Source organism: Emys orbicularis, chromosome 12 (assembly GCF_028017835.1).
Source record: "Emys orbicularis isolate rEmyOrb1 chromosome 12, rEmyOrb1.hap1, whole genome shotgun sequence".
Taxonomy (NCBI): domain Eukaryota; kingdom Metazoa; phylum Chordata; order Testudines; family Emydidae; genus Emys; species Emys orbicularis.
In genome coordinates, this window is record NC_088694.1 from 23,218,352 (window position 1) to 23,290,440 (window position 72,089).

General features: G+C 44.8%; 1 protein-coding gene across 1 annotated transcript; it reads left to right on the forward strand.

Annotated features, from left to right (window-relative positions):
- Positions 1–37,557: 37,557 nt before the first annotated feature.
- Positions 37,558–40,849, forward strand: SLC32A1 (solute carrier family 32 member 1). The gene is made up of 2 exons (XM_065414929.1): positions 37,558–37,935; positions 39,662–40,849. Exons 1-2 carry the CDS (start codon positions 37,558–37,560, stop codon positions 40,847–40,849), a joined length of 1,566 nt encoding a protein of 521 aa, XP_065271001.1.
- Positions 40,850–72,089: the final 31,240 nt, after the last annotated feature.

Consider the following 72,089-nt stretch of genomic DNA (forward strand, 5'->3'; position numbering starts at 1 on the left):
TGAATAAGTTCATGGAGGACAGGCGGTCCAATGGCTATTAGCCAAGATGGCTAGGGATAGAACCCTATGATTGTGGCAACCCTAAACATTTGACTGCCAAAAGCTGGGAGTGGAAGATAGGTGGATTGCTGCATAATTGCCCTGTTCTGTAACTGAAGCTCTTTTATGGGCCACTGTTGGACCCAGAATACTGGGCTAGATGGACCATAGTTTGACTCAGCACAGGAGCTTTTATATTCTTAAACGGTGTTTCCCCTGATGATTGCATGCCTATATCATATCCTTCTTGCTCCAAAGGTGGAGGGAAAACTTGAATCAGGAGCAATGTGGACTAGGTAGTGACTGGATACCCAGAGAAAGGGCTCAGTTTTGTCTCTTTGGTTATACAGTTGCAGCTGGAACTGACACAATTACAAGTTTAGGATGATAGAAGCAGAGATTAATTGTACTGAAGCAAAGGACCTGAGGAACTGAATTTGTCATAGAGCATCTGATGACTCATCCTGTTAGAAAAGTCTTAGGGAATCCCAGAGGTTACTTACCTGACAGCTTAAATGTCTCATTACGTAAAGTGGGCATGTAGTGATGCATTTAAAAGGGCTCAGGTCTAGGCAGGCCCCAGTAGTTTGTTCCCAGCCTGAGGCAGGAGTGATGTTTCTCTGACAGATTTCTCATCCTCTTTACAAAGAGCTGGGCAATCAACAGTCACTTCCCCTTCCCTCTCCCCTTTCTTTGGTCCTAAGCAGAAAAGATAAAACTGGAAACATAATTTTCATCCATACTTGTATAAATCCCAGTCCTAAACTAAAGCTGTTGGGCCATATTGTGTTCTCAGGGACCATGGACTAGTAACATAGGGCCTTCTATTCAGCCTGGCTGAACCAAGTTTCTCTTCTTGCCCCTGTAATTTAGTGCACACTAATAGAGGTGAGATTTGATACCTGCCGTTATTTGCAGCTGAATTTAAATCATTTTGATTTTAAGCACCCAGCTGTACCTGCAAATCAGGCACTTAAATGTCAGTTGCTGATATACTTAATTAGGGGCACAAAAATAAGCCAGGGCTTATTTGCACTTGCAAATTACACTGGTCTACAATTTTTGAGAAGTCGTCTGCTTCAGAGATAAAATGTGCTATTTGTTATGTATTTTGATGTGCTGAATTCAAATATGACAATTAAAACAACTGGCTACTGTTTCTAAGATATTTAAGTTTTTACATTTTATGTCTATGTATATTGTGTAGATAGTAGAGTTTTAATCATAAATTGTAAACCTAGGTCTTTTCATGTGTTTATGGTTGCTTTACATGATAATATTTCACCTGTCCTGTTTATGTAACACTTTAAAAATCAGCAAAAGGGTTATATAAATAAAATTTATTATGAAACAAAAGGCAAAAAACTATTCTGTACATAGTTTAGTCCTATTCAGTGTCTACTCGGCGCTTCTTGGCTTGTCTCTTGTATTCATTAAGTGGAGCATCTCTTGTCACTGTCCAGCAATAGTCTGCAAGCATTGATGGGCTCCATTTGCCCTGATAGCGTTTCTCCATTGTTGCAATGTCCTGGTGAAATCGCTCGCCATGCTCGTCGCTCACTGCTCCGCAGTTCAGTGGAAAAAAATCTAGATGAGAGTGCAAAAAATGTATCTTTAGTGACATGTTGCAACCAAGGCTTTTGTATGCCTTGAGGAGGTTTTCCACCAACAACCTGTAGTTGTCTGCCTTGTTGTTGATGAATCAATGAACAGTCTCCACTCATCTGGATCGTGAACGATGTTGAGGGCTGCCATCACACCATGGATGTTGTTGCAGGCTACAAGATCACCTTCCATGAAGAAGAATGGGACAAGATCCTTTTGACGGTCACGGAACATGGAAACCCTAACATCACCTGCCAGGAGATTCCACTGCTGTAGTCTGGAGCCCAACAGTTCTGCCTTACTCTTGGGTAGTTCCAAATCCCTGACAAGGTCATTCAGTTCACCTTGTGTTATGAGGTGTGGTTCAGAGGAGGAGGATGGGAGAAAATGTGGGTCCTGTGACATTGATGGTTCAGGACCAGAAGTTTCATCCTCTTCCTCGTCTGACTCAAGTGAGAATGATTCTGGTGCATCAGGAACCGGCAGTCCTTCTCCGTGGGGTACTGGGCATATAGCTGATGGAATGTTTGGATAATGCACAGTCCACTTTTTCTTCTTTGACACACCTTTCCCAACTGGAGGCACCATGCAGAAGTAACAATTGCTGGTATGATCTGTTGGCTCTCTCCAAATCATTGGCACTGCAAAAGGCATAGATTTCCTTTTCCTGTTCAAACACTGGCAAAGATTTGTTGCACAAGTGTTGCAGCATATGTGTGGGGCCCACCTCTTGTCCTGATCTCCAATTTTGCAGCCAAAATAAAGGTGATAGGCTTTCTTAACCATAGTGGTTATACTGCGCTTTTGTGATGCAAAAGTCACTTCACCACAAACATAGCAGAAGTTATCTGCACTGTTCACACAAGTACGAGGCATCTCTGCTCACTTTGGCTAAACAGAAATGTGTCCCTTTGCAAAATCAAACACTGACAAATAAGAGAGCACGACACTGTATGATTTCTAGAGCTGATATAGGGCAATTTGTTCAGCAGAGTGAGGTAAGCTTCGTTATGATTGCATCATCCATGACTTCTAGGAATAACATGATGCAATTCATATCATGTATGACGCAATACCAGCTTCAGATTGCATCATTCATTGTTTTGCCTAAAAAGCAAGTACTGTCCAAACCCAGTCATAGATTTATTCATAGATCCAGTCAAAGATGTATTTTAGTCATTTCTGGTTTAAATTGAGATCCCTTCCCTTTATAACTCACTTATCCTCCGCCATTCCCAAGTCAAGGGTCATATATACAGACCCAATAGCATAAAACTAGAGCCAATCAACAATTTTAAGCATCATTTTCGTTCTCAGTGACCCAGAATTAGTAAAGTTTGACTACATTTATTTCAGAAGCATTTTGGCTGTAGAGCAGTGTTATGAGTGTAAAATAGTTTGTTTAAATATCTGGCCTTTAACTACTCTGTAGCTCCATTTCCTTATCTCTAAAGGAGGGCAACAGACAACAGTATCTACCTTGCTGGCTTGTCATAACCCTAATTTCACTAAGAATACATGTGGGGTAGAATGTGGTCTGTATGTCTTGCATCAGGCTGATAATTAATGGGTGTATCTGAACAAAAAAGAAAACGTAATGTTCAATGTTTCTGGTCAGTGACATTACAGAAAGGCAGCAACTATCTCCCAAACAAAATTATGCTAAAAACACGCTCCAAACTCAGGAAAAAAGCTCTTTGTGGCCCCTTTGGGTTCAGCTCCAAGTTCTGCCCTCCTTCTGTCTGTGTATCATGACAAAATCCCAGAACTCCTTTCTCTGAGAACATGCAGGTGAAATCTGGCTGACCTATGCCATTCCTCCCTCTTTTATTGATACCATTTGGAACCTGCTGATCCTGTTTCTGGAGCTCAATCAATTGCTAGAGGTTAAAGTGCTGTGTAAGATTTCTGGCTCTAGAAAGAACAGGCTGAAGTGGGTTGAAGCACAGGAAGGCTAGAGTTCACTTCATTCTCTCCGGGCAGCTGTAGTGAGGTCCATGGGAGAATTCACATCATGAACAAAAGTGTTGAAGATACCATTACATCTTCCCTATTCATAAATATGCTGGGTGAAGGAGAAGAGAGAGATAGCTGTGACTCCATCAACTACTGCATTTCTACCAGCCTCACAAAGAATTGCCATGTAGATACTATAGTGATGGGTGCATTATAATGTATAAATGTTTTGATATCTAAAAGTAGACTAGACAAATAAGGCTGCTAGCACATTCTAAGGAACAGAGCCATACATGAATGCTTTTGAGCAAGGCTTCCAGGAATATAGCCCATTTCATTTATGTTCATAGTGTTTAATTGCATTATCTGTTTGAGCAAATAGTTTACAGGCAGACTCAAGCCAAGCCTTCTTTAGGCTGTACATATATCAAATTTGGCTAGTTGCATAGTGATTAAATGGAGGCCAAGGAGTGGTATAGATAATAATGCTATTAGCCATATAATAGCTCTGGAGAAGTGGCTGGCAGATGCAATGCAGATTTATTTTGATAAAAAGGCTATTTTTTCAGATGAACCATTTTAAAAGCTGCAGTGAATTGTTCTTCTGTGCCACCATGATTTTACCATAATAAATCAAATCCTTGATTGACTCAGTTATATTGGGCATCATGTTTTAATTTGCCCTATAATATGGGTAATGTATGTAATAATGTAATGCATGGTTAATATCAAGTAAGTGCATATGTCCTACTGCTCTGTATATGGACCTGATTCAAAGCCCACTGGAGTCAATGGAAAATTCCCATTGACTTCATTGAGATTTGGATCAGGTCCTGTAAGCAGAGTGCACTGCATATGTTTAAGTCTATGTTCTTATTGTCCATTAGTAGGGCAGTTGCGATGCCCTGCAGTTGGCTATTTAATAGCATAGCTTAATGGTTGGCTTTAAATAGAAATAGATGGAGGTGCAGATTGACAGCTGCAGTCTTGAGCTATCTGATAGGCTGCTGCCTGTGGTCTTTTCTTTCTTTTTTTTTTCTCTTCTTTTTCCAGATTGATAAATAGTTAAAAGGCAATTACAATGTTAATTTGTTGTGTTAATGTGCTACAGCAGGAAGCCAAAGGGAGTTGCATGGGCTAATGCAGTGAGCCAGTCAGTTTAGATTAACAGACCAAGCTACCAGGGGAGTTTGCTGCCATTGAAAAAAAGAGGGAACACAATCAGTGTGTTATCAAGCCTGACACTGAGAATGATGCAATCACGTTCAAGTGTCCCAGAAGGACCAGGGCGCTGAATAAAGATAAAGCCACTCAACCCTTGCTTTCTTCACTCGGGTCATTGGGAAGGGAGGTTTATTATTAGCCAAGCAGTAAATCTCACTGCTGAGCCTTCTATTTTTGGTTTTCCTCAAGCAGCTTTATGTTTTGTTTTGTTGTTCCTCTACATTATGAAAGAAAGCTGGTGAAATGCAGCAGAATGTGTTCCAGCAGGAGCTAAGCAGGCACTGCCTATGCAAAGGAATTTACTTAAAGGAACAAAGCACACCTGAAATGCTGAGTGGAGGGATCATCTGGTTTCCCAAACCATCAAGCAGTAAATGTGTCTTTCATCTGCCTTCCATTTAGCCAGCATTAGGATCAGCATCACCTGTGCATGTTTGATGTATTCTTAAATACAGATTGGGGTTCACCGTGAGTGAGGGCACAAGGGGAGGGCACAGAAGGTCTTTCCCACCTATGCTGCATACGAGTGAACCCTAACAGGTAGGGGGCATGGAAACTGTGCTAGACTTGTGCCCAGAGCCCTGTTAGCAGGCTGACGGGACAAAGTAAGGGTAGGCCCTCACCCTAATATCCCTCCACACCAGTCAGCCCCGCTGAGGCAGCAATGTAGCTGCTCCTGCTTCATGTGTGCTTCCCCAGAGTCACTGAGGGAATTCTGGCAGAGATGGCTGGAATTCTTCCTAGTCCCTGATTTATCATGGCCCTTCTACACCGTCTTCTGCCATACTGTCCGTACTTTAACAAGGGACCACCTTTTCAATCTGTCTGTGTGCTGTTCCCTTCAGTAAAAAACTCTTCATGCCCCTCTCTTCACCCCACCACTCCATCCCTTCCACATTTTCCAGCCCCCATGCCCTATGCAATCAATTCCATACTCTTCCCCACCCTACACAATCCATTAATTCCATGCACGTCTCTTCCCTAATCAATCCTCTCCTTACCTCACTTTCCCCTTATGGGAGGGTGGCTGGAGGTGGCGAGAATAGGCTCCTTCTGCTTCTTGAGATGGGTAGATCTCCCTTGACTGCTGGAGCCCTCCACTATCTAATGCAGATTATCACATCGCCCCAGACTAGTGGGAGGGATCACGCGAGACAACGCATTTCTCTTGGCTGGAGGATGGGAGAACATAGCAGGATGGTCCCTTGCTGTATTGTACCTGCCTGGGGCTAAGCAGTCTGCCAGGCAGGCAGGCTGCAATGGTTATGTGATTTCCATGGAGAGAAAGAGCAACTTGGCCTTATCTCTTCCTCTTTCTGTGCAGGGGATGGGGAGCATTGCATGGATTACACAGTGCACTCCCCATTCACAACTAGGCACTGGTGGCAGACACAAGGGGAGAAGAAATGACATTGTAATGCCTGCATATGTCTAAGAAAAGCCTCTATTTATATTCTATGTAACAATGAAATGGGACCACCTCAGTCCTAAATGTGGGGTGAGAACTAAAAGGGTGTGAGGGACTGTGACTGATGTAGGTTTTATGGTCACTTAGGTTTGAGTATTCACAGAGAATCATTTGCAGCAGAATCTCAATGGTACGTTAATGCAACATCCACATGCCTAGATCAACTAGGCAGGAAAATGCCCAGAAAAGTCCCCAAACTGCCCACTGAAAGCAGGAGTTTTCCCATTGACTTTAAGGGGAACAAAATCTTTCTATCCTATTTATCCATCTATCCTAGTTAACTAATCAATTTTCTTACATTGGCATCCATCACTGTAGTTTCTGAGGATAAATTCAGACACTTTATACACCCAAGTAGCCATATGAGTGTCCAAATGTAGGGATTTTTTGCCCGTAGTTGAATTTCTGACCTGGCCTATCCCACCTACCCTTTCATCTTGAATGCATTTTTTCCTGTTTACCAAATTACCTGCACAGGAGTAATCTATGCAACAGTAAATTATAACAGTAACATTTTAATCAAATATTTTTGCCAGGATAGTCACAAATAGGTATAAACGGCATTCTGGAAATCAGCTGACTTGATGGTAATAAAAAAATCCATTTTTTATTCAAATAGCTTACCTTCCAAGTAATAAAAATCATTAGCCTTGCCTGTTTGGGAAAATAGAAAGCTTTTAAACATCAATTTAGAAGCCATTTGAAAGCTCTCTTGAGGCTTTTTATCATTATTCAGTAAGATGCAGTGAGAAGAACATGTGTTATGTAGCTAGTAAATGCAAGGGACAGCACTGAACTGTGGGAGAGCTGTGATGTTAGGTCTTTCTGAAATCTTTCATACTATAGAAATAGTAAATGAATAAATCTAGCAACAAATATTTCATAGTTTTTGAATATTGCATGGTATTTATAATCTTTCAGGAGGTTATTAGAACACTAGTGTGTATAAATGATTTTTAAAAGTGAAAAGTGCCCTGTCATTCTAATCCTTTGTCTCATCCAGCACCACGGACAGCTCAGGGCATGCAAAGTGGGTGAGGTGATATCTTTTATTGGACGAACTTCTGTTAGTGAAAGAGACAAACTTTTCAGCTTCAGGACCTGAAAAAGAGCTCTGTGGAGGTCAAAAGCTTGTCTCTTTCATCAGCACAAATTGGTCCAATGAAAGATATTACTTTGCCCTTGTCTCTCTCATATCCTGAGACCAACACGGCTCCAACAACACTGCATACATGGTGCTGAATGGCAGACATGCTATCTATTTCTCTGATGGGAGGGAAAATGAAGTCTGCATAAATATAACCATTCAGCTGAAGGTCTTAAATCCTTCTGCAAACATTAATTAAACTAGACACACAAAACACATTGGAAGAATGTCAAGGTTGCAAAGACAAGTGCTCAAAAATTAGGAAATGCCAAAATTAAGGGTGCCCATGCTCCCTTAATTCAGCACCCAAATGCCTATGTATTATGATAGTTACTAATAGCGTGCTCACAGCCTGCTTTTCCCCACAAGACCCCACCTCATTCAGTGCACAGAATGAGTGTTCCTCATTGAATGAGTAGCTAATCCATATTTTATTTTACCCTCACTGCTCAATGTGTGGCCCAGCCCTTGTTAGTGCACACCCTTCAACGCCTGCCCTGATGACAGAATGGTTCATCACGTCATGTGCTTTTTATGGTGCTCATCCCTATAATATCTGAGTAAGTCACAAAGATTATTTTTCACAACAGCCAGTGAGGTTTACAGATGGGGAACCGAGGGACCCAATTTGGGATGCCCAATGAGAGACACCTGATTTTTCATTTTTCTCATCATATAGCACTTTATGTGCTTACAGCACAGCTCCTATTGACTTCAGTTGCAGCTGTGAGTGCTCAGCACTACTGTAACTCAGACCCCAGATTGTCAAGTTAGGCACCAAGAAAAGGAGGAACACACAATTAATGGCCACTTGCGAAAATGTTGGTGTATATGGCTTGCCCAGCATCATCTAGGAACCTGTGGCAGAGGCAGGGATAGAATCCATTTCTCCTGGGCAACATTCAACTGCCTTAATCATGAAACCATTCCTTTTTTCCCCTACAGACCTCTGCCTTATTCACTACACACCTTCTGACTTCTGCAATAAATGAGGAACAGGTCCTACGGACAACAGCCTCCTTCACTACACAAACCTGATTTGTGGAATGGAGCTGGGGTCCTGTGGAAAAAGAAGCATGTGAGCATGTAATTATCGACTGTATCATAATGCATATACACAAAGAGACTGAATTAAGGTTACAAAGGCAACCTTAATTCTGGAATTTTCTAACTCTGGCATCATACTGACACCCACATAGTTCAACATCAGCGTTAAGAACCACTGCACAGTCCTCTGCTACTTGAGCTAATGGAGTAATTGAGAGCAGGAGTAGGTAGTCATCCTTTATGCGGACCAGCACTAGAGGGGGAGAGTGGGTTTGACATCTGACAGCAGAGAAATGGTGAGACTTAGGAATCTTGGGTTCATTCCAGGTTTTGGAGGGTACTGTGCACCTGTTGGTGACCCTTCCATTGTTGTCCCCTCCAGCCTGCCTATGTCCTGTCTCTTCCCCGCCCCCTCCCACAGTTCCATATCGCCATCCGAATCTTCTCACCTAGCCAATCACATTCTATGCCCCTCAAACTCATCATCCCAATCCTAGTCTCTTTGTCTAGCCAATCATAGTCTGCCCTGCTGGGATCCACATCTGAGTCCCAACCTTCCTCCCACCTTGGCTCCTGCTCCCAGTCTCTCTTGCTGGGCCTCCTTATCCAAATCTTCCCACCAGCTCTTTGTCGGTCTGCTTGGCCAATCTCAGTTCTTATCCAGTCTGTCTCCTCTCACCTCATTCCATCCCTGCACCCATTGGCTCCCACTCTCTTTGCCCAGTCACTATCTGTCTCCTCTCCACCCCCACCTGACACACCCTTCTTCTGGCTCCTCATCCAATATCAGAGTGGTAGCCGTGTTAGTCTGTATCAGCAAGAAGAATGAGGAGTACTTGTGGCACTTTAGAGACGTCCACAAAAGCTTATGCTCAAATAAATTTGTTAGTCTCTAAGGTGCCACAAGTACTCCTCATTCTTCATCCAATATCAGTCTTTCTGTCTCCATCCCTGGTTCCCAGTACCAGTTTCCTTGCCCAGCCTGTACCAATTTACCACACACCCCCACCCCCGCCAAGAAAATTCAGCCTGAGACTGACTGGTTAAAATTTGGCAGTATTATAAGCAACTTAAAACAGCGTCTTCAAATTGGAAGTGTTGGGCAACCTTAAGTGAAGGCGGTGCTACCAGTTCCATGTATGATGAGCCTCCAAATACCCATGTGAGATGGAAAATAATAATTTTTCAGATGGATAAACAAGGCACAAAAAACTCATGGGGCTTTTCCAAAGTCGTGCTGAGTTAGTGGTAGAAGTGAGACTAAACACAGGGTTCCGGCCGCTGAGTGCCTTGCTCTAACTGCTAGACCACACTCCCTCCTCCATATTTTAAATATATTTTGTGAGTGTACTAGAGACTTGTAGGCAGTGGATTAATGTATGCATTCTTAAGGAGGCTGAGCAAACCTGTTATAATCCTCACACTGTATATGAATTTATCTATATATAAACCATAATAATGGAGAGGATTTTTTTTTAAGCTTTGGTATTATTAGATGCAATTTAAACGCCATGGGTCTTATGAACAGATCCCTGGTTTTCTGGATAACTGATGAGTCAATCACTGGCTGAGCTATTTCATAATCCACTGGAAATCTTTCATAGGCCTAAGAACAAACTCAATATATCACTTCCTTCACAGTGTGAATTTATAAATGTCATTTGGCAGTATTTTTAAAGGGAGACTTGACATGTACTTAGCGCTGCATCTACTCTTGCTCAGAAAAGCAGCGTGATAGTTCACATGGTGCAAAGCCTTTCTCACCATTCGTAAACTGTGAAAACAAAGTGTAATTAGAACGGGCATTCCTGAGCCTACTGCTGCCAGATTCTCTGCTGCATCCAGTATCTGTTGGGTGGCAAGGATAAAGCACTAAGGAGATAGCCTTAACTCATTCCTGCTTGGACTGTTTTAGACTGGTCCCCCATTCTGGTATTGATAGGGGACTGCTGTAACTTGTGATGACTCACTAGTGCCTCAAAGGGGCCACCTGCCAGCTCCGGATTGCCAGAACTCAGCAAGCTCCAGCCATGACCCCCCTCCCCCGACAACCCCCATCCGGCTGAGTGATCCTGGGTGTGGGGGAGGGGTGAGGGACATCCAGGGTCTCCCCTACATTGGGGCAATCCTCATTCGGGAGATCATAGAATCATAGGACTGGAAGGGACCTTGAGAGGTCATCTAGACCAGTCCCCTGCACTCATCAGCTCTGAGATCTGAGTTTTCCAAGATGCAGGAGAGGATGTGGTCCTTTTATTTAATATGGAAGGGAAAAGATTTTTTTAATTGTAATTGGCAACGGCCAGTGCCCCATTGATGTCAATGGAAGGAAAATCTGTCCCTCACAAAATACACATGGCAAACTGAGATGAATAGAATGGGGACACAATAAAGCAGTGCTGTATTAATGCTGATGACTCTGAGACTCTGAGATATCTCTCTGGTACACCTGTTCCTTCAGGCTATTATCCCACATTTTGATGCTTTTTAGTGCCATTCACTACATTATAAGAACACGAGCATACAGTGTAACTCAGGCTTCTCACACTGATTTGTTCACAGTATCTGGATGTGTGTGGCATACAAGAATGACTTACAGCTAAAATAAGCTCGGCCGAACTCTTAGCAGCTCAACCAGCAGGAAGCTTCCCTTTGGCTCCCCGGCTAGAATTGTTTCCCTGTAGACCAAGATGAGTCTCAGCAAATATGCAAGTCACACATACATTGGAGCTGGGAGACTCCACTATTGGCTAAGCCTGCTTGAAGTAGCTGGCTAAGGGTTTTCATGCACCTATGTAACTCACAATACAAACAGTGCCAGGTTTGCCATGGATTAGGGGCATGTGCTACAATAAACATATTGCATATTTTAAAATAGCATGTTAACAGTCACAATTTATTTTTAATATGGCCTTCCATGTTGTGCCTGCAATTACCTGTAGATGTAAAACTTCAGTCATGATTAGCTGTGAGTTCCAATGATAGCATATAGACATCCTACTACAATGGATGGGGACATAGGTAATTTGGTATATAAATTCAACCATTAGCACCTGCTATTAATTACTGACAATTTCACATCTACAATTTATTTTGGGTGCAAAATTGCAGAAATTAGAGGCCTTGTTGAGATTTCTTTAAAAATGTGCCCCCAAAATCCTGTCTAATGGTTAGATGGTTAGTGTATTGATTATATTTGTAATACGCATCATTTATGAATTCTTTTAAAGAGTTCTACATACTATTTCTTTGCCGTGACTTTAATCATTATGCCAATATTTGCCAAGACAGACAGATTGCTTAATGCCACAGAAACTATTTTCCCTTCCTGGCACCCTAGGAATCACACAGCTGGTGTGAATTTTAATGTTATACTGTGCAATTTAAAAAAATTAAGCCAATTTTAGGAAAATAATAAATCTCGATCCTTCTCTAAAAGAAAACTTAAAATTGTGAACATTTAAAAACCACCACCAACAAATTCCATCCTTGTGCAAGAGCCTAATTTCCTCCTCTCCGCTGGGATCTGGTATGTTTTTCAGTCCTGTCATTAATTGTGCTGTATTGTGTGCATTTTCTGCTTCACTAGTTAGTCAGATAGGCAGCAAATGGAGTCAGCTCTAGGTCACAGAACATGAAAAGCCAACTCCTGCTGACTCCCAATCAGGTAGGGATATTGAATTGGGCTCCACATAATTGAAAACATTAGCAAGACAGAAAATAAGCCAGAGGTTTTAAAAATTCAGAGTGTGCTCGTTTGAAGCAGATATGAGGGCTGACCCTCGTGATGAGCTTGATGCAGCTTCTATGGCAGTCAATGGACATTCTCCCACTGGTTTCAGTGGAGTTGGAGCAGGCTCCACGTGAAGAAATACTTAAGATACAGTGACTCTTAAAAACAAAGACATCAAGGAGTTTTTCAAAGTGTAATGCATTAGGCCTCACAACCCCCTAGTGATTGCGGTTATTATTATCCCCATTTTACAGACTGGTGAATTGAGGCACAGAGAGATTGTGCTTTTTTGCCCAAGCTTGCACAGTGAGTGAAGCCTGACTCCTGGTTCCCTATTCAGAGAATGTCTCCAAGGCTACATCTACACTACAGGGGGGGGTCGATTTAAGATACGCAAATTCAGCTACGCGAATAGCGTAGCTGAATTCGACATATCGCAGCCGACTTACCCCGCTGTGAGGACGGCGGCAAAATCGACCTCCGCGGCTTCCCGTCGACGGCTCTTACTCCCACCTTCGCTGGTGGAGTAAGAGCGTTGATTCGGGGATCGATTGTCGCGTCCTGACGGGACGCGATAAATCGATCCCCGAGAGGTCGATTTCTACCTGCCGATTCCAGCGGGTAGTGTAGACCAGGCCCAAGCTCCCTGCTTTCTACTGTTAGAGGTCCCAAACACGCCTTATTTCACCAGAGCTGTTCCTCTCCTGGTTTCACCTTCTTGAGGGCTTGGTCCTGCCTCACCTGGAGCAAATGGGAGTTTTGCCATTGTCTTGAACAGAAGAAGAACCAGGCCCATAAAGCTGTTCTACATATTCTCTGATAGCTTCTCCCCAACCCCTTTTAGGTACGGTTTGTTTGACATTTAAACATACATTTAGTTGAAGTGTATGTCAAACCTTTAATTTTCTAGAATATGGCCAAGTTACATCCCAAGGTCTTTTTGTGACAGGACAGGAAAAGTCCAAGGCTCCTGCCTGAAGTCACAGAGGTTGTCTTTGATACTTAAGGTATCTATTAGCTAGGGAAGATTCCAGTTAAAATATCCAACCCAACAAAAACAAAGCTGTATTGAGAGAGGGTGTGTGTGTGTTCGTGTGTGCCCTGCAGTAACCTTTACTAGAACCTGATGGAGTTGCTTTGCTAGAATAGTTCTCTTTCTAGCTGACCTAGGGCAATTATTTCTTTAACCCTTTTCATTCCTGAATAGTTTGTAGCTATATGCACAACATCTAGTTGTGGCTCTTAGGCTCTGTCTACACTACAAGCTAGGGATGTGATTCTCAGCGCATGTACACATACTTGCACTAGCTTGATGAGAGCTAGCATGAGTATAAATGAGAGCATAGCTGCAGTAGCAGTGATGGCATGTCTCAGCCGTGCTGAGTTCTTACCCACAGGGGTCAGGCAGATTTGTACTCCGCACGGCTGAACTGTGCCACTGCTGCCACTTCCCATGCTATCACGGCTACACTGCTATTTATCCTCACGCTGTCTCTCATTGAGCTAGTGCAGGCATGGGTATGTGAGCTGGGAATCACACCCCTCACTTGTAGTGTAGACTTTGCCTTAGAATTAAAGGGGGCAGATCCTTAGCTGGTATCAATTGTCATAGCTCCATGACTTCCACCAGCTGAGGATCTGCCCCCAAAAGGCTAAGCTCACTCCATAAAGAAGACCTCTCCTCCTCCTTGTAAGGGTGGCAGAATCTTGTTCATAATGTTCACACGTGCCTTCCTAAAACAGAAAAATGGACACTTCGTTTTGGATATACAGAGAGTCAGCAAAAGGCCTATGCAGCACTTCAGTCTCATGTCCTCAAAACTGGATTTATCTAGGACATGGGTGGTCTATAGGACATGGGCAAGTTCTCTGTGCAGGGCCAGATTTCACCCTTGGTGACTATCATTACTACACTGCTTCTTGCTGAATGCCATCATGTGTTTCAGCATAATCCTGTGCACTGCGATAGAAGCCAGGTGCAGTGGGAAGTCTACGATTCTTTATCCGGGGAATACTACAGCTCCAACTACCAATATACATTCAGAAACTTCATTTATTTGGATTTGTTTCCTCTCAAATCTTGTTAGATGCACATGACACAGAGTAATGCAGAGCAGAGGGGAAAAGAAACCACACAAATGTATTTGTTTGATGGACCCTTTATCTGGTGAGTGACTCTGACAGCGATGTATCCTTCTGGGACCTGCCAAGCCGGGAGCAAACTGAAATGATGGCATGAATTGGACAAAGCAAGGAGATAAGATGAGAAAACAATTCCCCATTGCTCTCAGCTGCTCCTGACCTGCAATCTACATCATCACAGACACATCATCATCTGTGTACACTGTGCGTTTGGCAGTTGGTCACAACAATAACCGCACATTGTATCAGCTTCGGAACAAAACGATCTGTGCTGGTCCCTTTAAGAGCTACGCAGGCCAACAGGTTTGGAAAGCGCAATTCATAGCTGACTGCTGCTGCAATTCAATTTGCTAATCAAAGAGAAGGCACTTGGAGTAAATATTTATGGATGTTAAAAGATGGCTGCAATTCCAATATTCACCCAAACAGCTTCCTGGGGCGCCCGGGTGAAAAAGACATCTGAAAGAATCCAGGACTGTAAGAAAAACAGATCAAATTAACCACTGAGGTAATGCCATGGATAAATTTGTTCTAGGGCATTTAACATAAAGAAGAATACAACCACTAGTCCATTAGCCACTCTTTCTGGAGGCGGGGTCATCTGAAAGTGGGTGGGCAAATCCCACACAATATTGTTACTTTCCCTGAAGCTGTGCCCATTTCTTCTGCTGCATCTCTTCTTATCTAACTCTGCAAACTTATTTATTTACAACCAATATACCAAGTTCTGCTTCTCTGAACTCAGGAGAAACCAAGAACAAAAGGAGCAGTTTCTTGGCTTCAAGCCCCAAATCGCTTTAGCGAACACCATAAGAACATAAGAACGGCCCGACTGGGTCAGACCAAAGGTCCTTCTAGCTCAGTATTCTGTCTTCCAACAGTGGCCAATGCCAGGTGCTTCAGAGGGAATGAACAAAACAGGTAATCATCAAGTGATCAATCAGACCCAAAAGCTCTCTCTTTGCCTTTTTCCAGGGTCACATCATGCTTACCAGCTGCTGCTTGGCTTTCTTGCTTTTTTCTTTCTTTCTCTGTTCTGTCTTCCTCCACCCCACAGCTAGCCTTTGCCACACCCACAGACACACACTCACACACACACCTGGTCAGAACAATACCTCCATCCACATGGTGCTCATTTCTGGGCAGATTCTATTAGCCTTTGTTTTAGGTGAGGCCCCTTAACTGTCTCTCCCAGCTATCTTAAATTAAGAGCATATTCACGCATCACTTTCAACCAGGTTTTAATTCAACCTATAACAAGGTTTTACCCAGCTCATAAGACTGTTGCCGCACTCAGGCTGCAGCATCAGCATTTGACTCATGGCAGAACGAGATCTTTCCAGACAGGAGGACCTGAGGTGTAATTATTTTAAACGATGACAGCTTGCATGCTGACAGTGATTGTTTGGACCACCCCAGAAGTGCTGGTATGGTGACTTGTCATGTACTGGATCAATCCAATCCCTGATGCTCTGGACCAGCTGCTTCTGGATACTTCTAGGAATAATCTAAGAGTAAGGGTTCCCTACAGATGGGCAAATATGGAAGGCCCCATGGCTCAGCTCAACCTGCAGAAGGGGGATGTGAGGGAACTGTACATTGGTGATTTTCCCTTCTCCATGGGAAAGGCTGTGGGGCTTGCTCTGAAACCTGGCAGTTCCCCAGGGATCTGTGTGAAGCCAGGGCCATCAGTGCTCTGGAAGAGCCCCTCTGGTTACCTAGCCATCAAGTTGCTAGAGATTCCCTGCTGGCTGCAGAACCTGGCGGGCACTCTGCAGCAAAGATAATACAGCCCCTGGCTGTGGAACTGGAATACAACCTCCCCGCCACCACTTCCCCGGGTTGTATTATTGTTCCTGAGTAATTTCCAGGGAGTGGGAGAGGGGATGGACAATGGGCATTTATCCCAGTCCTACCCTACCCATTCTTCTCCCCTACTCCATGCAGTCTCTGTCCCTGCCCCCAATACAGACTCCAGATCCCCAGATTCTGGTAGGGGGAACAGTGTAGTGGCAGTGAACGAGCAACACCTCCATGCAGAAGAGTGCATATCTGCATGCAGAAAACCCTCTCTGGCTGTCAATCTAGAGGACACAATCTGGCCCTCTGTTTGGAAGGAGCTGAGTCTTTGTGGGAAGGTATCCAAGACATCTCTAATTTCCAGTCAGGTCACAAATGGGGTAGCATCTATCACTCTAAGCAGGGCCGGCTCCAGGCACCAGCCCACCAAGCTTGTGCTTGGGGCGGCACCTGGAGGGGGGCGGTGCGGCGCTCCGGCCGCCGGGGGGAGAGCGGAGCCCCGGCCGGGGCTCGCCGCCCTGCCCCCGGCGCTCTGGCCGCCGGGGGGAGAGCGGAGCCCCCGCCGGGGCTCGCCGCCCTCCTCCCAGGGCTCCGGCCGCCCTCTCCCCCGGCGCCCTCCCCCCGGCCGCCGGGGGGAGAGCGGAGCTCCCGCCGGGGCTCGCCGCCCTCCCCGGGGCTCTGGCCACCCTCCCCCCCTCCCCCGGGGCTCTGGCCGCCCTCCCCCCCCCCTGCTGGGGAGGGGGGGGGGCGGCCGGAGGCTTTTTTGCCTGGGGCGGCAAAAAAGCCAGAGCCGGCCCTGACTCTAAGGCACCTATCATCTTGGTACCTAAGAATTCATTCTCTCTAAACAGATCGCTCTGCCTTCTGCACCTTGGCGAGCAGCTGGAGAAATACTGGTTCCTGCTCAATCTTTGCTCCCATTTCAACCCATGAAATGTGCAGGTGGGACCAAATTCTTTCACTGGTAGTGACCACTATGAATGGTGAGCTAAAATAAAACCTCGCTGTGCCGCCACTAGGGCATAATTTAGAGCAAGGCGTAACATTCACCGATACATCCCTATACAAACAGCAAGGCTTTGGCACGGTGCACAATTAGAAATCAAAGGAAACTGTCCAATAGTAACAGGAATAATAACAAATAAACAAACAAACAAAAAACCAAACCCTGAAAGAAAAAGACTGATTTTGATTATGGAATAAAACTTTAATTTTTATAAAGCCCTGAATGAGATGCAGGAGGGGCAAATATTTATTCTGCTACTGACCTTCTCAGGCAAATAGTACATTAGGCCCTTATGGGGCTTGATGCTTTATACTGCAGGGAAGTGAGAAATCATTAAAAGTGAAGCAGGGTTTTAGAGGAGCAACTGATTGCTCAGGGGGACTATAATGAATTCCCCAAACTCCAGTGCGGTGAAAAGCCATTATGTGGATGAATGTGGCTAAATAACACCCTTGGATTTTTAGAGTAACATCTGTCCAAACAAAGGCAACCTTTCCCCCGCTCGGATATGCCAACTTCCTCTTGGATCCTGCTTTGTGGGTGAGAAGATACCCATGCTCGTGCGAGCTTCAGACATGGCGCCTCCTGCACAGTGCAGAGTAGGTGGGCGAAGGGGAGAAGCTTTGTGGTATGGCAGTGTATGCCGAGCTGATAGTACCTGTCATCATCCACTTTGCAGTTCTTAATTATCTAATCTCTTTTCCCTGTAAAACCAGAGTTTAAGCATGATTAATTGTCAGTTAATAAAATGTTTAAATGGCAGCATGAGCTTAAAAGTATGTGACGGCGTGTACAGTGCCTGTGCAGTGGCTGGTGGGGAAGAGGTTAACCTTATCCCTTCGGGTAGGTGTAAGTCTACAGTTGCCTGTCTTGAGAACAGGAGATTTCAGGTTTGGGTTTTCTAAGCTTCTCACAAATGGATCTTTCTCAAATATATTAAGGCTGTGTCTACACTGCACTTTTGTCGGTAAAATTTTTGGCGGTTAGGGGTGAGAAAAAACACATCCCTGACGGACAAACGTTTTAATGACAAAAGGCGCCAGTGTGGACAGCACTTTGTTGGCAGGAGACACTTGCCCGCTGACAAACCTACTGCCCCTCATTGAGGGTGGCTTTATTTTGCCGGCAGGATAGTTCTCTCCTGCCGGCAAAGTGCGGCTTCGCTGCGTACCTTACAGCGGCATGGTGGCTGGAGCAGCACAGCTGTGCTCCTGTAAGGTACGTAGTGTAGACATTGCCTAAATGCCTCATAAACTACTGCACTGATTCCCACTGCAGCTCTTCTGAAGCACCGTGGGGACTGTTGCAAAAGTTTTGGGTGCATCTGAAGAGGGGTGGCTGCTGGAGCGTGACTGTGGGAAGCATCTGAGAACCTTTTTCTCTTTTGATACCCTCCCAAAATGGTGTACTGAACTGCAGCAGGCTGTGGGCAGAGAAATACTAGTGGTGAATACTATCAAATGTTATTACTCTGATAGTGAAGAATGTGAATGCTTTGTAAATCAAGCATGTTTCCCCTTAGGGTCTGTACTACCATCTGCCCAGTCTTTGTATTAGGAACATGGCCCATGAAAAGGTATATAATAGTTTTATTTTAAGTACTAGATTACATTTACTATGGAACCGTTGCACTATTATCTCTTATTTTCATATGTTTCATCATCCTCTGTCAGAATATGTACCTTTCCTTGGGCTGGGGAGCTGAGAGGTTACCTTTGTTAAAGACTAGTATTTATCTATATTGGTTTCTAATACACAGAAAAGGCCCTATCCTGGGCCCCAGAGACCAGATTTTTAAAGGTATGTAGGGACTTAAAGGTACAGATAAGCATCTAGTGGGATTATCCAAAGCAACCAATAGGAGTTAGGAGCCTACATGCTTTTGAAAATCCTAATTGATGCATAGCTGTATCATTAGGTACCTAAACACTTCACTAATCTGACCCTGGGTGTTTTTGTCATAAGTAAAAAACCAAAATCCCATGAAAAGATGAAGCTGGCAGCTAGGCCTCAACCTGAGACCAGAAAAATAACTAGCTAAGGCAGTGGGTCTCAAACTTTTTTACTGGCAACCCCTTTCACATGGCAAGCCTCTGAGTGCGACCCCCCTAATAAATTAAACACCTTTTAAAATATATTTAACACTATTATAAATGCTGGATGCAAAGCGGGGTTTGGGGTGGAGGTTGACAGCTTGTGACCCCCCATGTTATGACCTTGCAACCCCCTGAGGGGTCCCGACCCCCAGTTTGAGAACCCCTGAGCTAAAGGTTAAATCAAAACCTAACTAATACTCCTTCTGACAGCTACCACTCCTTATTGTGACCCTCTATCCCCAAAAGCCTGGGTAAAGGGCTAGGCCCTGAAGATTGATAGGTTTGGGCTCTTTCAGACTGAGGGGATGGGTAGGTTCCAAAGCTGAGAAGAGTCGCCTGAGAGTAGCTCCCCTCTCTTAAGGTATATCTGCACTGCACATTCCTCCCGGAGGTGAACGGAGTACGTACACTGCGCCCTCGCTCGGGTATAAATAGCAGTGTAGACAGTGAGGCACTGCTTAGATGAGTAAAGAACCCTGAAGGTATGTACCCTGCATAGTTCTCTACGTGCCCAATGAGTGCCCAGCGTCCACACTGCTATGCTGCCAGAGCCTTTCCTTGCTGCCTCTCCCCTTTTCAGAGCTACACACCGCTGTGTGGATGCAGCTTGCTTTTCACTGAGGTATGTAGCTACACATACCCTACACATCACCACCAGTGGGGTGCAGTGTAGACGTACTCTTAGGTATGTCTACATTGGAGCTGGAGGGGGTAATCTGCAGCTCAAGCAGACATACCCACTCTAGCTTTTTGATGCTAAAAATAGAAGTACAGTCATAGCAGCAAACATTGTGGGAGGGGCTAGCTGTCCTGTGTACTATCCTATGTCCTGTGTACTATCTGAGATCCTATGTGCATACTCAGGGCCCCTAACCCATCCCATTTCTCATGTTCCCACTGCCACACTTCTATTTTTAGTGAGCTAGCTCAATCAGAGCTAGCATGGGTATGTCTACTGGCTTCTGTTCCTGGCTCTGCAATTGACACAAGATGTGATCCTGCAAACACTTAGACATGTGTGTAACTTCATTTCATGTGGGTAGTCCCATTACTGCTGCTACAATAAATTACTATTATTATTATTCTGAGCTGAGAAATTCCCTCCAAGCATGTTTTACTGGAATTTATTAGTTAGTCACATTAGCAAATTTACCATGAGCATGCATGTACTTTAAAGGGAATGGTATTAAGTTGGGCACCTAATTTCCTTGGGCACCTTTGAAAATCCCAACCTTAAATTACAAAGACCAGACCAGTCTAGTACAAAACCATCCCATACAAACGTAATGTGCGTAAATAATTCTGAGATGATGAATGTTTACCAGAAAATTGGAATATGCTGAATTCTAATGAGTGGAACAGGTGAATGCAATCCTGTGAGCTGTGTTTGATGCAGGAGCAGCCATTTATTTTACATGAAGCTGGTTCTTGTTTTGGCGTGTTCACCTTTGGGGGAAATGCAGGTCAGTGAGTGGTTGGTGGCTTTGCAGCTGGGAACTTTGCTCAGGCTGTGCTTTGAAGAGAATCAAACAGGAAATGGAGAGAAAATGGCCAGGAAAATGCTAATACACATGCTAATACCTGGCTGACAGGTTAAAGGTGTGTGTTTTACCCAAGATCCCAGGTCTCTTTATACAGCTTTCTCCTCTCTCGGAGACTGCCCAGTGCCTGAGTCACTGTCATTAGAGTAGGCAGATGATCATCTCTATAATGATGCCATTCACGGCTGATCTTCCTGGATTGAAAATGAACTGTAGCCGCTGTGGCTTCCACCTTTGCCGCATAGCAACGAGAGCAGAAAGTCAATTAATTACCTTCTTGCTGGAATCCAGGGGTCCTTTCGTCCTCAGCTCAGTCGAGTGTGTAATGGAAAAAGGGAAGGAAGCAGACTGCATCTGGCCAACAGGGAATTGCATGACAAAGTGAAAGATGAGCTATGGGAAAGCAGGAAAGGGAGGGGCAGTGGGGAGAAAACCTGCTCCTATGAGTTCATTTAAAAAAAAGATGGTACTGATTACTTTATTATTGTCTTATTGTCTGAGACTGTAGTCTCCTTGTCTCTTCCTGATTCTGCAGAAGTCTGGAGCAGTCCCCTGATTTCTCTGCTTTGCTTCACAAAAATGCTTTGCAGAGGCCTCTCTCAGTGACACTGTTCACTTTTTATCTGTTGTAGCCTTCGTAAGTTACCCATAATGGCTGACACACAGTAACCAGTGTAGCAGATGCGGCACTTGGCCTGGAATTCCACTCTGTTGTCTTAAAGCCCATGATAGGTCATCTTCAGAGTGGGCCACCTTAACATTCCTTTAGGTGTCTTTTCATGGTGAGGAGGAGCGAAAGGGAATAGCATTGCAGGCCACAATAAAAAAAAATCCCCCAAAAGATTGGACAGATGCATCAGAACACAAGAAACCACCTCTTATCTGCTTGGTTGGTATTAAACATGAGTGAAAAGCAGGGAGAGTGGCAACAGGTTCAAAATAGTCTCCCAAGTATGTTGATGCATATCACTGTTCATCTTTAAAATATCCACTCCTGGGTTTGCACTTGTACTGGGTCTTATATCGGGCACCCGTGTTATATCCGTCTATCTAATCACATACACAGAGTATAAGTTATTGTAGGTCATAAATCAAGGGCAAAATCGAGCCCAGTAGGAAGAGGCCAGAGGCGGAGGAGAGAGATTGTTTGAACCGTGCTACCAACAGTTGTGTTGGAAAATAGTTGTGTGCTGTTTTGTAATGCAGCTGGTGCTACCACAAGTCTTCAGTCGTGTGTGTGTGTATGTGTGTGTATGTGTGTGTGTGTAAGCAAAGCATATAACAGCGTTAGGCTGTAATCATGTGTTCAGTTCCAGACACTGTCACAAGCTTTTGAATGTGTCTGTGCTGCGGAGGAAGGAGGGCAGAGCGTGTGTGTAGCCACAATTTATGATGGGGATTGAGAAGTTCCATGGTTTTCTGTGATATTTAGCAGGTTCTGTACATCCCCCTCTCTGCTTCCCCCTAAACTTTCTCCCATCCCAAATACACATACTCTCTCCAGAGCTGATCAAGAAAAGAGACATGTATTTTGTGAAAAATTTCTAAAAATGTTTTATTCAAAATGTTTTTGTATGGAAAAATTCCTGTTGGCTTCAGTGGGATTACTCACATGCTTAAAGTTAAGCACATGCTTAAGTGCTTTGGTGGGTCAGGACCAGAGTTCTCAATATCCTGCAGCATCAAACAGATAATGCAGCAGAGGACCCAGGGCCCAGGACTGCAGGGCAGGTGCTTCTGCCAGAACCACATGTGAACATTTCACTTTGTTCTAGCGCTGTGCCCTTCTACAGAACTTTTCATCTATTGATCTAGTGCAGTGGTTCCCAAACTTTAACAGCCCATGAACCCCTTTCACAAAATTGTGAAATCTCATGAACCCCCTCCTAAAAATGAATATTTCCCGGGATTTAAGTTTACATTTCCTCAGTGTGATGGATGCGCTTGCTTTGCTCTGCATAGCTCTTGGAAGTCCGGAACCACTGCCGGCTCCCCCGCTGATGGAGGCAAGGCTTGGGCTGCCAGCCCCAACTGCCTGGCCCCGCTCTCCCTGGGGCTCAGGCTGCCAGCCCTGCGTGGAGTGCTGGGGTTCGGGCTGCCGGCTCACCTGCTAATGGAGGCAGGGCTCGGGCTACCAGCCCCAACTGCCCAGCCCCGCTCTCCCTGGGGCTCGGGCTGCCAGCCCTGTGTGGGGTGCTGGGGTTCAGGCTGCCAGCTCCCCTGCTGACAGGCAGGGCTCGGGCTGCCAGTCCCAACTGAGCGGCCCCGCTCTTCCTGTGGCTCGGGATGTCTGCCCTGCAACCGGGTCCCACCTGCTGCCTCCAATGCCCAGGGTCCTCTGGGTGCCATTGGTGAAATTTTTCTGGTGAACCTCATGTAACGTTCTGCGAACCCCCAGGGGTTTGCGAACCCCACTTTGGGAACCACTGGTCTAGTGAAGCGAGATCTTACAATCAACTCAGTGTATTCCTCTGGTTGTCTGCTTGACTATCTATTATGCAATAACTTTTGAACACTGCCTCTGATCAATTCCCAAAGTCTAGGGAAGATTCTAGGCATCAGTGGGCTGAACCCTATTGATTTTTGGTGAAAATCAGAAAAAATGGAAGGGGGAAAAATGGGGAACATGTAGAGTCTCTGGCATCTGATTAGCAGACCTAGCAGCTTCAACCTCCTCTGCAATTGTCTATAGATAAAAGAACCGGTGGATGAAAGCCATTAATATCTTCGGAATAACGATACCCCCCCTTTCAACTCTGCCCATTGTCCCAATACAGTTTTAAAATGTTGACACCCTGAATAATCTATCTCCCAGACCAGGGGTGGCCAAAAAGTTTGCCCACCCCTGGTCTGGGAGATAGATTATTCAGGGTGTCAACATTTTAAAACTGTATTGGGACAATGGGCAGAGTTGAAAGGGGGGGGATATCATTATCCCGAAGATATTAATGGCTGAGGGCCACATCTGGGTATGGAAACTGTATGGCGGGCCATGAATGCTCACAAAATTGGGGGTTGGGGTGTGGGAGGGGTGCGGGCTCTGGGGTGGGGCCAGAAATGAGAAGTTCAGGGTGCGGGAGGGGGCTCCGGGCTGGGGCAGGGGATTGGGGTTGGGGGGGGGGGATGAGGGATCTGGCTGGGGGTGCAGGCTCTGGCGTGGGGCTAGGGATGAGGGGTTTGGGGTGCAGGAGGGAGCTCTGGGCTGGGACCGAGGGGTTCAGAGGACGGGAGGGGGATCAGGGCTGGTGCATGGGTTCCCAGCCAATGGGAGCTGTGGGGGCGGCGCCTGGGGTGGGGGCCGCATGCAGAGCCTCCTGGCTGCCCCTATGCCTAGGAGCCAGAGGGGGGAATATGCCACTGCTTCCGGGAGCTGCATGGAGCCATGGCACATGCAGAGAGGGGCAAGTACCCAACCCCGCTCCCTGGCTGGAGCACTGGAGTGGGGCAAGCCCCCGACCCAGCTCCTCGGCAGGAGCTCGAGGACCAGATTAAAATGTCTGATGGCCCATAGTTTGCCCAGCCCTATCCCAGACAGAAAGGGGAGGGGAGGATGCACACAGAGCCAATGGCATGGGGACGGGAATGGGGGACAATAGTATGGGGGAAAGGGAATAAGGGGATACATGGAGCCCTGGCACATGGCAGAAGGGGAATGGGATGACGCAGAGCCCCTTCCATGGTGGGGAAGTGAGGAATGGGGGGCATGGGCAGAAGGATGAAAGTATGGTTTAAATCTAATGCAGTTTGTGTGTAGATCTTTATACTGGAGCTGCGGTATGAGGATGAGAGAAATTGTCCCAACCAGAACAACAGTGAATGGTTCAATAGCAGAAGTTGCTGTGGGATTGGGTGTTAGAGATGGAAAAGCCCCATTCAGCATCTGGGCCATCTCAGTGCCAGTGCAAGACTATTCTTTGTACAATGGAAGTAACGTGGGGCAGGGACCGTCTTTTTGTTCTGCGTTTGTACAGTGGGTGGTGTAATGAGGCCCTGACCAGGATGGTGGGGCGGAGGGAAGGGGCTCCTCAGAGCTACTGCAAAACAAATAATAATAAGACACACATGCTTAAGTGCTATAGCTGAATAGGACGCTACGGTTCCAGAGAGCAGGATCAGTCCGTGAGTTTCCTTCCCTTTGGTTTTGCTGCTGGAGGGGGCGATCTGGATGGGATGGCCTTTTGTTTTCTCTCTCTCTCAGTGCACTGCCAGAGAAGGAGATAGAGCTTCTGAGCTTTCATGCATGGGATGGATAAATCATGATATGTACAATCAGGATGATGGGTCCTGTGACTGGAAGCAGCTCAGATTCCACAGTGAATCCCTGAAATATTAGTGCATCTGCGCTCCATTTAGCCTTAAAGCACCATGTTCGTTACGGGCCCATGGGGATTGTGTCTTTTTCACTCTTTACACAACAATCAGCAATATGAAGGACCCATATGGGCAGAGCTGCGTGCCAAATAACCTTGTTTGCTAACTCTACACAAATACACAAGGCCTGGCTCTGCACATACTGTTGCTCTGTGACAGGATTCTGGCAATTTCTAAAACACAGAACATGGTGAGCACCACTAGAGAGCTCATAAACGAGTTAAAGGGATACCACCTTATTCCTATTCACTACAGGGCCACAAAGCAGTGTGTTTCTTTGTTGCTGTTTAAACACAGCCTTGAAAAGAGAGCTGGGAGTGGGTATAAATAACACCAGCAAGATTCCTTTCATCAGCCACTCACCTTAAATTACAGAAGGGAATAAGATGAAAGACAAGCAGCATGGAGAGAAAAAACCAAACATGCTGATCTTCATTGCAGAATGACTTTCTCTCTTTAGTGGATTCTCCCTCCCAAAGCATTCAATGTGAGGCCACTGGCATGTTCAACAGATGGATCAGCAGTCGCAAACATACAGCTGAGCCCCCGTGAGCCTCAGGCACCGACGTTATGTACAGTAGATATGTGTTTGCTAGCTACCATGGAAGACAGGGAAAAAATAAACGTGCTGGCCTGGTACACAGAGAAAATAGAGTGCTGTTCAATCACTGCTAGGGTGGGCTGTGTGCTGGGTTGGGCTTGAGAGGGACTAAAAAAGGGTAGATGACAAAGGAAAGGAAAGATGCAATGAAAAGCACTAAAATAAAGGGATTGTCATTCTGGAGGAACACACAATTAAGAGAGAGGAGTCACAATCTAGGAGTTAAAGAAAAGGAAAGATGGTCTTGTGAATAAAGCATAGGAGGGGGGCTCAGGAGTTCTTGGTGCAATCAATGTCTCAGTCACAGACTGTGTGATTTTAGGAAACCAACTTAGTGCCTGATTTTCACAGGTGCTGAGCATCAGCAGCTCCTATAGAAGTCCAAGGCAGCTGTGGGTACTCAGCACTACCAAAAACCAGGCTCTTTAAGCCCTCTGTGTGCCCATTTGTGAAATGGGGATTATAATACTTTACAGGGGTGTTGTGAAGATGAATTCATGAATCTTTGTGACGTGCTCAGAGGCTAGTGTTGTGGACCGTAAAATACCTAGCTAGAGAAAAAACACAGGGTGTGGGTCAGGAGAGCTGGGTTCTGTTCCTGTTTCTTCCACTGATTTTGTTGCTATCTTGGCTGTAACACCTTTGTGCCTCAGTTTCCTTTTCTGTAGAAGAGGGATTTCACCTACATGGCTGCACAGGGTGTTTGAGACAAGGTGGGTGAGGGAATATCTTTTATTGGACCAACTTATGTTGGTGAGAGAGACCAGCTTACATGGAGCTCGTCCTCAGGTCCCAAATAACCTGAAGAAGAGCTCTGTCTGGCTCGAAAGCTTGTCTCTCGGACCAACAGAAGTTGGTCCAATAAAAGATATTCCCTCACTCACCTTGTCTCTCTAATATCCTGGGACCGACATGGCTACAACAACACTGCATCTTTGTTAGTGTTTGTGAAGCACTTTCAGACCCTGGGATACAAGGTGCTACAGAAGTGCAGAATATTAATATTTGTAAATATATGAAAGTTTCTAAAAATGCCATTTGCCATTTTCCTGTTTTCTGTTGCTTAAGCTAGGTACAGTTAGGGACACAGGAATTGCCCTCCCACAACACATATGTATGGTCCACCAGGTTCCCTGTTCACTCTCAGGGCACGGGCAGCACCACAACAGATGCTCAAAGAAAGCCTTCAGAGCCCTCATGTAATGTGCCAACTGTACCATACAATAATACGGAAGGAAATTTCTTTCCAAGCCCAGCTGGTGAGCACTACATGCTGTGAATCATGATACTTGGTCACCCTTGTGTTTGTTATCCTGAGTAGTGTAATGACAGCTGATATTCTTTTTCATCTTGCTAAAAATAACTGCATGGTTAGTGTCCCACAGCAATGAGTTTCACAAGTTAATTGTTGCATTAAAAACTGTATTTATGTTTATATATTTCTAATAGTTTTTGCCCTGTTAAATTAATTGCTTGTCCCTTGTTATTGCCTTATGGGAAAGGATAAGTACAGAAGTGCACTTTTTATCTGGCCATTCTCCCTGTACAGCCAATTGTGCTGACATAGATCAACCCTGGTGAGACCTAGATGGTCTCAAAAAATAAAATTAAATAAAGAAAAATAGGTGTGGAATGTGGGGAGTAGGCAAGTGTGATGGGGAAGGAGCTTCCTTTACAATCCCTCCATGACAGTCCCAACGTGTGTCATTATCTTTAAGCAAGCAATGCAATATGGGAAACTGTATTGTTCTGGTGCTCAAGTCCATCAAGCATGAATAAATATTCTGGGGAATAGTTCTTCCTCTTTTTCTCCCCCTAATTCTTTCCCCACTTTGCTTTACATCAAGGTGTTTAAAACCTTCAGGTCCAAATTTACAGCATCCTCTTTAATTTACGCACTCTTAGATTTGCACAAAAGTGGACAAGCACCCTGAACATGTGCACAGTCATCTGCTCATGCGTATCATGTAGCCCGGTACCCAGCTGCCCAATTTACATACACATGCAAAATTCGAGAGTGGGGAATGCTAATATTTGCCTGCAAAGTCAATTGTGAGCCTAAAAGCAGAAGTGCAAAATTATAGGCTAATTTGAGGCTGGTTCAGAATGTGGCCCTTAACAGTCCGATCTCAGAACCTATAGGTGTGGGTAGTATATTCTGTGGTGTATTCTTGTTCTGCTGTTACAGGAGCATTTCAATAACATCTGCCAACTGCTTCCCTATGTTAACCATGAACATATCACCAGGAGTACCTACGTACTGATTCAGTGACAGATCTTGCATTCCTGTGGGCTGCTGCTGTGGGTTTGCTTTTGAGTATAGCTGGAAGAAATTTGCGATAGGTCTGAATACAAGGATGTTGGTCTTCCTTCCTCACTGCAGAATGGACACAAAATAAAGATGAAAAATAACAATTAAGGGACAAAGTTGGTGGACCTGGGCACTGCCTCCAGGAACCACAAGGGAGCAAAGGGCAGTAGTGTTCTGCCCCAGTTCTGACTCCTGTAGTGCCAACAGGAAGGTCATTCCCCAGACCATCCATGGAGAAAAAATAGAGGCATACCGACTTTGAAGCTTCAGGGTGGGAGCCAAGCACTAACTGCTGAGGATGAAACTTATCCTATGGGCTGGTTATTCCACACCTGCCCTTTATGGAGTTTCTTACAACTTCCTCTGAAGTAACTCTGGCCACTGTCAGAGACAAGATACAAGACCAGGTGGCTCTCTGGTCTGATTCAGTATGGCAATTTCTATGCTCCTTTGTTCCTATGAAAGGAGTTGTGCAGTGACATCCTGGGAGCAGGCCTATGGGTCAGAAGTGTGTATTCAGCACATTTGTGAGCATTTGCCTCTTGACCTAGCAACAGCAACTAAGCACACACAGACACTTCACACCCAGTATAGATTATTCCTACTCTGTACAGGAACAACCTGCCTGGGATAGAGGGGGCCAAGGATGCTGTGCGTTGGGTGATTGCTGTCCAGAATACAATGAAATATTGAGGCTCAATTTTCTGCAGCTGTTTACAAGTGGGACCAGAATTTTGTCATCAATTCAGTTTTGTGCAGGAGAAATGGACCTCATCATTGTTTTGATGGTCTTGATAACTGACTGGAATATATTGATGAGATTACAGAATCCTAGCAGAAAGCAAAGAACATAGTGTTTTTAATTTGAATTTTGAAGGGTTTAAATATTACCAAGCACACATATGCTATGCTTTTCCTTGACTCTCAAAATGACACTATAATTGTGTCCTAGGAAATATACTGTGTACTACTCAAGGCATAAATATGAATATTTTATTTAAATGCTCATTTAATTTGACAGTGATGAAGCTTTATATATGTTGTCAATGAAAACCCTATTAACTTGAATCCAACCCATGGGAGAAATGTCATTTTCACAGTGAGCTTGGGAATCTGATCTCATAAACACCAACAACGATCACCTCCTTTTCATTTCAACAGGAAAGCCAAGGTCACAGTTAAATTTAATTCCTACCTAAGAGAAATATCTCCTAAGGCATTTTTTAGTCTTATTCTCATTTTTGGAAGATTTTTATTTTGTTGTTCATAATGATTTGTTTGCATGGCATATGAAGATCACAGAGATTCATGGGAAGTTTTGTTCATGTCAGAGGAGAAATACTGAAAGGTGTAAAAAAAAATCTGGAAGATGTTACTCAGTTTTTACTCAGTCCTTACTCAGGCAAAATTCCTACTAGGCTAAATCCTGAGAGATACTGATCTAAAACTGTGATGCCTTTAGTTATGCATCTGTTATATCTTTGTTTTATCTGTACTGCACCTTTTAAATCTTAAGAATTCTGCTGTTTACAGAGTCAGGCAGTCATTTTGTATTCAGTTGGCTATTAGCCAAGATAGTCAGGGATGCACCCCCATGCTCTGAATGTCCCTAAATCTCTGACTGCCTGAAGTTGGGACTGGATGACATGGGATAGATCACTTGATAACTGCCTTTCTCTGTTCATTACCTCTGAAGCATCTGGTACTGGCCACTGTCTGAAGAAAGGATATTGGGCTAGATGGACTATTGGTATGTGCCAGTATGCCCCCCGTTATGTTCTGTGCAGATTGTTAAAAGAAGAAGACACACACGATGTGCTCTTTCTCATGGAGCTTTTACTTTTTGTTTTTTCTTGTTATGCTAGCGTCTTAACCTAAAATAATGGTGATTCTGACTGCAAGTGTCTCTTTTTTGTTTCTTTTTGTTTCTGGAAAACCATAAGATGATGGATTTGGTCCTGATGGTGGGGATCTAGCCACTCACAGTCTGGTTCCACTGTAGCCAATACTTGCATTGTTCCATGCTAATGTTATACTGATGAAGATTCACTCATAATAACAGAAGCTTGAGTTTATCTCATTAGTAGTTATTCCACATTTCTGTGCTTTATGGTACTAGATGATGGGCAATGGTACTGACTTCTTTTGGTGAGACTCAGATGTAGTGTGTTCCCGTGGGAAACCCTCAGTTCTTTCACTAACTTTTTATCCCATTACCTGGGATGCTAATAAAAAAGAACTTATAATACAAATACAGGTGCCCTCAGGTTCCACCATAAACTTTTATAGCAGAGTTCAAACAAGAGATCTACATACGGTGAAGGGACATACGGTAGAATTTCACAGGGCTACTTTCTCCTAATAAGGAGATTATCAGTATATCTTCTTCAAAAATTATGCAGATAGAGTTAGGTGACTGTTGCTGATTTCCTTCCCCAGCCCAAAGCACACTGATATATCAGCGTCTTTTTCCTTCTCTACCCTCTTGAAATTCCCAGCTCTGTTCAGAGCTATTAACCAGGTCACAAAGGCTTGTCCCAATCCAGCAGTTTACCTAATTGCCTTTTTATAGTGTATTGTGCAACTCTTTATTATCCTGTCAGAATTCACCTCCAAGGCTTCTGTGGAGGTGGGGGAATGGGGGCTGTAGAGGGAAGAAAGAACTGGAATGAATTTCTGTACTGTACAGCCACTCGTGTCTGAAAGCTTAGAACAAGAAGGTGCATGTTTACAATACCAGAGGGATAGCTAGATACTGTACAGTTTTTATCAATGGGTAGGCAAATCTTTGCCATTTCTGACCTCTGTGGTCTAATCTACACACACACATACACACAGATATAATTATTGATTTCAATAGTGGCCCTTAAAATCAGCACTTGCTAACAGTTACCTCAGAATACTATCTGAGATATCACAATTTTTGCCCTAGACTAAGAATTAGGAGATATCTGTGGTAATTGTATGGCAAATGTTGACTTTTTGTGTCAATTGCTGTATGCACCTTAGTCACTTAACTTCAAAACATACATACCTATATCTAAGTACAGAGTAAGTACACATTTTACAGGGTAGTTGCTTTTTCACTACACACAAATGCTATCAATCCACCTTCAAGTACCCACAATTCTCTCTGGTCACATGGGGTCTCTCACCCATCTAGTAGCCAACCAGCTACAATGAAACCAAAGCAAAACTCATCATTTTCAAGTGAAAACATATCCACACCTTGTGATCTTGCAGTGGTGGTTCACCCAACTCTCCCGTTCAAATCAATTGGAGTTTGGCATGTGCGAGGAATTCGGAATTGACCTCTCAGTATATTTATTTGACTGGAGAAATTACTGTAGGATTAGCTCCTAAATGGAACACAAATAACCAGAGCCAGTGTAGTGGGGTCTAATTTTCTAAAGACCTAAATCTCTTGTATGTTGCACTGGGAGCAGGTTAGATGCATGATCATACCCTGAACATGGAATCTTTCAGCTGAGGATCTCCAAGCGCTTTGCAGCCTTTAGTTCAGACTCACAGCACCCTTTTGGGTTTGGTAAATACCATTATAATACCCATTTTACAGAGGGGTAAACTGAGGCAGAGAGCAAAGGACTTGCCCAACCTCTCCTCTCGTAGACACCCTTTAAAAATTTGCAACACAACTGTAGAACTTTGCATCGGGCAATATATTTTTCCAGTTTCCCTTTCTGAATAAGAACTGCTTCCAGGCTGAGAGCCCATTCGCCTTGCCCATCTGCAGTTCACATTAGGAGAGTCGGTGCGTAGAGTAACTGCAGGAGGAATCCTGCTTTGTATGGGCTCCTCTGCCCACCCCCCCAAGGAATTTTAGTCATGAAAAGCCTTTCCCCCCAGGTTATTAAATCAGGAGCCGCGAGTGCAAATCGCACCGTGCCTGGGCTGTGTAGATAAGGCGAGTCTATTTAACCCATGGAAGGCTTTGCAAGGCAGTTCCATTCCCATTAGATTTCCTGGCACATTGGCAAGGGTCAGCGAGAACTTACCGTCAAAGCAGACAAGCTGGTCAGCATCGGTTAGCCTTCCCTTTAGGAACAGATACTCGCACTGTCCTGAGTCTGGAAAGGAGATGCGCTTTGTTTAAATACAAGGGGTGGGAAGGAAGACCATTCCAGACAGCGCCTGGTGTGACTGAGGCTCCAGAAAGCACCCAGGTCTTTGTTTTTATATAGACAAGCAAAGTATAAAAATCAATGGAAACCCTTCCGTCTTTGTGAAGCCGGGGCTTAGGAATTGTTATTTGCTCTGCTTTAGCTCCGTTCGGAAATTATTTGCAGATCAAATGCACCCCGGAGACCTGCTAACCTTTGGGCAATGTTTAGATGTAACATCCTGCTTGGGGATAATTATTAGTTAGGGGGGAAAGCATGAATGACGTAGACGTAGTTCTTTTCATTCTCTCTCTCTCTCTCTCTCTGTGCTGTTCCTGGTCCTCATCCATTCCCCACTTTCTAATGGAATAATGCACTGCCGGCGAAGATGAAGAGAAAAGCATAGGTAAACGCCAAAACTCTTCTCTGCAGCTTTTCTTTCTTTCTTTCTTTCTTTCTTTCTTTCTTTCTTTCTTTCTTTCTTTCTTTCTTTCTTTCTTTCTTTCTTTCTTTCTAGTTATATCTTGAATCCATTCTTTAGACCATGGCAAAAGTTTAGGGTAGGTTTTACAGAAATCCATTAAAGGAAGCTGCTGGGAAACACACAAAAACTAGCCAGGAGGAAGTTTCTTGCTTGTGAAAGAATTCTCAGGTATGGGGGTGGGGGTGGGCGGAGGGGGAAGAGTCATTTTCATTGTGGATCGATGTAAATAGAGTTTTTTTCCTCTAGGGGACGTATTGCTTGGCTGTTAGTTTGTTGCTTGTTTTTCAGTTTTATTCAGAGGCAAACTGCCTTTTAAGATTTTTCTTTTCCTTTGCTGTAGAATTTAAACATAGTGAAGCGGAGTTCCGTTTAACAGGGATGGGTACGTGTGTTAAAAAAAAAATGCATTTAGCTAGTGATTGACTTTAAATTTAGTTGTATTAAAAAAATTAAACTCAGTATAGGAAATCCAGACTACATTTAAAGATGTAATTTATAGGGGTGACGTGTTGTACTCGAGGAATCTGTGTATCGTTTCTTAGCTTCGCTCCGCATTGTGTCAGGGAGCGGTTTATACAAATGGGCGTTTTAGGAGGAGTTCTAGCATTTAGGACTCTGCAGCAATCCGGTGTGGATGGAACAGGAGCTTAGTTCGGATGCTGCTGTTACCAGGGAACAGAAACCAGGGTAACAATGCAGAGCTGCACAGAGGCGCGACTCATTTCTGGACAAACCCTTATTTGGAGTCGATGCTGCAGGGAACGGGACCGGGACTGTTAGTGGAACAAACCCCGGCTGTGAAGGAGAGAAATGTGCTTGTATTGTTCCGTACCAGGGAAAGATAGACTTGTCTGGGTGACCAAGCGAACTCGTACTACCCAAACTCCCGGCTCCCTAGTATATGTAGAGAGATGCATCTGTTGATCTGTATATTAAGGTGCATGATGATGCTGTGTAATAGGAAGACAGTGGGATATAGGTTGTCCCCAGTGAAGTCGATGGGAGGTTTGCCACTGACATCACAGGAGTCAGGAATTCACCCTGCGTCCTTAATGCCCCGCAAGAGGGGGAAGAAGTAACGGACTCTGAGTAAGACGGAGGCAAGGCGTGTGCGGTGCTAGGGACCAGCGAGCAGTGTCTGCTGCCTGCTCTGGTGTTTTGGCATCTAGCCTTGCTTGCTGGACTCCGTACACCAGCCCTGAGCCTTAGCCCCAGTCTCCCTGATACTCAGCGCCCTTCTCTTACCTTCCGAAAATGCCCCCAGTAGCTCCAAACACGCGTGGTTGCTTTGGTCCCACAACCCCCCACAATCCTGCTTTGATTGCCAGTGTGGTCTCTTTAAACCACGAGACTCTGGGTTCAAACAAAGAGCTGGAGAAATTAATCGGCGAGAGGAAAACCCCATTTACACTGCCTGCCTGTTTGGTTGAGTCTACATTTAGCTGTCTCCGGGGTTGAGTTTGTTTATTTGCCTCCCTGTCTGTCAGGATTGCCCTAGATTTGGTGTGGATGGGATGGGAGATGGACAAGGGTTTATTTGGCTGGTGGCTTTCTGATGAGGGAGGTGCCACTGACATCATACAACTAAAAGCTCTTAATGGGAAAAATGGGGCTTTCCCCGTTTGATGAAATAGCTAAAGTCCACTAATGGGGCGTTCACAGAAATACCTTGTTAGCATCAGGAGTCTGCTTGCCATTTCTAGCCAAAAGGACCAGAGAAACGAAGAGGGAAGACAGAGGTTAGTTTCAAATATCTACATTCTTCACAGATGTTTGTTTGCAACAGAGGATAAATAGGATCGGTAGTTTAAGGTTCCCTAAAGTTTGTAAATTTATAATTAATTAATAACACTTCGAGATAGATCGATACATTTGATTTAAAAAAACAAAACAAATAGAATTCTTCCTTTGGTTTATGCTAATGAACAATTATAAACTGGAGGAAAGGAAAATGGTATTTTAAGTGGCATTAGAAAAACCATCAAATTACTGTATAATTAATCGTTTCTTCCGCTCCTTTGCTACCCGACTGGTGGAAAAATTGCAACGGAGCTGACAGTCCAGCAAAAGACAATATATTTGTTGGATTATCAGGTGTTTCGTTCTGTGGGTTATGTGGAAAATTCTCAGGGCTTTACTACAGCGCAAGTCAGTTTCACAAGTTAAAGTCCTCTGAAGCGAATTGGTACCCTTTGATCTATGATGTGTTGGGAATCAGAGAACTCAGGGTTGGGCTTAAGAAATATGGTTTGGATGAATCGCACAACCCCAGACATGCCTTTCCCACTTCATTTTCGACAACAAATTCCATCGTATGTTAGAACATATTAAAATCTCGTTGAATTAAAAGAAAAATCATTTCCCGTTTAGTGGTAGCGTCGGGGGATGGGGGAGTGGGGTGGGGGAAGGGACTAGCCATTCATTGATTAAAAAAACACACCTAAATTTGTGATAAAAATTTTTTCTTAGTTACGGGGATTTTTAAAAATGGAAGTTAAATTCTAGTTGCGATTTGATAATTCCGTAGCTCCAAATGCATGCTGGATGTTTCTAAATATGGATAAAAAATGGGCAGCGCTCCTCTTTCTCGACCTATTTGTGCAATGATATGTAATAATTCCTTCTCCAAAGCAAAGGCAGAGATGAGTCCTGGTTTGCTAATGCACCTCCCGGCCTTCCTTCTTTTGCAGAGAACCGTTTGCTATAAATAAGCATCATTGTTTGGGTTCTCTTTGACCTTTCGCACCCAGGTCCACACAGAGGATCTCAGGAAGGAACATTACAGAAAGGAATTAGGATACAATTGTCAATGCACATAACAACAATGATAAAATAACTAGTTTTTCTTATTTTGGTGAAGCTGTAACTAGTGTCAGTTCTTATTGGTTCAATTCAGATACACTGTAGCCTATTAAATCCCTGTTCTAACTGGTTCCCATTATTAAAGGCATCTCACGAGAAATGGTGGATGTATTTCTTCAGCCTCTAGTCGTTTTCATCTTAATTCCACATCCAATTCCTTTTCTCAGTTCAATCAGATTTGTATTAGTCACCTATCTTTTAATACTTAACTAGGAAAATAATCGGTAGTGTCGACAATTCTGCTTATCTTTAATAAAAAATTAGTTTGGCAACTAAAAATAATCGTTAAAGAAAAATCAAATATATGTATCTTGTGAAAGCAGCAAACAATAAGGAGATTTTTACAGCTTGCATTTAACATCTTAATAAAATAAAATAAAATAAAAATAAAAACCCTATCCAGGTATTCAGGAGGAAAGGAAGATGGCACCCCCTAAACAATACTGCTCTAAAATTACGCATTCCCTTACAATGGTATAGATTTCCTTATAGGTTTTCCCCAAATGGAACTGAGTATTCAGTTCTTCACCATACCGGGTAATCTCTTGCCCAGGGAAATATGTTAAATAAAAATAATGAATAATTTTAAGGCTGTTGCATTAAAAATCTATATAAACATTTGAAAACAAAATTAAAGTATATTATATATCTATATGTAATAAGCTGATATCTAAATGTGACTTCTGTAGTTATAGAACGTGGAAGATAAGGAGAAATCTGTATCTACATACAGCTATCGAATTTATGTATACAAAAGTAGAATCTGTATTTGAATCAGGATTTAAAATATATGGGCAAGAGGGAGGAATTTGCATCTATATAAATATAGACTATACCTATAATGAGAACCTGTATTTAGTTATAAAATAGATGAACAATAGGGAGGAATCTGTATCTGGATGTAGATAGAGAATATACGTATAATGAGAAATCTATATTTAAACTATAGATATAAACTATATGGACAATAAGAAGACATCTGTGTGGGTACATAGAGAGGCATGATATACGTATAATAACAAGGAATCTGTATCTAGCTATACAATATAGAAAGAAGGTATATAGCCGTTTAAATCTGGGTGTCTGTGCTTCCCACATACGGCTTTAGTGCATTACTCTGTATTTTGGCAAACAAAAAATGATCCACGGATTTCAAGCAACATTAATTACACTTAGGAATCGTTCGAGAGACAAAACGATGGAAGCGGAAGCTCCCAGCCTCCAGTGGAGTTTTAATTTGGGCCCCTGTCTTGCCAGCGAAAATCGGCTCCCAAATCAGGGCTAGGCGGCTCCTTTGGGAAGATAGAGATATAAATATAGATATACATATAAATCAGGGAGGGGGAACTACCCCCTATCTCCCTCCACCGCCACCTCCCTCTCTCCCTCTGCAGTGTGGATGGCAGAGCCTAGAAGGTGTGGGTGTTGCTGTGTAAAGGGGGGGGAAGGGCTTTGATGAGGACTGTAGTACCTCCCTCAGAAATGCAGCAATCCTCTCCCCTTCCTTCTGATAGATGGGCGCATTGGGATGGAGACGTGGTGTGCACAGCAAAAGGCTTGCGTTGGCAATCTGGTGATCATCCCACGTCCCCCTGCCTTTCTCCCCTTAGGCTCCTCTGCATTGCACGGGCATCACTGAGGCTGGAGACAACCAACCCGCGTCTCTGCTGCTCAGAGAGGGGACAGGGATATTCTGGAGCACAGTCTGGGTGCCAGACCGCCGACCCCCCCTTCCCAGCACTGCAGAGACCCCCTCCCCGGGACCCCACTTCACTCCCCAGTCTATATGCACAAGGAAGAGGGCGAGGTGTTGATCGGGAGGTGCCAAGGAACTCAAACCGAGCGGGGTCATGCTCCAGGGGACACTGAAGGGGAGAAGGTCCAATTGCGGTAGGAAGTGGAGATAGCGGCTTTGCCAGCCCCGCAGCAGCAGAACTTTCTCGCCTGGTGCCGAGGATCGCCGGCTTCTTGGTGGCCAGAGGATCCCAAGCAAGAGAGTCAACATGGCCACTCTGATCCGGAGCAAGCTTTCCAACGTCGCCACCTCGGTTTCCAACAAGTCCCAGGCCAAAGTGAGCGGCATGTTTGCGAGGATGGGCTTCCAGGCGGCTACCGATGAAGAGGCGGTGGGCTTTGTTCATTGCGATGACCTGGACATGGAGCACAGGCAAGGGCTTCAGATGGACATCTTAAAGTCGGACGCCAGCGAAGAAGGAGCCGAGCCTCCCCTAGAAGGGGATATCCATTACCAAAGGGATGGCACGGGTCCCCTGCCCCCGTCAGCCTCCAAGGACGAGGGCATATGCTCGGAGCTCTCCGGCCAAGGCAAGCCCAAGATCACCGCTTGGGAAGCTGGGTGGAATGTCACCAACGCAATCCAGGTAACGGGGAGGGGGCCATCTCACTGCACACCCCAAGCAGCACGCCCCCCAGTGCTGCAGGTTACCTGGGCAGGCATGTATAGGGAACAAGAGTCATAATAATAACGTGTGTGTGTGTGTGTGTGTGTGTGTGTGTGTGTGTGTGTGTGTGTGTGTGTGTGAAATCTCCCTGCTGCCTCCAGGCTAACGCAGAACCTTGAAACATACCAGGCAGAAATGGCATGCACATGCATTGGGGGTCTGTGTGTGTGTGTGCTGTGGTGTGAGATGCGGGTGTTTACACACACACACAAACTCACAACATGGTTTCAGATCGTGCTTGTTACACAAATATGTCAGCCCCCTCCCACCCCCAATTGTATGCTTTTTCTTCCTCTCGGGGATTATATTTTGATGGCGTAAAACGCTTGTGGGATGGGTCTGCGGACAGAGCGATCAGGCCACTGAGCGTTAAAGTATCTCACCTGAACACTGTACAAGCAAATGAATACACCTGACGACGGTGTGTTCCCATTGAATCTGTTTTCTCCCAAAGTCCTGGTATTCGCCAGGAGAGTCACTGCTGTAAACGTGAGATGCGTATTTGTAACTGATTCTCATTTGGGGTTTGAGGGGATTTAGTGTCCCCCTATTCCCAGCCTCCTCCCCTGACTGCCTGGATCTGGGAATATTACCTATTTCACCCCGAAATTATTACCCGTCGCAACTAAAACCCGAGCGGTTTTACGAGTCTCTCATCTCTTCTTAAAAAGCTTCCGTCTGTTAATTAATTTATATTGATAACGTTCCTAAATGAATGCTCTACTCATTGGACCCTTTCCCTCTGGGCACCATGCACACGAAGAGAACAGCAGTGATGAGTTTGCCTGTCGTAGCAACCCCCCACCCAACTTTCTAGCTCCAGAATGATTATGTATATAAAGTGTGTTTCCTTACAGGATTATAGGCAATTTCAAATGGAAAACAAGTCCTTTGGGGAGAGCAGCTAGAGACTTTTAACGGTGTCACTCTCCGAATCTCAGTAATGCGGACAGATCCCACAAGCCACTCGCGTTCTCAAATGCAGAGGCATCCTCAGTATGTCAAAAGCAACTGCATCATGGAGAGTGTGTGTTGTAAGTGGCAACGCAGCCCAATAATTTTTAATCTGGCTATATGAATATTTCCAAACCTTTTCCCAGAGTTGCCCCTTAAAATGGGGTCTCTGTTTTGATCGAAACCAGGTTCAGTGTCCTATATGTTTGAGTGGGGAATAGAAGATATTCAGAGGTTGGGAAATTAAAATAGCGGAGTAATAATAACAACAATAATAAAATAATAATAAGAGTGAATGTTTTATGAAATCGTGAGGACTATTCCTTTTCCAATTCTGAAATGACTAACTTCTCTGCCTTTCATTCCGAAAACAGATTTTTAACATATTCTGAACAAATGTGGTTTTATTTTATATTAAAATGCTTGTCTTCAGTTCAGTTTAGCAGCTCAGGAAATATTCAGACATTTAAAAAGAGTTCTAGACAGACAAGTGAAGCAGGAATCCTTGTCCGATTTCATTTTTAATTTCTCTCTCATACCTGATTATATGAAGCAGGATGTTGCTGTTGGTTTGTGATCTGATTGCATCGAGTGGAATCTGTGTGTGTGTGTGTGTGTGTGTGTGTGTGTGTGTGTGTGTGTGGTCTCTTGCTAAAATGAACACTACAGTATCCATTTTGTCTCTTTCTAGGGGATGTTTGTTCTTGGCCTGCCCTATGCTATCCTTCATGGTGGATATCTAGGACTCTTTTTAATTATTTTCGCTGCAGTAGTTTGCTGCTACACTGGGAAAATCCTTATTGCCTGTCTTTACGAAGAGAATGAAGATGGGGAGATAGTCAGGGTGAGAGACTCCTATGTCGACATTGCTAACGCTTGCTGTGCTCCCAGGTTTCCCAAGCTTGGGGGGAGGATTGTGAATGTGGCTCAGATCATTGAGCTGGTCATGACCTGTATTCTCTATGTGGTGGTCAGTGGGAACCTGATGTACAACAGCTTCCCAAACTTGCCTGTCTCCCAGAAATCTTGGTCTATCATTGCCACAGCTGTGCTCCTGCCTTGTGCTTTCTTGAAGAACCTCAAGGCTGTCTCGAAGTTCAGCTTGCTCTGCACCTTAGCCCACTTTGTGATCAACGTTTTGGTGATTGCCTACTGTCTCTCCAGAGCACGTGACTGGGCTTGGGACAAAGTCAAGTTTTACATTGATGTGAAGAAGTTCCCCATCTCCATTGGCATCATTGTCTTCAGCTACACCTCCCAGATATTTCTGCCTTCCTTAGAGGGGAACATGCAGCACCCCAAGGAGTTTCATTGCATGATGAACTGGACTCACATAGCAGCTTGCATTCTCAAGGGACTCTTTGCCTTGGTAGCCTATCTAACCTGGGCTGATGAGACTAAAGAAGTCATCACAGACAACTTGCCATCCACCATTAGGGCGGTAGTCAACCTTTTCTTGGTGTCCAAAGCTTTGCTTTCCTACCCATTGCCCTTCTTTGCAGCTGTGGAAGTCCTGGAGAAGTCCCTTTTCCAAGATGGAAACAGGGCGGTCTTTCCTAACTGTTATGGGGGTGATGGGAGGCTCAAGTCCTGGGGACTCACCCTCAGGTGTGCCCTAGTAGTTTTCACCTTGTTAATGGCTATCTACGTCCCTCATTTTGCCCTCCTGATGGGTCTTACAGGGAGCCTCACAGGTGCAGGCCTCTGTTTCCTGCTCCCAAGTCTCTTCCACCTCAAGCTCTTGTGGAGGAAGCTCATGTGGCACCATGTTTTCTTTGATGTTGCCATTTTCGTTATAGGTGGTATATGCAGCGTGTCTGGATTCATCCATTCTTTAGAAGGCCTCATAGAGGCTTACGGTTCCAACATAGAAGACTAAAGAATGGCCAGAGCTGGTTACATAAAAAGAGAATTACACTGAACATCCACATAGCCAAATAATTATGTATCCTTTTAAAGAAAAGATTCATTATTTTAGTTATGTGCATCCAACAAAGTAAGTCATAGAACCTAAAAAATAAAATAAAATAAAGTCTTTGCCCTGCAGTTGTTTTAATAAGCTAAGATTTCAATATATTTTTTCTTATTTAGAAATTATTTGAAGGAAAATATCTGACAACCCTCCTAACCTCTAAACAATGGTCTGAACTTTCTTTAGAATATATCTTGTAGGGTTGTAAAATGCCCTATCTAGAAACAATTTTCAAGGTAATAGTCTTGCAAATATTATGCAAGTCAGGGTTGCAAGATTTGAAACACAGTTGTCAACCCAATGGATTTGGGTTGTTTTTGTGTAAAATTAAAAATAGATTATGAGTAGTGGGTGGGGGCAGGGAGGTCCCCTTATTTTATACCCTGTGAAGGGTGGTTACAGAAGTGTAGACAAGACCTAGATTGTATGAATGTCCAAACAGTTAAAATGGTAACAGCTGGTGACCAATGATCCCAGTGAGATGTAATGTTTACATTATAGTAATATAATAAATACATATCCTGAATTCTTCCATTTTAACTCATATCCAGTAATCCCATTTGATCAAGACCTTTTGCCTCCAGCTGAAATCACAGACCTGGAGTTCAGTTCTCCTTATTTTTTTTTTTAAATAATCATGACTTCTAAATTTAACAAAAAGTTGTTGGATTTGAAAGCGTTCAGGCTACAAAAACAAGACAAAACTCATTCTGTGCAATCCACCAGATCTGTGCAGCTGTTTCAAATGTACGTGTGGTGTAATTGTGGTAAATAAGATGAAAAAATGTATATCAGAAGATTTATCTTTAACATATAATGTGGTACATAAATATATCAAACAATAAAGAGAAAACATAACGACTATGGCTGGCATGGTTTGTTATAGGGACTGCAGGTTGGAGGAGTCTAACCAACATCATGAGAAATAGAGGAGGAGTATGCAAGTGTCAGGGCAGTGTTAGGAGTGGCTGAAGGGAAGATGCCTCCTTTATTTAGCTTTTGAAACAAGAAAGAGAAAGCAAGCCAGAGAAGGGATGAAAAAATAAAGGAAAGAAGAAGGCCAGCCCCCCCCCCCCTCACAGCTGCACCAGTGACCATGTATGACCTTTTCTCTCACTCACACCAAACTCCCACTGATTTCCATAGACGTGACCCATGCGAATGGGAGGTTTGCCCGAGGGAAGGCTGCAGGCTAGGGGCTGAGAGAAGAAAGCTTCGCAGTATGGACTGCGAGGCTGGGAAACCTCGCCAGGCTCTGCAGCTTTGGACACAGCCCTTAGAGGAGAGGCGGCCATGGCCCCAACTACCACGGGGGCAACCCAGTAAAACACCAGCCCAGACCACACAAGGGGACTCACACCACACCCCGATCAACTAAAGGAGTGTGGGTTACAGAGCCTGAGTGTTCTCCCCTGGAAGTCAAGAGCGAAGCCCCTACATTCTTACGGATTTGCCATTTCATTCCAATCTGCCGGGCTGGGCTGCAGCAAGTAACCAAACAGTGCCAGGGTCGATGGCACTTGCCAAGGGCTAGACTCCTGCCTGTGTTACTGCTCCACTCCTAGTCTACTCTCAGCCCAGAAACAAAGCTATTTTAGGAAAGGGTTCGTTTTACACCGGCTCTCAGGCAGGTCTCCCTTGCTATCATTTTTACTACTTAAATAATTACCCTGAGCCTACCCCGGTAGGTTTTACCCAGGGATACTCCCTGGAGAGACCCCCCTTGAGGATATTTAATGTCCTGAATCCACCAATTCTACGAACTGGTTATTGCTTGGCAGATAACGACCTCCAGCCCTCCCGTAGCTACAGAGCAGACAGAAAAGCCCCTAAAGGGCTACTATTTAGAGAGATGCACCAGAGCTTTCCTTAACAAAATCACTCTGAGCCAATCACGACCCTTCCCCAACTGTAACTACCCTGTGAAGAGTTTGGGGTGGGGGGAAGGGATAAGCATATTTTCTTCTCTTTTTACCCTTTAGTTGAAATCACCGATTTCAACGAGAGAGAGAGAGAGAGAGAGAGAGAAGTCAATTCCCCCTCCTTAATTTTTTTTTAACTATAACAAGATCACACACCTTTCATGTGCTTTGTATAAAATTACGCGGTAGTTCAGATGGCCAATAATAATAGTTACACCAACAATCACATTATAGAAATACATTATTCCTAACCACCTAATTAAATTATTAGTAACAGGTGGACATTCTAAACGTCTTGCATAATAATAGTCACTCTTATCATCAGAACAAATAATTAGTGTTAATCACCTAATTGATTTCTTTCTAACCGATGGAAATTTTGTTTTGGAAGCTGGACATCTTGCATATAATTATTTTAATACTTTAAACTATTTTTATCCATACTGCAGCCCTCACCTAAATCGCCTATTGCTTTCATAAGAAATTTTCAGTGAGTAAAACCTACAGAATCAGATTCGCAGTTTGTGCGACATCTTGGTTCATTTGTCCTAGCAAAGGGGGAAAAAAGCTTGTAACGAAATAAAAGGTCTAAATATGTTACTGTTTGAATTCAAATGAATTCGCGAAACAGGCTTGCTTCAAAACCCTAAAATTAAAAAACATGGGGATTGATTAGTGTAATTAACACGATGCCATCTCCCCACTGAGATTCGTACATTTAAGGGAGACATTTAGTGTAAGTGGCCAAAACATCCTCATTAGTTACAAATAAAAACACCCTGCCAATATATCGCGTTCGTTGATCTTCAATAGGTTAGAAGCATTTTAATACATGTTTGATGTCAATTTCATAGGTCACTACTCCAGGAAGAAAGGAATCGTTAACAGAAGACCCCCGTTTTCCATGTTCAAAATGTTCTTCCTATAATCTGAGAGCACTCAGTTAAACAGGAATCTGAATGGAAAGGGAAAAGATATAATCTCCGCAGGTTTAGATCCTATTTCCTCACCTGAAAAATAATTTGTGTTTGTGGGCTGCAAAAAATTAACTTAGCTCGCTGCATGGAAGAGAGAGGCTGGTTTTGTTGTTGTTTGAATGCTCCTTGCAAAAGTAATTCGTTCCTAGCTAGCTCTGCAATGCGGTAAGAGGGAGAGCGAGCGAGAGATAAACGCCACGCGCCACCTGGTTGGCCAAATAGTTTCAGAAGGTGTCAAGAGGTGTCGCTCAAGACTCCTTATAAGAAGGAAGGCAGCAGAAAAAAGAGGAGGGAATGTAACTCTCCCCAGGCAGATCAGGGCATCAGTTTAGTTTACCCCAAACTGCGAGATCTCTGAAGGAGATCAAACCCAGAGCCCCGGAGGTTATTGTTAGGAGCGTGTTTTGTTTTGCAAAATAACCAGAAGGAAAAAATAAAAGTCTAGTATCTGTTTAGAGGGTGAAAACTTGAGGGTGGGTGGGTGAATGACTCCTTCCCTCCGTGTGTTTGTGTTAGTGCCTTTTTCTGTGTTTTGTGCTTGTGTGTCTTCCTGTGGTAGAAACTATAGTAAGAACAGACTCATAGATCAACACAATTTGCTGGGGAAGAGTTAACAGGGCTTTTGTAAAAGGAAGTCATACCTCACCAATCTCTTAGAATTCTTTCAGGAAGTCAACAAGCATGTGGATAAAGGTGAGCCAGTGGATATAGTGTACTTAGATTTTCAGAAAGCCTTTGACAAGGTCCCTCACCCAAGGCTTTTAAGGGAATTAACTAGCCATGGGATAAGATGGAAGGTCATCTCATGGATCAGTAACTGGTTGAAAGATAGAAAACAAAGGGTGGGAATAAATGGTCAGTTTTCACAATGGAGAGAGGGGAACAGTCATGGAGGCCACAAGGATTTGCACTGGGACCTGTGCTGTTCAACATATTTCATTAATGATCTGGAAAAGGAGGTGAACAATGAAATGGCAAAGCTTGCAGATGGTACAAAATTATCCAAGATAGTTGAATCCAAAGTAGACTGTGAAGCATTACAGAGGGATCTCACAAAACCCTGGGTGACTGGGCAACAAAATTGCAAAATCGGGGGGAGGGATAGCTCAGTGATTTGAGCATTGGCCTGCTAAACCCAGGGTTGTGAGTTCAATTCTTGAGGGGGCCACTTAGGGATCTGGGGCAAAATCGGTACTTGGTCCTGCTAGTGAAGGCAGGGGGCTGGACTCAATGATCTTTCAAGGTCCCTTCCAGTTCTAGGAGACAGGATATCTCCATTTATTTATAATATTGATGTGCAAAGTAATGGACATTGGAAAAAATTATCCCAACTATACATATACTATGATGGGATCTAAATTAGCTGTTACCACCCAAGAACTAGAGCTTGGAGTCACCATGGCTAGTTCTATGAAACCTTCACCTCAATGCACGGCAGTGGCCAAAAAGGCTAATAGTATGTTGGGAACTATTAGGAAAGGGATTGAACACAAGACAGAAAATATCATAATGCCACTCTAGAACTCCATGGTGAACCCACACCTTGAATACTGCTTCCAGTTCTGGTATCCTCTCAAAAAGGATATAGTGGAATTGGAAAAGGTTCAGAGAAGGGCAACACAGATGATCATAGCTATGGAATGGCTTTCATATGAGGAAAGACTAAAAACATTAGGGCTGTTTACCTTAGAAAAGAGATGACTAGGGTGTGTGTGATAGAGGTCTATAAAATCATGAATGGTGTGGAAAAAGTGAATAGAGAAGTGTTATTGGTCCTTGCACACAATACAAAAAAACAGGGGACATTGAATGAACTCAACAGCCAGAAGGTTTAATACAAACACAAGGAAGTACTTTTTCACACAATGCACAACTAACCTGTGGAACTCATTGCTGTGGGATAGTGTGATTCCCAAAAGATACAACTGGGTTAAAAAAGAACGGGATAAGTTCATGGAGGAAAAGTCGTTCAATGGCTATTAGCCAAGATGGTCAGGGATGCAACATCATCCTCAGGGTGACCCGAAACCGCTGACTGCTAGAAGCTGGAAGTGAAAGATGGGGTGGATCACTCCATAATTGCCCTGTTCTGTACACTCCCCCTGAAGTTTTGGTATGGGCCACTGTTGGAGACAGGATACTGGGCAAGATGGACCATTGGTCTGACACTGTCTGTCAGCTCTTTTGTTTTCTTATGTTCCTCTGTGTGTTTGATGTATATGTGTCCTCCACTGTATGTGTCTACACATATATCTACTTCTGTTTTTGAGTGTGCAGATGTGGCTGTCTGCCCATGTCCATATTGTGTGTCAATTTCTGGAAGGGTCTGTTTGTCTTTCTTGCTCTGTGAATGTCTTCTATTGCTGTCACACGAAGACCTGGAAATATATGAATTCCAATGAGATGATAATTAGGAGAAAAAGGACAGATACAATACAAAACCAGCCAAACAAGTACTACCCCACTACCTTGTTGGTAAATCCATAATAAAAGAGATGTAGTAGAGAAATATCTGCTGAGCAGCTGGCATTGCTCACAAAACATAATCACTCCTAGACACAATCAAAACTGCACCATCAGCCATTTCTTTGCAAAGGATGCTGGAAGTCACTATAAATGAAAATGACACAAGCCCCTGACTATGCCAATTCCCTCCACCCTTCCCCATATTTTTTCCCAACAGATTTCTGTTTTCTCCAGGTATGTTGTTGATATAAATGTGATCCCGGAAGAGCTATCCCTTGCTCACCTTGTGTGTTGCCCCGACTTAACCTGTAAGAGATTAGGCAGAATTTGCTTGGGGAATTGCTTTACATTATATTGTGCAGCCTAGAGCATCACCTTGTCTACACTATAGAACTGCACCTTGCCCCAGTATGAGTGCGCCAATGCAAGCTGCAGTAGTGCAGTGCCTTCACATAGCCATCCTGCTTTGGGGACACACAGACCAGTGCATCCACATGCCAAGCACTCCCAACAGCTGTTGCAGGGCCTGTGGGGTGCTGCTTCTCTCCCATAATTCCCAGCACAGCTCTTTGGATTTCCCCAGGAGCAGATGCATGTTGTGTCTGGTTTGTCATGTCTATTTTGTCTCCTGCTCACATGTTTGGTTTGTTCCAATGAATGACGCCTGCAGTTCTCTCCTGGCGGTGCATGCATAGTGAAGGACAAGGGGCCATGCCCTAGATGTGCCCTCACACTCACATTGTGGATAACAGCAGATTCTCCCCAAAGCTGCTGCAGGACTGACTCTGGACCAGTTGTCTATGATGCTGCTTTTGGGTGGTGCTGCAGGAAGAGGTAAGGTGCTTGGGGCTCTGTTACTGCTTCTAATGACTGAATTTTTTGTTGTCCAGCTGTTCACATTTTTTTGTTATTTTTGCGGTTCTTTTGCTGACCTAAGGGCTTTCCCCCTCTTTTCTTGATCTCCCTACAGTATGCTGGGATGGGAGTGGTCTGGGCCTAGTTGTGAAGAGAAGAGATCCAGCCAGGCCCCTCCCTGCGACATAGCCACTTCCCCCATTTCCCTGCTTCACCTGCTGTGGAGGGGGGTGGGGGAGCATGAAAGACACAGATTGTCAGGGCAGTGGGGTAACCCATGAGGGCTTGGAGAGGCATTCCTCCCCAAGGAAGTAAGTAGGGAGCTGGGAAGATTGATTTGTCTATCTGTATATGTTGCTAATGTCTTTTCTTCCTGCATGCTTCCTTTCAGATCGCAGGAGACTGAGGGATGCATTGGAAACAGCTGCCGCCCTACAAAGGCAGCTCCAGCCCTCTGTGCCTGTGCTGCATTGCATGCGTGTGGGGAGGGAATGTTCATGTGGATGAAGTGTGTGTGTGTTCTGCTTCCTAACCTTTCTCCGGTGTCTTTGTCGCTTTCAGGAGCTGAAGGCTCATTGGTTTGGGTGGTGGAGAGTGGAAATCATTAAACAACATTTTAAACTCTTAAAATAGTAAGCACAATTTTGGAATGATTTTCTCCTAATACATGTTTTGAAATATGTTTTTATTGTAGTAGGACTCTGTACTTTAATGAGGGGGGCAGAGAGAAGCTGTCAGAGGCAAGCCAAGCTGAGCGCCAGCTCTCCTGCTCTCAGGCCTGGCCCAAAGGGGCAGAAGAATTGGGCCAAACCAAGACCGAGTATCGCCTCTGGTGCTTCCTTTTCATCTAACCTTGCTCAGAGGAGATGACATGAAGATGCCTCGCATCCCTGTGCCCTGTCGACATTCCTGTGGCCACCAGTGGAGCTGCCCAAGTAGGGAGTGATGGGTCCAACACACCCATTAAGTTAAAGAAGCAAACCCAGGTCACTCTGTCAGAGGTTCCATTTAAAAACATTGCGACCCACATATTTCCATGCAGTAGTGCTGGCACCAGCTCAGGGACAGAGGACAGGCAGCTCGGCCTTCCCTTTTCAGGGGCTGTCTGGGAGCCAGCGCAGCCCCCAGTGCAGACTAGGGCAGCCCGGAAGGTTTCTCTAATTTTCACCACTGCTGCAATTGGCCAGCAGAATTGCTAGGGCACAAGAACACCCTGCTTACGCCTCCTCCTGCCTCTGATGCCTCACTCTTCTTCCTCCATCGCAGCCTGTGGTGGGATAGAAGGGAGGGCTTCTATGGAGGCAGGACAGACCTGCCAGAGAGGTCCTTGTGCTGGGAATTTACCCCTGAACTCTGACCCCTTTGCACTGGCTTAGCTGGCCCAAAGGGGCCGTACGGTAACTATGAATTTGGCCATTGGGGCTTTTCAACCAGGGTAAAGTCATAGATTATTCAGAAGGACCAAAATGAGTTTTGTCATGCAGTCAGTTCTGGTCAAGTGTCTTGCTCATGTATTTCTTTCATACTGTCTATGCGTGCTCATGGCTGATCTGCGTTCAGTGCATTTCCTAGGAGATGACCTGGGTATGCAAGCTGAAATGCTAAGCAAAGGCTCTCTCTCAAGTCAGAATGTGTCCTCCAGACTTGTCAGTCTAGTGGCTAAAAGGAGCATGACTGTATGTGCTGTGCCCACAGCCCTTGTGACTTGGGCTTTAAATACACACAGGCAGCATCCAGCCAGTTGGAGCGGGGACATTTCCATGCTGCGCTGATGCTAGTGAAAGAACAAGAACACCCAGTTTTGATTTGTTTGTGCATGTTATCAGGTTTCGAACAGGGAACGAAACCTGATGAACAAAATGAAAACCAAACCCATAACCCGTATGAGTTGGGCATGATAAAAATCTGACAGAAAAACTCGTACAATAATAGGCTTTAGCAAAACTTATAATCTATATCCCTCTTCCCTGTATTCCTTCATTTACAGCTCCGCTAGCTTCGGATGATGTGTTATTGCAATATTTTAAAGTGGTTTCATTATAAAGGGTTTTGTGTACACTTGGAAAACAACAGTTAGGACTGATTATGTTGTCTTTGTACAGCACCTAGCACAATGGTTCCCTGTTCTCAGTTGGCCCCCATGTGTTATCATAATACAAATAAATCATAATAATCCGCCCCAATGGCAGCTCTCCCAGTGGTAAAAACTGTGGGAATTATAGTGTAGAGAGGGCTCAGAGCAGGGATAGAATACGTGGTAAAAGATGCCGGCACTACCTCTGTACAGCAGCTTCCATCATGACTATCACTGGTGGGCCTGGACCCATGGACAATTACAGACCCGAGTTTTGCCCATGTACATGGATTCCTGAATTGTGGGGCTGCCGTGGTTAGAGTGGCAATCGGTTACACTGACCTAATCACTCAAGCCTTTTTTCATTTGATTAGCAATTTCCTGTAATTGTTTCAGGAAATGTTTATTTTGACGTCAGTTTGATTTCTCTAAGCAAATAGTGCAATAGCTGTTCCTATAACCACTACTCCATGCCCTCCCCCAGATGTGTAAAAACACCCCCCTTCTCTCTCTGTCATGCACACACACGCCCCTTCCATGCGTATGGATTCACCAGGCTGTGCTGACTGCAGATAGCTAGCTAGCGAAGTGTGTCACTTGAGGAATTGTGCTCCAATTAATTTTCCTTTAGAGGTATGGGGCCCAATTGACCATTACACTATGGCTCCTTTTCATGAGTGAGGCTGGTGAAAAGGGGCTGTTAGACAGCTGTAACCTCCCCATAGGGTGACCAGATAGCAAGCATGAAAAGGGGAGGGGTGGTGGAGGGTAATAGTTGCCTATATAATAGTTACCTACTTCTCAGAGGTGTTCTAAATACCTTAAAGAGTATGTGGTGCTCAGAGGGTACAGTTATGGGGGCCATATAAGTACCATAGATGGATAAGATTTACCACCCTCCCCCAAATAAAACAAGAACAACATGGAAATGGCTAGTGATAGATTGACTCTGGGGCACTGTTCTGGTTTGACATCTGATGGGGCTTTACACTGGAATTGAGTTTCAGGGAGAGTACATTTTCTGTCCAAATAGCCTGACTAGTCCAGAAAGGAGCATCACCTAGATTCATAGATTTCCAGGGTGAAGGGACCATTACAATCTTCTAGTTTGACCTCCTGCATAACACAGGCCATAGAAACTCACTCAATAAGTTCCACATCAAGCAATATATATAATCAATATTATATCAGCTTTTGCAGTCAACCTTTTAGGACCTTCCCAAAGGACAGATGGCCTCTGAATGCTCTCTTACTTTATCCACTGCCTTTGAAATAGCAAGGTTGTGGCACTGGTATAATCCATCTAAAACTGGGTTATGGAAAAACACAGCTGATGCTTGCTCCCTTTGCTGGGATGCACAGACCCTAGCCATAGTTTGGCAGGGAAGGAGTTAACCCTGCCTCCACCCCCCTGCTCTCTAGAGGCAGGACCACAGCTGAGTGCTGAGATTTGCAAGCCAGGGAGACTGGGCCAGCTGGGTGTGATTAATTCAATCCCACCCCAGCCCTACTATAAGAGGGCTGTGCAAGGAAGCTCTCAAGTTTTGGTTTGGCAAAGAGAGATGGGGAGGAAGGGTGTCTGGGAACAGGGTTAGTGTTGGCTGGTTGAGTCCCTTTTGCTTTTGGGAATTTGGCAGAGGCAAACACTGCCTTACCCCTTCATTTCAACAGAGGGAAGCTCTGCTGTATTTGCATTTAGCTTGTATAGGGGCAGGACATTCCTTACATTGACTTTACTGTTCTTCAGCAAAAACCCCTCACAGACATGTTGTTAAGCTACACCTAGGCAGTGTTCCTCTCTCACACACCTGCTTTTCTATCTCAGAAGTAGGGTGGGATGATGTTATTCCTAGGAGGGGTGCAGGAGCCATGGTCTCAGGAAAATAAATTCACCCTGAGTTGAGGTCTGAAAAGCATTGGAGCTGGGTTAAGGTGCAGAGATAAAAGGAGACATTTACATGGTGGCAACAGTATGAGCTGGGGCTTGGTCACTCTCTGGAGTAAATCAATAGTCTCAGAAAATAATAGAGGGACATCATAGTGGATCAGAGCAGTGAAAGTATCTAGGCTGAGGCTTGTCTCTGACATTGGCCAGCACCAACTGTTTTAGAAGAAGATGCCTGAAACTCTCCATTAGGAAGCAATGGGATAACCTGTGCCCAGGGAAAGTTCTTCCTAATTCCCAATGGTTAAAAGCTGGCTTATTCCCTAAAGTGTGAGAGTTTGTTCCTTCCCTAGTTTTTTAATTAAAATCTGACTAATTTAACTGGGCAGTCTCATTATCCATGTAAATATCCAGTCATCCTTTGAATCCTGCTAAGCTCTTGTCCTTGGAAAGTTCTGGTGGTAATGAGTTCCACAGTCTTAGTGTGTGAAAAAGCAATTCTCTGTAGTGGTTTTAAATGCACAGCCCTCCCATGTCATGGGATGTCTCCTTGTTCTTACACCATTTGTTATTTTGTACTGTATAGCTTTGTCATGTCCACCCCTTATTCTTCATAACACTCGTCAGGACTGTTTGTTTTTATCAGAGGAGCGTAGGGAATGCAAAGGACCACAGAAGTCATAAAAAGAGATCTCAGTTAAGCCATTTTTCAGTTTGTTGGGCAGGGTAAATATTTCTGAGGGGTGAGAGAGAGAAGTAGTGGGATTGGAGACTGGTTAGTCTGGGGTGCCATGATTTTTGGCAAGGAGGTTGTAGATGGGTTTCTGGAGAGAACAGGGAAGGATGGGGCAGCTGTCTACAAAGGTGTGGAGAATCCATGGGGTTTGCCAGGAAAGAGCAAGACAGCTATGAAATGCTGACCTGGATGCTCAGATCTCTGTTGATGACACTGGAATGAAATGAAAATTAAAGTATTCAAGTCAGGGGTCCAAGGTCATCTTGTATTTATGCCTGGCAACCAGCGCCCTGAGATACCTGATAGGAGCCTAAAAACAGAAACACCCTCCCACCCCTCTGGACAGTTTGGAAGGTGATAAACTGCACATTTCAAGCTTTACACAGGCTCGTCTCCAGAGGAGCAGTAGCTGCTCATAGCTGGGCCTTTTGAGATCATTAAGATGATGATGTTGTACATCAGAACTGCAGCTCTGGACACGAGTTACCCTTCAATGGCCTGTCGCTGCAGAGAGGTCGTTCCACTGGCCTCTTACTTTGTTAGATTATTTGCATTAGTGTAGTCCCTAGAGGCCCCAAACTAGATTGGGGGCCCATTGTCCAGAGGGGCTGTACCTACACATGCAATGAGATAGTTCTTGTCCTGAAGAGCTTACAAACTTTATAGATAGGGCAAAGGATAGATTATCACCCCCATTTTACAGGTGGTGAACTGAGGCACAGGGAAACTGAGTGACTCATCCAGAAAGAATCTGTGTCAGAGCTAGGCATAGAACCTAGATCTCCTGACTCCAACTGTGGTGCCCTAGCCAAATAACCATCCTTCCTCCCCAGGTCACCCTTCTTATGGGGGGCAGGGTGTTCAGAGAAGGAATGGTTCTGCTTGCCTGGAGGCAGACAGTAGGATGCATATAGGGTGAAATCCTGGGGGATGAGGGAAAGGCCAGATTCTCTAGAAATGTCTCACCCAAGGAAACTTTTGTTTGTTTCCCCTGGAAGGCATAGGCAGAATGCAGCCACTTGCTATGGCTCAGCACTTCGATAGGTGCTGTAAAACGGGTTTTCCGAGGTGCTGAGTACCTGCAGTTCCCACTGATTTGAAATAAAGCTGTGGGAACTCAGCTTTTTGCAACAGCCCCCTTAGCCCTCTGTGCCTCAATCTCCCCCGTTTGTCAAATGTGGATAACGTGTCCCGACCTGGCAGGGGAGTTGAGACTTAGTTCATTGATGGCTGTTCAAAGTTTCTGCTGGCAGGTTCTGTGGGAGAGTCAAGTGTCCATGCGTTTGTGCACTGCACTGATGAAGCTGTAGCATTTCATGAAGGAGTCCCAAGGAGCAGCATGCTGCAGACAAGAATGGCAGCCCTGGCTCAGATCTTGGTTTGCAAGGTGCAAGCCTACCAGATGAAATTGCTCTTTGGTTTGCCCCTCCTCCCACTGCAAGAGCACAGCGTGGCTGCATGCCAGGAGCACAGACACTGGCATTGATGTCATGGAAGATGCAAGCAGGCCTGGTGGTAACACAGTGCAGCCCTGGTTTGCGAGGCATTGAACTACTTCTGCCTTTGGGTTCCAGCGGAGCAAACATCCCAAGACAGGGCAAAGCCCTGTGCCGGGATTCACTCTGCAGCTCTATGCCTCGCGCTGGGGCTCTCCATTGCCTATTGTATGCTCAGAGCTCCCAATGACATCAGAGTCTGAGTACAGACCGTGCAGCAGAGGTCCTCAGTGTCGCTGTGAGAGCAGATAAGTGTCTACACAGATTATACCCTCTCTTGCCTACTCACAACCCACTGTGCACAAGGAAACACCAGCATCAGCTTGAGAATGAACTGGGCCCTCTTGTCTTTTTGATCAAATACATTTTGTGTTCTCTTTGCTTAGGTGCCCAGGCATGGATCCGTCTAAAGGACCTGTGTGAATTATTACAGTTGCTTTCACGGACACCTTATTTTAAAGTCAAAATTCTTCCCCGTCTGCTCCATTCCCTGATCCTCAGTGTGAAACTAATGTATTTGCCAATGACAATTGACGAGAAAGACAAGGGATTCCTTGCAGAGACATGATGAGCTCAAGACCAGGCAGCCAGTTCAAGATTGCTTCTGCCTCTGAGGCCTCCAGAATAGGGCATACCCAGAGCCAGGGCCAGATGTGGATCCCCCTGTGAAATTATTTCATTTCCTACACTCACTAGTCTCCAGGTCATGACTGTGACCTTTAACATCCCTCACGTCCCATATTCTTTGCCATGCCAGCTGGGGGAGAATAGGGAGTGCATCGGGAGAATACATTTAATAATCAAACACTTGCACTTTTTGTGCATCAATCTCATGGAGCTAGTAGAATAGATGGAGATTTCTTGCTAAAGGAAGGAACCTCTGATATACCCCAGCCAAGATTCTGATAATGGGGGAGACTTCCTGACTCCACGGAGACCTCAAAGGTTTAGCTCAGTCAAATGAAGCAACTCTACATCCTCTGTGGCCCTGGTGATGAGCTGTACACAGCACGTTAGTAGTTCAACCTGTCCACAGTGAGGTGGGCACTAATGGCCAGGAACCTCCTGTGTCTGAAGGTCTGGCAGCATTGTCAGAGCCCTCCCTACATGTGCCAGCCAAGCATCATGCTCAGCACTGAAATGTCATATACGCAAATACCATGTTCAGGAAGGCAGTACTGCCGGAAAGGCCAGTTAGCAAGATGAAAGATAAGTGATTACACCTCTGAGTTATACTATGGCAGTTTATGTAAGTTCTCTCCCTATGCAAGGGAACAATAACCATGCTATTGCCTGAAAAGTTGCCAAAGGGTCTAGGTTATTTGAAAAGATCCAGAGTGGAGCTTTACAAAATATTAGGGACACAATACACCAGCCTACAATGACTCTTTTGCCTGATTGCTCCATCCTGGCTGTTAGCCACCCAATGGCAGGATGGTTGAAACCACAAACTATGATTATTTTTTGAGTGTGCTGAGCACCTCGCAGAAACAAGCAGAGGAACAGTCCATGCCCCGAAGAGTGTATAATCTCAATTCAATCCTCGTACAACAAATGGGGGTTGTAGACAGACATACCCATCTCATAGAACTGGAAGGGACCTTGAAAGGTCATCAAGTCCAGCCCCCTGCCTTCACTAGCAGGACTAAGCAGACAATGTAAGGAGAAATTGGGAGAGGAGGAACAAAGGTTACAATAGCATTAATTGATCAGTTTCAGTAATAAAAACAGTAATAAACAGAGAATCTAGGCACCGTATAGATTAATACTACAACATAACCCCACAGCATTAAAACAATCAGCCAGAGACTCTGCTAATCAGTTCCTTTCCTACCCTTCATCATTCTGGGAACATAACTTCAACCATTTCCTGAAACTGCATTAAGAGCCCTAACAAAATAACTTGGTTAGTCATTGAGGGTGTGTCTATATTGCACGCTAAGACCGGTTCTGTGGGACACGGGTTTGTGCACTTGGTGTTTCCAAGCCTATACTGGAGCATCCACATTGCATTGTAAACCTGGGTTTGCAATGGCTGGACCCAGCTCACAGCCATGCTACTGTGTCCATGCTACACTATACAGACTTTCTGACTCGGGTCTGTGGCTTGACTTGTGTCCATGCTGCAGAATGACAGAGCTTGGTCCTGAGTGACAGCAGGACTCAGTCTCTGACCCAGCCCCCATGAGCGCTTGCTGACCTGAGTCAGACTGATTTGTGTATGGATAGAAGTGGAGCTTGGGTTCAAACCTGAGTTAGAACCTGGGCTTAGTGTGCAGTGTAGATTTACACTGAGGCCCCAATCCTGCAAACATTTATATGCCTGCTTGGTTTTGCTGCTGCTGAGAGCAATCCTGCTGACCTCAGCACTACATGCAGATCTTTTGTGTTCAGTTCAGTATGTGTGTTCTTTCTAAATATATTTTCTCACTTTGCATAGCCATATGGCCCAGAGGAGAAATCCTTTCCCCTTGTTCAATTTGCTGCAAAGTGGTTAATTGGCTAATGATATTCCATGGGCTACCACCACCACTAGAGAGCAGTCTGGGCCCTAGTTTAATCCAGAAAGAATTTAAATGTAATAGGATGCTGTACAGCCTCTTATACACAGTGTCTGCTGTGGATTCACAGAGCGCTGTGATGGTTATAGGTTTTTCTCTGCTGCTAAAAATATGTCACAGACAATATCTGAGAATCCATATCATTCACTTGTTTTTTCTTGGAAATACACCCAGCTCAATACATCCAGTGTAGTACTCTACATCCATGGTTCTCAACCCGTGGCCTGCAGGCTGCATGCGGCCCAGCTGTGTGCTAAAAAAAGTTCAAAATTTGGCCCTCTGATCTGAAAGGGGGTAGGGCTGGCTGAGGGGGAGGCAGCCTCTGGCAGCCTGCTAGAGTGCCCCTGTCAGCAGGGGGATGGTGAGTGGGGCAGGGGTGTGGGAGAGTGGATCTCTGGGCAGGTTTGTGGGGTGGAAAGGCACTTTGGGCAGGGAGGGGGTGGGAACTAGGGGTTTGTGGGGGTGCTGCAGCACCCCAGGTTTTAGGCTGCCTGCACGGCTGCACTTGGGGTCCAGGTCCTGGCTGCCCAGTCCCGCGGAGCACAGGGTCCGATGCCATGGGGCGAGGGGGGGTGTCCGGCTGCCCGGCCCTGCACCCAGGGCTTCGTTCCTGGCCCCATAATGTTGAGGGGTCTCTAGGCGGGGGGCATAGGGGACTGTAGGGGGCTTCGAGGGGGGGCACTGTGGTGCTCAACCTGCGGTCCACTAACACATTGTGGGCCGCTAGGCTGAGAACCTACATGCTCTACATGGGGAGGTGGAATATTCACCACCCCCACCGTCTCTTATTTCTTAGGCCCTGCAAATCTTTTTCTGCATTGCCACCTTGTGGCTATTTGAAATAATGCAGCTGCATATTGAGTATTAACTGGAACGTTGTTAATACTTGTATGGAAATTTCATGTATGTTAATAATGATAAAGTAAAAAGTTTTCAAAGAACATGAGGTTTTGACTGTCAGAAGACACTCAAGTTTGAACATATCATTTAAACAAATACATTTCCCAACCGCTATTACAAAATCCACCTTAGATTATTGAAACTATTTAAAAATTCCATCTAAATTTCCATCCTTACCTTTGGTTTAGTTTTTGCATTTACATCTGTTTAGCTGGGGGGAAATACATGAATTCAGTTTTACTTGGCTTTAGAATCAGTCTTACTTCTGAGTTCTCAGTGCCGCAATGTTTGGGTTGCAAACACAGTGCGGGAATGATTATTTATTTAGTAAATCAGCTGCTTGCACAGGGATTAATTTTTTAAAAAAAGCACTGAAACATTTCTTTAGCACTTGGGTTTTGTAAAATGTTATTTTTAAAACATTGAATTTTTCATCCAAATGTAATTTTTAAAAAATGGTCACTTTAAAAGGAGAATGGCTTGGAAAGGGGAGCAGTCAGAATATATCAAACCTGCCATTATTGGTCTGTTTATAAATTAAACCTTAATAATGGATCATATGCACTTTGAGCTAGTTGGCTTTTCTAAGATGTCCATTGGAGTGTCATTTTGTTTGTATTGATTTCTATTAGTTGTACATGTCTAAAACAAGGTATAGCTGGACTATAAGCTAATGATGTGTGACGATTTGTTTGTAACTTACAAAGCCGCGACAATTCTTCATATTCAGTTGCTTGTATGTTATGTCCCCCTGTAAGGATGTGCGTGGGTCTCTCCCCTTCTGACAGGGCGGGAGGCCGCGCCTCCTCGCTGCTTCTCAAGCAGGCCACAGCTCACAGCTAGTGAGTCCACCTGGTGATTAGTCCAATTAGCAGTTAGTAGGCCTGGCCGACAATCAGCCCAGGCTGTAAGTACCATATATACTTGTTCATAAGCTGAGTATTTTGGGTAAAAAAGTGACACATCAAAGAGCGGGAGTCGGCTTATAAACGGGTCTATACCAAAATTTGATGATTTTAAACTCTATGGAATTATTGAATTAAATATCTAATACATTGTCATTTTGTTAACCTGGAGCATCTGCAGGCATGGAGCCCCTCAGCTCCCTGTGACCGTGGTTCGCCATTCCCAGCCAATGGGAGCTGCGGGAAGTGCCAAATCAAGAGAGCACAACAATAGCATTAAGCATGAAACACAGATAGTGGATACAAAGAGCAGTGAAATCGAGATAGATGGTGAGCAATGTGATCTCTCTGTTCTATACCCATCAACTCTTCAAAAAGAAAAATGAAAGGACTCTGCAGTTTGCGGAGTGGGTCAGATCTGGAGGGAAAGAAGAAATAGACAAGCCACAGTTCAATCAAAGATTCGAAGCGTCATATAAAGAAAACTCTATCAAATTCCTTTCTTGGCTGGTTTCTCTTCCTTCTCTCCATTTTCTCTAGCTATTCTCCACATGACACGAAAAGGAGTTAAATAATCCCATGAGCAAAGTTTACAGGATTCGGGCCTTACAGTGATATGAGGTGTAAGCCACAGCCTTCATGAAATATTTCACTCTTTCTTATAAAATATGTCACATATTGTATTACCAGGAGTCACATTTGAATAGAATGGAATTGTGATGGGTCCAAAAAACCCCCACCCAAAAACCCCAAACCCCAAACCATGGCTGGATGAACTTGTTTGGCCTAATTTCGAACCCACTGTAGCAGTGTGGGATTTTGACACGAACTCCAACCCCATTGTATTCACATTCCCACGTATAGTTTCCATTGCAGAAGGTGGAGACGTCAGGATTGTCCCTTTCAGCAGGAGGGGGAGATAAGAATATGACACTGAGTTCCATATGCTGAGGGAGCGGCAGGTAAATTCCTTAAAACATCTTAGGTGTATCTGACCCATGAAGTCTTCCTGTGGGAGGCCCTCAAACACTTGCAAAATGTGGTTCAGAAATGGCCAAGGTGAGGGGTGGCAAATGAAAATAGAAAGGGAAAATGTCAAAGTTAACCTCTCCCAGTGTAGCTTGACTTCTCTTCTAGGTCATGAACTCTTTGGGGGCAGGAATGGTCTTTACTTGGGTCTAGTACAGCACCTACATTTTAGAGATGCTGCTTAACAATGGATACCACCACAGGCAAGTACACTTCCTGGAGCCAGCATGATGATGTCTGAGATGTGTCCTTGCAGCTCTTCTCAGATGTGCCTCTGCTACTGGCTCTCCTAGCTTGTGGTAATCCTGGCAGCAATTCTCTGTAAGCCACAGGGGGAAAAGGGCTTGGGAACACCACGCTTTGCGGTTTCTACAATCCATCCACCATCAGCCTAGTTTGAGTCACATCCCCAGTTTAATAACAGATGGTTAATGGGTAAAAGGATCAAGAAGAGCAAAGTAAACTATTGAGAGACGTGGAGGAATTTGGCAAGGGCCATGTGAATTCTTGTTGGATCCCCAGTTTGGTGAGATGCCTCATTGATCCGTATACAGCAGGGTCACAGCTCCCCCTTAACCCTCACAATTTATATCCAGGCTGTGTTTGTGAGCTCAAGTGGCTGTTCACCAGTGTAGCTCAGTATAGCTCATTTCACTACTAGAGATGGGCCCAAGCCTGCCCAGTTCTACACAGCCTTGAACTTCGAATCTGAACGTCATTACAGCTGCCTCATTTATGTTCCTTTGAATGAAAGTGAAAGGGAATTTATGATGTTAGTAGCAGTCTTTGCCTTACACTAGTGCCCCCCAAGCAAGACGAGGACCCCATTGGGCTGGGCACTGCCCATACACACAGTAGGAGACAGTCCCTGTCCCGAAGATCTAGATAAGACAAAGGTGTACGGCGAAGGGCCTATTATTACAATTACAGTTGGGCACTCTGAAGCACCAAGAGATGAAATGACTTGCCAAGGTCACACACAGCAGCTGTTAGCAGGCTGGGAATTGCACCCATCTCTTCTCAGAGGCAGTCCAGTGCCTTCATCCCAAGACCACCTTTTGTCTGTGAGGGTTTCACCCTACTCTCTGGCTGTTCACTGACTATGGCCCACTCTGCGGAAGAGAGCCTGAAAGCTGGCATAGTGCGTGGGGAGGGTGCAGGTTGGGACTGAAGGGCATTGCCAGTGCTTTTTTTAAGAGAATATTTGGACCAGTAGGGGATGACCCAGTCCATCAGCATGAGAACTGTCAGAGGAGAGGGGATCCTTGCACAGCACTATGCAGGGCATTAGAGTCAGGGCTTGTAATGCCAGAAGGACCCAGTCCGACCTCCTGTATATCACAGGCCACCAGCACCACCCAGCGCTTGCACAGCAAACCCAGCAACAGAAACCACATCGAAGCACCCCAGCCGACAGGAGATTGGTCTGTTGTGTGCCGCAGGTGGAGAACAGGACAGACTGAGCTGCACCAGTGTTCAAGGCCCTACAATGGCAGGGAAATGAATAAATGAGATATACCCAGATAATCCCGGCACGTGACCCACAACTCATGCTGCAAAGCATGGCGAACCCCGCCCCTCCTCTCAGGGTTACTGTCAATCTGCCCTGGGGAAAATTCCTTCCTGACCCCACACATGACGATTAGTTAGACCCTGAGCATGTGAGCAAGAACCAGCCAGCCAGGCACCTGAGAGAGGGAGCATGCTCGGGGTCCCATCTCCAGGTGTAGCCATCCCTGATGTTTCAGAGGGAGGAGATAAACAAAACAAAACAAAAAACCTAGAATACATTGGGGAGGGGGAAATCCCTTCCTGACCCCTACAGGTGGCTGGAACTCTGATGCATGAGCTTTAGGAAGAGAAGAGATAAACAAGAAGTGAGCCTCAGGGCTATTGAGTCCTGCTCCCCACCATCACAAGCAGCCCCATCGCACAACCAAACTCATGAATTTACCCAGCTCTCTCTTAAAAATAAACATGATAGATAGGTTTGGGGTTAATGTTAGACAGTGAGAGTTTATAAACACTTTTAACTCTTTGGGCCTTTGAGATCAATAGCCATAAAACAGACAGATCCCCCGTTTTTTATCTGAGCTGTTTATTTATAGCTGTTTATTTATATTTATTTATTAGCTAATTTGACCACAGCAAAGAATCACTCAGTGGAGACAGACAGGCAGAAGATGAGGCAGCTAAGGAAAATACAGAGAGATGTTCGGCTTATTGAATATAGCCTGTCATAAAAGCCAGTGGGAACCCTTAATGTCCTAGACAGGGTTATAACATGTTGGAAGTGTCACTGCTTGGAGACCAACAGATGTTTCAACACTGGCCTAGACACAAAAGCTGGAAGTGCTCTGTGGGCCATCAGTGCTCCATGGACCAGAGCTGAGGAGCATTAATCCAAGGGATGCATCTCTTTCCACTCGTAATGAGGGTGAGATGGGTGTAAGGTATCGAGGAGAAGTGGAGCAAATCAAATAGCCTGCACTAGGTCAAATCCTGCCCCAGAGAGAGGCACACAACTGCTCTTGAAGTCCCATTGGGCAGACTTTGGCTCTCTGCCCACCAAATGCCAAATTGCTGTTAGGTAATTTTTGCCCCATGACTGAGTTAGAGCCAAGCCCAAACCAAACCCCTCAATGCCATCATCCCAGACATCTGGGGGTGTTTGATATCCAAACTCACACCTCAATCGAAATGTTTGATCTCTTTCTCTATACGAGGTGTTTCTTGTCCAGCGTGCTGGATAATAACATGAAAGGTCTCCATGCTTGTAAAGCTAATCTGGCTCTTTATTAAAAGAACTATTTACAGAGCTGCTGCAAATGCAGCCACATGCATACAGCCTCACCTCCTGAGCCCTCCTACAATCTCTTGCCTCCATGTTCCATGCAGGTTGCTACACTGGGCCAACTCCATGCCCAGGATAGCAGCTGATCTGCACGTTGGAGTGTTTGGACTTAGAATTTGAATTCTGTGATTTGAGCCCACCTCTAAAATGTGCATCTTGGCTGGTTTGTCTGTGTCACCTTTGCATGGCATTAAGTTGGATATAGTGCTGGTGCTCTCTAGTGGTGAAGAACAGAAAGAACAAACAGAAAGGACTAGGAGACATTTGCACCAAAAATCTGCACCTTGATGGGGATTTTAAAGAAATGGACGGCAAATGTTTCTGCCTGTTAAGAGTCTTGTGTTCAGAGAAGCAGGTAGGTTGCTTGTCATGCCTTTCCTTATATAGTTTGTTTGAGAAGTTGCTCCTGGTCGGATTCAGTCTATCCTTTCTCAGTGTGTCTCCTAAATGAAATGTTGATGAAATTGACACAAGTTCACAAAACATTTTTACTTCAGTGAAACTATTTTCTCTTATGAAAAGTGGCTTCAGAGAAGTTTTCCAACCAGCTCTATGATGCTGCATCTGGGTGAATGATAAATTAATAGTTATTCATAGTTACTAACTATGAGTTAGTATTATAAACAGTAGATAGATTGAGTCTTATAGAGGCATAGAGTTTAAGGCCAGAAGGACCCACCAGATTTTTTTTTTTTTATAATGGAGATATCCCATCTCCTAGAACTGGAAGGGACCTTGAAAGGTCATCGAGTCCAGCCCCCTGCCTTCACTAGCAGGACCAAGTACTGATTTTGCCCCAGATCCCCAAGTGGCCCCCTCAAGGATTGAACTCACAACCCTGGGTTTAGCAGGCCAATGCTCAAACCACTGAGCTATCCCTCCCTGCAGTGACAGGGAAGTGATTAAGTGAGATGTACCCAGATGATCCTGGCAAGTGACCCACACCCCACACTGCAGTGGAAGCTGAAAAACAGAAAAGGTCACTGCCAGTCTGACCTTGATGGGAAATTCCTTCCTTACCCCACATATGGTGATGAAGTTAGACCCTGAGCATGTGAGCAAGAACCAGCTAGCCAAGTGCTTGAGAGCGAATTGACGACATGAATGAAAAATCCTAAACAAACGCTGGAGAGAGAGAGAGGGATATTTGTTTATTCATCTGACATGAAGTCTGAGTGGAACGACTCATCTGAGGAGCAGGGGCATCATAGTCAGCATCAGTAAGTGAGATTTCATACAATAACCAGCTGTGTTGATTCAGTTTAAACCTCGTGGCTGTAACTGACCCCTAGAGTATAACTCACCTGTGAAGTCCCCATTGTCTCCAGCGCTGCTCTTCAGTGGGTCTGGGAGCAGCAGCAATAGAGTCAGGTTTTCTTTTTCATGGGAGGAGAGATGGGACAATGATGATGGGGAGGAAGTGAGAGGCTGGGGACTCCTACTGGTGAGGGAATGGATTGAAGAAGTTGCCTCAACCCCATGCCCAGACAGTTCCTTTAGAATTGGCCCAGCCTTTTCCTTCATCTACCCTTAGTGGATTGTGACAACCTAATCCTGCTGCCAGTGTCTTCAGTGGTGCAGAAATAGATCCTCATTTGTTAGCTGCACTCCTTGGTCTTTAGAAGAGAGTCTTTGATAGACTCATGGCAGGCAGGCTTTCAGTTCCCATTGCAGCAGAAGTCCCTCTGCAGCAGCTCACGGGACCATCGGTGTCATTCTCGGCTGTCATGGAGCTGGAGCCAGACAGAAGGCAGGATCTCTACATGCTCCTTTGAAAACATATAGAAGGGAAACCTTGGCATCCTGATGTTCAAAGGCCAGCCAGAGCACAGAAAGAGCCCTGCACATCAAAAGAGTGTGAGGGAATTGAAGAGCTACAAGTGGGGGACAGCAGCCTCAGCCATCTAATTTAAAATGAGTTAATAACTGTAGGAAGGACTCTTTGATCAAGTTCAAGTCAGAGAGTCTTTCTCTCCCCAAGCCAGGATGCCCTAGATTTATAATTTCCTCCTCTTCTTTCAGATCTCTCCCCTTTTCATGTGGTTTTTAAAGGATGCATCTAATTAGAGATGGTCCCGGCTGCAAAATTCAATGACCCAGTGTCCAAACCCCTCCAAGTTCAGGGGATTTGGTTCAGTCGAAGATGGGGGTGACCCATTTGCAAAATTTGGATCCAGGTTCAGATTCTGAATAACCTCATTGTTCAGGGGTGTTTGGGTCAGTAGTTTGGGCGGGGGCCCATCTCTAGCAATTGAAGGTCAGCTCCTGCCTGTATGGACCCCCATTCCTTCACCCCCCGTCCCCCGAAATGTGATAACATGCAGCTGTAAATGATGTGCTCAGAAGATGTAGTTACTCCCTGGAGCTACGTTGCCTTTAGCCGTGGCCTTATGAGCTCTCAAGCTAAGCAGCATTAGGTCTGGTCCTATGTGGATGGGACTCTTCCAAGAAAAACTCAGGTCCTGCAGGAAGTGGTGTTGGTAGGTAGCACACTTCCCTCTAAGGCTATGTCTACACTATGAGCTAGGGGTGTGATTCCCCTGCTCGTGTACACATACTCATGCCAGCTGTCATTGAGTATAAATAGCAGTGTAGCCATGATAGCATATATAGTGTAGCATGGACACATCTACACAGCAGCTATACTTTAAGGTGGCACTTCCTGGAGTGATAGAATCATAGAATCATAAAGTTAGAAGGACCCGCAAGGGTCATCTAGTCTAACCCTCTGCCAAGATGCAGGATTTGTTGTTTCTAAACCATCCAAGACAGATGGCTACCCAGCCTCTTTTTAAAAACCTCCAGTGAAGGAGCTTCCACAACTTCCCTAGGCAGTCTGTTCCATTGTCCTACTGTTCTTATAGTTAGGAAGTTTTTCCTGAGATTTATTCTAACTTTTGCTGTAGTTTGAACTCCTTGCCTCTTGTCCTATCCTCTGTGGCAAGCAAGAACAGCTTTTCTCTTATGGCAGCCTTTCACGTATTTGAAGACCACTATCATGTCCCCCCTTAATTGCCTCTTTACCAAACTAAACATACTCTGTTCCTTCAGCCTTTGCTTGTATGGCTGGCATTCCATCCCTTTGATCATCTTTGTTGCTGGCTTCTAGATCCTTTCCAGTTTCTCTACATCCTTTCTATACATTGGTGACCAAAATTGGACACAGAACTCCAGCTGAGGCCTAACCAGCCCTGAGTAGAGCAGTACTATTACCTCCAGTGACTTGCATTCTATGCCTCTGCTAATGCAACCTAAAATTGCATTTGCTTTTTTTTGCAACAGCATCGCATTGCTGATTCATGTTGAGGATGTGATCCACGGCAACTCCCAGATTCTTGTCAGCAGTGCTGCTGCCAAGCCAGTTGTCCCCCATTCTGTATTTGTGCATTTGGTTTTTCTTCCCTAAGCGAAGCATTAATAATAATAATGTTAAACAACACCGGACCCAGAACAGATCCCTGTAGAACCCCACTTGAGATCACCCTCCAATCTGACATCTAGATAATACTTAGTCCTGCCATGAGTGCAGGGGACTGGACTAGATGACCTCTTGAGGTCCCTTTCAATCCTATGATTCTACGATCATTCCATTAATAGTTACTCTTTGTTTGCAGCTGTTTAACCAACCTGCTGTATTAAACAGCACTGATTTGCTGATGCAACCCTCTTACTTAGAGAACTGAATGGGTTAGGGTGACACTGTTCATGATAGTGGGCAGGTTGGATATTGATAGAGTGCACATAGGTAATCCGGGTTTGATAGGTGCTTCATGGCCCCGTGGGCTCTCTACACACCATCTCCATTCCACAACACGACCCAAGCTTTGGGGTAATTTTACTGTGGGGACTGAATAACCAATGGGTTCGGTAATGGACTATGGGGAGTTCACCAATTGTGCACTCATTCCTATTGGAGGGTTAGCAGTGTCCAGGAGTCACTACGACGTGATGGCTGTTCAGTGGGCTACATGAAAAAAGCTGGCTGTCTCCAGGCCCCAACAGATAAAACACAATCACCTTTGACACTAGCAGATCCCCTTGTTGGCCGACTCAGCACAGAAGCCAACGGCAGAATGGGCTATGGGGAAAGAAATCCTCTTCCAGGTGTCCCTCCAGAGCCATTTGGGGAAGCTTGCACTGCTGCTGACTCCTGATACTTGCTCTGTGGCCAGATACAGATAAACAGCTCTTCCACCTCCAGAACTGTCATTCATTCATGTTTCATGCTATTTAGGAAACAAATCCGACTCAATTCTGGCTCAGCATGATACTGTAGAGCTTAATGGGACATTTGACATGACACATTTCAGATCTGCTGGTATAAATCAGAACACATTAACAACCCTTTGGGGTCTGTGTCCAAGAGCTCTCGAAGCACTGAACTGCTGCAGTTAAAAGCCTGGGGCTAAATTCTACATTTGGATACACAGGTGGGAGGTGTAGATTCAAACCAGAGGGCATAATTTCATGCTAAGACATAGACTTCTGTTAGAAATATGTGATTCCCTCTTCCACTAGGTGGTGCCAGCAAATGTATTGGAGGGGTCTGGGTTATTAAGTTGAGGTAGTGTATTGACTTTACCTTTGATTGAATTTACATAGCATATGCAGATAGCCAGACATCTAGCCAGTTGGCCATCCCTGGCACCCTGGTACTGCACCCTGACTACAGATGTTATGTGCATATGAAGAAAGGATAGGACAATTGTGCTCTGAAAAGGAGCATCATAGGGGGTGCCATAGGGAAGGACCATGCTATTGAAATGGCCTAAGGCAATGCTCCTCTGAAAGGTGTACTGTATTATGCATAGTCATGCCTCAAGGCATGATGTGATCACTTGCCCAGGTGCATTGTGTTTTCCCCCACTTTCCTCTACAGTGTTGGGGAACGGTCCACAGCTACAGGCAGGCTACAGAGTTAGTTTGTTGGGCCAAAGAGAGCGATTGACTCTACAGCCCAGTGGTTAGTGAATTTGCCTGGGATGTTGGAGGTTCAAGGGTTTGCTCTGTCTGATTTGCAGCATGGGCTGGAACCTGAGTTTCCTATATCCCAGGTGAGTGCAATAACTGCTGGGCTATTGGCTATTCTGGGATGAGTCTGTCTCTCTCTTGGACCAGAAATTCCATCCTGAAGCTGAGAACAGAAGAACAGCCATACTGGGTCAGACCAAAGGTCCATCTTGCCCAGTATCCTGTCTTCCAACAGTGGCCAATGCCAGGTGCCCCAGAGGGAATGAACAGAACAGGTAATCATCAAGTGATCCATGCCCTGTTGCCCATTCCCAGCTTCTGGCAAACAGAGGCTAGGGACACCATCCCTGCCCATGAACAGAATGAACAGAACAGGGCTATTAACAAGCTATCCATCCCCTCTCTTCCAGTCCCAGCTTCTGGAAGGAAGTCAGAGGTTTAAGGGCACACAAAGCATGGGGGTGCGTCCCTGACAATCTTGGCTAATAGTCATTGATGGACCTATCTCTTCATGAACTTCTCTAATTATTTTTTGAACCCAGTTATACTTTTGGCTTGCGATCCCCTGGCAATGTGATCACAGGTTGACTGTGCATTGTGTAAAGAAGTACTTCCTTATGTTTGTTTTAAACCTGCTGCCTATTAATTTCATTTGGGTGATCCCTGATTCTTGTTATGTGAAGGGGTAAATAATACTTCCTTATTCACTTTCTCCACACCAGTCAAGATTTTATAGACCTCTATCATATACCCCCTTAGTCATCTCTTTTCTAAGCTGAACAGTCCGTCTTTTTAATCTCTCCTCATATGGAAGCTGTTCCATACCCCATATCATGTTTGTTGCTCCTTTCTGTACTTTTCCCAAATATAATATACCTTTTTTCAGGTGGGGCATCCAGGACTGCATGCAGTATTCAAGGTGTGCACGTATCATGGATTTATAAAGTGGCATTATGATATTTTCTGTCTTACTATGCTGCTACCATTTTTGACTGCTGCTACACATTAAGCAGATGTTTTCAGAGAACTATCCATAATGATCCCAAGATCTGTTTCTTGAGTGGTAACAGCTAATTTAGACCCCATCATTTTATATGTATAGTTAGGATTATGTTTTCTTATATGCATTACTTTACATTTATCAACATTGAATTTCATCTGCCGTTTTGTTGCCCAGTCATCCAGTTTTGTGAGATCCCTTTGTAACTCTTCACAGTCAGATTGAACTCTCTTGAGTAATTTTGTAACATCTGTAAACTTTGCTACTTCACTGTTTACCCCTTTTTCCAGATAACTTATGATTATGTTGAACAGCACGGGTCCCAGTATGAATCCTTGGGGGACCCTACTATTTACCTCTTTCCATTGTGAAAAATGACTGTTTATTCCTACCCTTTGTTTATATCTTTTAACCAGTTACTGATCCATGAGAGAACCTTCCCTCTTATCCCCTGACTGCCTACTTTGCTTAAGAGTCTTTGGTGAGGGACTTGTCAAAGTGTTTCTGAAAGTCCAAGTACATTATATTCACTGGATCACCCTTATATTCACTGGATCCCCATGTTTGTTGGCCCTCTCAAAGAATTCTAATAGATTGGTGAGGCCTGATTTCCCTTTACAAAACATATCCCTAACATATCGTGTTCATCTATGAGTTTGAAAATTCTGTTCTTTACTATAGTTTCAACCAATTTGCCTGGTGCTGAAGTTAGGTGTACTAGCCTGTAGCTCCAGGGTTGCCAAGAATTAATTGGTTTTGATGAAATTTCCATCAGTACCAATACATTTCCATGAAACATTTCAGTTTCCACTCAAGGGCATTTTTCAACAGGAAAATGTTTGTCAAAAGTTTCTACCAGTTCTTCTCTTTCATAGAACGTAACACATTTTAGTAGAGAGATTGTCTCCTGAACACTTCACCTCCCGTTCAAGATTGGGTTACACTAATGATCCCAGCAACTGCCACATACATGGAAAACTAATATTAGGAATGTGATTAGATCAAGATTTTCAAAGGTTACTAGTTGTCTGGAGTGCTCTGATTTTTGGATGCCCATCTTGAGACAAGGCAAGAACAGTGGCTCGAGCTAGCCTAGGTGTCAACTGCAAGCACAGACATCAACTTTTCCTTTTCCCTGGGGGTGCTCCACCCTGAAGCCCTACCCCCACTCTGCCCCTTCCCCCAAGGCTCTGCCTTTGCTCTGCCTCTTCTTGTCGCTGCTCTGCCCCCTTCCCAAAGCCCCCGCCTGCGGCTCTCTATCCCCCCCCCATTCCCCTCCCTGAGCTGCCAAACAGTTGTTTGGCGGGGGTGCCGCCCCCATCAGCTGTTTGGCAGCTGCACCTCCCCATCAGCTGTTGGGTGGCAGTGGCGCCTGCCCTCCCATCAGCTGATGAGTAGGGGCTGCGAACAGCTGTGGCTGGTGGGTGCTGAGCACCCACTATTTTTTTCTGTGGGTGCTCCAGCCCCGGAGCACTCACAGAGTTGGTGCCTATGACTGCAAGCCTCTTTGGGGCTGGGGAGAGAGGCAAGTATTAGCAATTGGCGATGGGGTCTGATTCCTTTGTGCTGCTGTGTTTCAAGGAAATTAGGGTTAGTAGAGTAATTACAACACCATCTGGAGAGGAGAGCAATGATGATTAGGTGTTTAGACACTATGGTGATGGTTGGAAGCTAGGTAGATGGGTGGATACATGGAGCTGGAAATTGCCAAAGCTAACCCTTCCACTGTTGGTGGAACAGCCAGGCACATGTCCTCAGATCAGAACTAAGCAAAATAGCTATACATTGGAATGCAAAAATCAAGGCTTGTTTAATGCAATGGGGACAGTAACAGAGCAGCACATGTTCCAGGTACCCCCCAGCATCTCAGTGGTTACTGAAATGATTGTGTCTGCAAGTTAAAAAAGGAGATACAATAATTAAGGAGCAAGACTGGAATGTGGAGTGTGGGTTAATTATACAAATTGGTGCCCCAGTTCTCCTTCCTGCCCACAGGCATAATAACTTTTACCTACTTTACACAGGTGATGAATGTAAAGAGCACTGAGATGAGGGATGCAGTAATTAACACTTCTCCAAACCAACAATACAGTGGAAGAAATTTTTCTGCAAAGTGTTGGACACCTGCATCCTAAAACCTGAGATCCCACAGCTGATGAGCGGGGACTGTCCATCCCCCATCCCCGTCTTGGGGTCCACTCCTGTGGGAAAACTGATGCCACAAGCATGGGGGAAATTTAGCAATAGGTGGTCTACTTCACCCGCCCCCCCAGCCCCTTATAGTCTTTTGCCCAATAAGCTGAATTTGAATTTAACCTTTTTTGAGGTTTGAAAAAATTCCAATTCCTCCCTCCCCACCCCCCTCCTTTTATTTTATATTTCCATGATCCCCTGAACTTCCAGGATCTGTATTATGGTGGCTGTTGTGCTACTTCCAGCCATGCCCAAAGAATCAGAGAGTTCACAAGACAGCCTGTTTCCAGATTTTCAGGGCAATTTTACAGGAACTTCAGGTAAGCAGCTGAAGTTTTAGGTTTGGTTTGAGTAAGCACCCAGAATCATTAGGAGTTTGGTTTATCATTAGAAAAATCCCTCTCACAGGGTGTCTGGCCCTTTAAGTGGAGTTGGACCCAGCGTCACCTGTGACTGAACAGCTGCCTCCCAGCTGAGACTGATCAAGTGATTAGAAAAGCCAGCAAGTGGGTCGGTTGAGGAGGGGATCTATGGGAGGAGGTGGGTTTCTGGGGCAGGCAGTGAAATGGGAAAGATACAAAGGGAAAGGCTTCTTGTGAATATTGCTTTTGCGGAATAAATCTATGCCCTGGAGGAACGGACCTTTGGGCAGCCTTCTTGGTCTGGGGAGACAGGCCAACAGTCTGTAACCCCCCCCCATGCTAATAATCATGAATTTGGGAAGAATAATGTCCAACTATTCTCTCTAGGCTCATCAGCAGGGGATCTTAGCACCCACAGTGGCCTAACAACCTTCCACCATTGGGAAAGGGTCGTAATAGAGAGCTTCACAGGAATGCTAAGTTCTAGCTCCGCAGCGGCAGTGCTAACTCCCATCCAGAGTTTGTAAAGCATTGCTAGTGCAATTAGTGGCCTTGCTTCTACAGCAGAAACCAGAACATTTCCCCCCCCCCCCCCCAAAGAGCAAATCAGCAGTTGTCAGTGAGGTCATACCACAGCAGGGCTGGGTTTTTTTTTTTTTACTTCTGGCTCGTTTAATTAGAATCATGAGACTTGGAATGGCCTGAAAAGCTGGAGCACTGGCCCTGCTGTTCTGTGGCAGCTTCTTGTAAGGAGTTTAACATTTAGGGAGAGTGGTGTGTAGAGTGAAAAATGAGCTAAAAACAAATCATGCAATTTTTTTCACCGTTGCATAGTCTTTACGCTCCCCAGTAGATGGCACTATGGGATTAGACTTTGGTGTAAATGGCCTCTCTGAGACAGGGCTGAAAGAGCCTCATTGTCTCCATTTTTGTGGCCCAGAGTAAAAAGAGGACGAGAATTAAGAGAAACTGATAATGGCTTTGAAATGAGCTCATCCGTATTAGCATGGGGTGAACCCACAAAGGAGCAGAGTATGGCATTTAGGATAAAATTCACCTCTGTGCAGAAGTCCAGAGGAAGCATTATACACCCCTTAAATCCCATTTAGACCAGATTTAAGTGACTGCCTAGTCTTTGTGCTGACCCCCTGCACAGGGGTGAATTTCACCCATAGAGAGAAATAGGTATTCTTGAGCATCGAGGTACATTCAGAATACACTGTCGCTTCAACCATGGCTGTACCCCCCTTTTATTCACTTTTCACCCACATTGCTGTGAGCTGTGTGGAGTCTTTGTGGAAATCAAATGGCAAAAGATGATTTACAGAGCTGGGTTCCAGGATTTGAGCTTGGTGAGTTCTGTTAGAGGCAAGTGAATTCACTCAAACTTCCCTCAGTCTGAAGGGATGCGAGAGTGGTTCCTAGGCTGACACGCACTAGCTCTGTTCAAGCTAATGAGCTAAAAATAGGAATCGGGCCACAGTATCATGGGCTGCTGTTCAGGCTAGCCACTTGAGTACGTACCCAGGGGGTCGGGCAGGACTGTGATGGGTGGCTAGCCTGACTGCCTCCTGTGCAGCCACAGCCCGCAGCCATACTATTTTTAGGGTGCTATCTCAAGCAGAGCTAGTGTGTGTCTGTCTACCCATGCTGGGAAGCACCCTGCCAGCCGCAGCGTAGACATACCCTTATGAATACAGTCAGTTGGGTTGGTATAAAAGAAAAGGTACACAGTTCCTGGAAATTTTGTTTGATATTTACAAGGAAAGAATGATGGAAATTCAACTTGTAAATGGAATCCTTGCTTGTTAAACAAAAACCTAGACCATCCAGCTTCCATAAGCAAGAAACATCAGGATCTACAAGAATTCTCAACCACCAAAGAACTCACTTGTGTTTTAATTAAATAATTTTGTGTGCGGGTCCCTGGTATGTGGAAATAGAAAAGTTACTAGGAGCCT

Bases quoted from the DNA above. Each gene is read 5' to 3' on its own strand.
- SLC32A1 (XM_065414929.1), top strand. From the start codon at position 37,558: ATGGCCACTCTGATCCGGAGCAAGCTTTCCAACGTCGCCACCTCGGTT. The intron at 37,936-39,661 runs GTAACGGGGAGG...GTCTCTTTCTAG, and splicing joins ATGTCACCAACGCAATCCAG to GGGATGTTTGTTCTTGGCCT.